Source organism: Lynx canadensis, chromosome C1 (genome assembly GCF_007474595.2).
Source record: "Lynx canadensis isolate LIC74 chromosome C1, mLynCan4.pri.v2, whole genome shotgun sequence".
NCBI lineage: Eukaryota > Metazoa > Chordata > Mammalia > Carnivora > Felidae > Lynx > Lynx canadensis.
Window position 1 is genome coordinate 134,848,791 of NC_044310.1, and position 72,089 is coordinate 134,920,879.

A 72,089-nucleotide genomic window follows, 5' to 3' on the forward strand; every position below is an offset into this window, starting at 1 on the left:
CTCGGTAAATTTAAAAGGACTGAAATCATACAAAGCATGTTCTCCAACTGCAATAAAATTAAATGAGAAATCAACAATGGAAGGAAATTTGGGAATTTAAACAACACACTTCTAAATAACCAGTAGGTCAAAAAAGAAATCAAAAGAGAAGTTAGAAAATACTATGAGTTGAATAAAAATGAAAACACAACATACCAAAACTTATGGGATACAGCTAGAGAAATGCTCATAAGAAAACTTATGGCTATCAATGCCTAAAATTTAAAAAATCTTAATAAACATCCTTAATAAACTAGAGAAAGAAAAGCACACTAATCCAAGCAGAAGAAGTAGAATAATAAGATGAGAGCAGAAACTAATAAAATAGAGTATGGAAAAACAATAGAGAAAATTAACAAAACTTCAAAAGTTGGTTCTTTGAAAAGATCAACAAAATTATCAAACCTTTAGCTAGACTGATCAAGAAAAAAAAGAGATAAGAGGGGAAACCATTACTGATCTTACAGAACTACAAAGGATATAAGGAAATACTGTTAACAAATATATGCCTACAAATTAGATAATCTTATAAAATGAACAGGCCCAAAAGAGCCTCAATTACTGAAATTCAAGAAGAAATAAAACATCTGAATGGACCTATAAAAGTAAATTCATTGAATTTTTAATAAATAAATTGATTTTTCCCATCAATAAAAGCCCAGGATTTACATTCACTGGTGAATTTTACCATTTAAAAGAATTAACACTAAATTTTCACAAACCTTTCTCAAAACAGAATAGGACAAAACACTCCCCAACTCATTTCTCTGAGGGTAGGTAGTACTATCTTGACACTAAAGCCAGACAAAAGATATCTCAAGAAATCTATAGCCCAGGGGCCCCTGGCTGACTCAGTAGGAAGAGCATGCAACTCTCCATCTAGGGGTAGTGAGTTCAATGCCCCACGTTGGATGTAGAGAACTAAAATAAACAAACTTTAAAAATATATATATATATATATAGGCCAATATCCCTTATAAATATAAACATGCAAAAAACCTAAACAAAATACTAACAAACCAAATCCAAAATATGAAAAGAGACATGACTAAACAGGATTTATCTGAGGAATGCAAAGTGGGTCTAACAATGAAATCAATTATTGGTTCATTCAATAAAATAAAGGAGAAAAACAACATGATCATCTCAATAGATTAAAAAAAAGCACTTGACAAAAAAAAATTATATATATATAAATAGTTTTCATAAAGAAAGACCTCTAATGGGGTGAGTTCCCTTCACATCACTAAGCAGCCTCACGAGGTGGTCCTTGGACCCCTGTTGATGGAAAAGATCCTCCTTGCCAAACTCCACTCCCTCCTTTGCCCCCTCCTCCCAATTCTCCATCTTGGGCACCATTGAGGACTGCTTCACAGTTCTCATGGCCACTTCCTCCCAGCATTGACCAGGATGGTCCAGGAGCTCTCGTCTATGCTCCCTCCAGCTGTTCTGGCTCCTCCACATGAGGAGGAGAGGGAGGGAACGCAGGCCACTCCTGCACAGCAGGTACTTGGGCATAAACTTGTAGGCGATCTCCTCCCCCTCCACGACCTGCCTCTTGATCCTCCAGTTACCCAGAGACTGATAGTTCTCTGAGCTGTTCCTTAGCTGCACAAACCTGCCCTCCAGGTTTGATCAAAATGTAAAACATTCAAGAAACTAATAATAGAAGGGAATTTCCTCAACCTGAGAGAATCCAGGAAAAACCCAGCTAGCTAGCATCACACATAATGGTAAAAGACTAAAAGATTTTCCCCTAGAATCAGGAATAATAAAAGGATATTCATTCTCGACACTACTATTGAATATTGTATTGGAGATTCTAGTCAGAACGGTTGGCAAAAATAAATAAATAGCTAGATAGATAGATAGATAATAAACAAACAAACAAATAAAAGGTATCCAGAAGGGAAAGGAAAAAGTAAAACTATCCCTTTGCAAATAAAATCTTATATAAAGAAATTCACTAAGGAATCCACCAAAAATTATTACAACTAATCAGTGAATTCAGCAAGTTTGCAAGATACAATTTCAATATACAAAAGTCAATTGAATTTCTATATACTAGCAATGAACAATACAGAAATGAAAGTAAGAAAAAAAAACTCCATTTAAAATGCATCAAAAAGAATCAAATATTTAGGAGTAAATTTGACAAAAGAAGTAGAGAACTTGCCCTCTGTTAACTTCAAAATACTGTTGAAAGATACAAAGAAATAAATGGAAAGACAGCCCACGATCATAGATCAGAGGACCAATACTATTATCCCTGATAATGAGCATCTTTTCATGGTATTGACCATTCAATTATCTTCTTTATAGAAATATTTATTCAGCTATTTTGCCCATTTTTTTATGTGTTGTCATTTATTGTTGAGCTGTAGGAGTTTTTAATATATTATGGGTACAAGTCCCTTACCAGAAATATAATTTGCCAATATTTTCTCCCACTCAATGGATCATTTGCTCACTTTCTTGATACTGTCCTTTGAAGCACAAACATTTTACATTTTGATAAAGCTCAGTTTGGCTTTTCCTTCTGTCACTTGTGGTGTCATTCCTTCAAAATAGGTGTCTCCTAAATGAAGGACTGGCTCCACCACACCAAGATGCTTCCATATTTGAGTTCAACTGAAGCAGAAAGTAAAGGGGAAAGGAAAGATGGGAAGAATAAAGTTTTGAAGGTTAGATGTGGTAATACTGTTTTACCTATTCAATCACTATTAAGAATATACATTTGTATCAAATATCAAAGGCTTTCATACATCAGTCTATGAAATAAAGATTTAAAATGTCAATTATGCTCTAAGTGCCAACCTAGAAACCCTCACTCACTTTCCATTGCCCACCTGCCAATTCCTAACATTGAGCAAATTGATCACATAACATCTTCTTTAGGATCCCCAGACTATCGACACTAGTGGGGGATGGGGTGGGGGGCAGGGCGGGGTGGAAGGACAGATGAGAGTTGGTGCCAATAAAAATGTATGGTCTGATTCTTGGCTGGAAATTCTTGCTGTGGGGAAGACTCATTCTGTTTTATTCTTTGAGCATACCAGTTGCTCCAGATCTTCTCCTGTGTTTCAAAGTTCTCACCACCTAACTCTTAACAAATGACCCTGCTTTCCTTCAATAAACTTTCTATAGATCTTTTAACATGAGCCACGAAGCTCCTACTCTAAATTGTAAGTAGGTAACTCATTTATATGTAGAAAAATCATATTTTCTCTCCCTCCCAATTCACAAGAGCTCTTTTTTTCTCTCAAAGGTTAGCCCATACACCTGTGTCAAATCCTCCCCTGTCTTTTAAGACCATGAACCACCAACTATTCCCTCTCTAAAATCCTCAACCCCTTCTTTATGACCAATGCCTTGGTAGCTTTGACAAATTCATCCATTTCCCTCCACCATTCAAATTCTTTGCCTTATCTTGAGCTATCGTTTCCACTTTCTCCCCTATTTTCAAAAGAGTCTGTATCATGGACTTCTTCCTTGTCTTCACACTCACACCTCAATCCCTCATAATTTAGTTTCTAATCATACCAATCTGCTAAAGTCACCCTCAAAAGAGTCTCCAGTATCACCTAACACCAAATGACGTTTACTTGTTCTTCATATACCTTCAAATCTACATAGTATTTAATAATGTTTATTATCCCACCTTTAAAACTTTCTTGTTTTGACTTATATAATTATATACTCTTTGGCTCTGTCATTTTATTTTTCACCATTTCTCACAGGCAACTTATAGTACCTCCTAAATGCATGCATTCTTAATTATCCAGGCCACTAAATCTCATACAAAACTCTCCTTTTCACTCCTATTGTTACAAACCCAAATTCAAATTTCATATTACCACTTGTCTGAACCAGCCACTATGCCTATATTTACTCCTTAATCCAAGAAACCAACTGCTTTGATAATAGCATTTTTTTAAGATTTAGCCTGATTGTCTCATTCTTCCACTTAAAAGAGAGGAAGCATGCAGATTCAAAAGAACATTTGGTTTGAATCCTAGCTCTGACAATTACTCATCATGAGACCTTGGGTAAGTCACTTAACTCCTCTGGGCCTCATTACTTCTCTTACTTAAAATGAGGCTTGTAATATCTACTAAACAAGAGTTATAAATAAATCACAAGACATGTTCAGTTCTGATCCATAAGAGATGTCCTATAACCTTCAAGGGTTGTTTATTGCCTAACAAATAAGATCTACACATCCTTATAAGAGAGTCAAACGCAATTTTTCAGAGAGAGCAAGAGACAGCACATGAGTAGGGGAAAGAGGCAGAGGGAGGGAAAGAGGGAGAGGGAGTCAGAATCAGAGAGAGAGAGAGAGAGAGAATCCCAAGCAAGCTCCATACTCAGCGTGGAAGCCAACTCAAGGCTATCCCATGACCTAGGATAATGACCTGAGCAGAAATCAAGAATCGGGTACTCAACCGGCTGAGCCACCCAGGAGCCCCACCAATTTTCCTAGTCTAATAGCCATGTGCTCCCCAATTGTTCTTATGCAGGACCACTAGGGACTCTTCAATAATACACTTGGCTACTACTCTCCCTTTTTCATGTTATGTATTGAGTCTGAAATGGCCTTTTCCCAAATCTCCCCGTGCCAATTTTCTACCAGTTACTTAAGCCTAACTCAAGCATCACATCCTTTAAGAAATGCCTAATATGAGGGGCGCCTGGGTGGCTTGGTCGGTTAAGAGTCGGACTTCGGCTCAGGTCATGATCTCACGGTCCGTGAGTTCGAGCCTTGCGTTGGGCTCTGTGCTGACAGCTCAGAGCCTGGAGCCTGTTTCAGATTCTGTGTCTCCCTCCTCTCTGCCCCTCCCCTGTTCATACTCTGTCTCTGTCTCAAAAATAATAAACGTTAAAAAAAATTTAAAAAAAAAGAAATGCCTAATATGAAATAATCTTTTTTTTCAAGGTTTTATTTTTGCCTCTTTTACATCATGTATTCTAGTCAAGTTATTTATACATTAGTCTTTCTTCCTCATTAGAATGTAAACTCTTTGAGGGCTAAAACTGTGTATTTTACCTACTATACTGTCAGTATGCTATACTACAAACAGAGAATTAAAAATAATAACAGTGACACCAAATTCTGAGATTGATTTCCAAGACTATTCATAAAATCTATCCCAGATAATTTATGTAGCCCACCTATCTTATCCATATGCTCACTATGGAAATCACATAAAAATGTTCAATAAGCTGGGACATGTCTAAAGGGAGATATGACTTACTTAAATTATATAATTGAAACACAAATAACTGTAAGTTTGCTTTATGGAGAATAATACGATTTTAATAACAGTTAAATCCTATCAATTTGAAAGGATAAACCTTGTCATTTTATTTCATTTTTAAAGATAATTTACACAAATTTTCAAATAATTCCATTTCAGGAACACTCAAACATAACAAATGTTCATATGCATGAACAAAATGCACCACAAAGCTATGTATCAATGAAATCTCCAGCATATTTTATAAAACTTAATCAGAGTTAATCGTTTTTGCCAGACTTGACTATATATATAATTCTTGAATAGTAAATAGAAGAAATAAGCAAATCATACATAAAAGGGTGATCAAATAATCAACTACAGTCTTCAAGCAAATAACATTATGAATGAATTAAAAAAAGCTACAGTTTTTTGTCACACTTCTATCCCAGAACATAAGGAAAGAAAAAAGCCATAGAGACACATATAGCATAGATGCAAGCAAGTACAAAGTGAAAGAGTGACTGCAAAGATTAGAGAGTAGGAAGCATGTGCTTCCAGTTTGTCTAGTATATACTGTAAACAGTACCTGTTTCCTCAGTCAGAAAAGCTAGAACAGGAAACTGCACTTCTGCATTAGTTGTTTGTGCACACACATACTTATGCTCTGATGTGGTTGTACTGAAATGCATTATATAGGTCTAAAATTATAGGCAGGACATATCTAGATAAGTAGCAAGCAAGATCAACATTAATGATACATCTTTGGTAAGGCACAACAGGTAAGAATAGATTTGGACGTAACTTAACACTTAACTCTTTCCTGTGTTCCACACATCATGCAGCTCAAACTGGATTAAGCAAGGACCCTAAAGATGTCTAGAGAAAAAGGCAGCATTTTTACTTGGGGTATGATATCTATCTCTCCAGATACTGAATCCCTGACCTCTAGATATACTAATAAAACCAATTATTTCCTATTTTCAGAATATAATATATATATAAAATCTATATATATATAAAAACTATATATATATAATCTATATATATATATATATATATATATAATCTAGATTATATATGTAAGTACTAGATTTCTAAGCTATAAGAAGAGTGCAATATTTACTTTCCTATCTATGTGCAATAATAAAGATTACTTACAGTTGAGTTCAATGAACATCTGTCTCTGAGTCTCTTTTGGCTTTTTAACCCTCATGAGTGTTTGAGCTGACCATTAAGGAAATACTTAACTACTACAAAATCCAATTCCCTTATACAGAGTATACAATGGACCTATTTGGCATAGAACCCTATGAAGGTTTCATGCTAAGAATCCTCTCCCCAAAAATACCTACTTAAGTACATATAGACAAGATTTTACACACCAATGAGCGTTTGTATTTTAGTGACATTCCTAATGTTTGATGAACTTTGACTTCCCTGCTCCCTTTTTCCATGACTTTCTGAAAGTGTTTCCAGAGTCTTAAGTTTGTATACTAATTCTCCCTTGCTCTCCCAATTCTACCATTTATCAGCAGGGTAAAGTGCCTTTCTTTCACTTTTTCTTTATAATCACATAATTCTCTGGCCAATTAGATGACTTTATGCATCATGCTGTACTATTTTAATTGATTTTTTTACTTTCTTCTCCACTAAAAATGAACTCCTGAAGGCCTATGTCAGGTCTTTTTCTAGAGCTTGGGAAACTAGCACAGCACTTAGCACAAAGGAAGTATTCATTAAATATCTGTCATCAAACAGAGACATGGGTTGATAATTGTTGAAGATGAGCAATGGGTACATGCAGAGTAGGGGAGGAAGAGAGTTTCATTCTACTATACTGTCTTCTTTTGTATATATTTGAAATGTTTAAAATATTGGGGGGAAAAGTCTGGTAAAGAGATACTTATAGCCATACATCAGTAATTTTCACATACATGAAAGATTGTTTTTAATGTTTTATTTATTTTTGAGAGAGAGACAGAGTGCAAGCAGGGGAGGGGCACAGAGAGAGGAAGACACAGAATCCGAAGCAGGCTCCCAAGCTCTGAGCTGTCAGCACAGAGCCCAATGCAGGGCTCAAACCCACCAACAGTGAGATCATGACCTGAGCCAAAATCAGACGCTTAACCAACTGAGCCGTCCAGGAGCCCCTTCATATTCATGAAAGATTCTAAAAACAAAATGGACTTCTTCATTTTACCTTAGAGAACTGCAATCAATGAGTAGAAACCAAAACTTTGGCTCTGTACAAGAAAGAATCCTTTAATAACTAAAGGTATCTGAAAATGAAGCTGGTTCCACAGAAGAAAGAGAGGGGCCCTGCTACTGGGCTAATTATATTCAAGCAGGAGTTGGCCAATCAGAATGGAATACTATTTAGGGCATTAAAACACCATATGGGAAAAATGAATTCTAAAGGATCTTCAGATTCGTGAGTATCTGAAAAACGTTTATTACCTTAAAACAGATACACAGAATATAAAGATGGCTGTTGATTTCATATTCCTTATAAAGCATCTACAAAGAATGAGGTTCTTTCTCAAAACCAATTTCCTCGCAAGCCTTATCTTGCAGGTGTTCACTCTTGGAATTTCAGCTTCCCTCGCCTTTTTGTAGGTCTTCAGTGTGCCCTGTGGCCTCTACTGCACAAGCTCTATTAGAATGCTCTTCGGATAGCAGCTAAGGCACACTGCCTAGGAAAAGGCTTTTCCTTACATGACCAGATCAGGCTCTTCCATTACATGCTCTCAGACAACCACAATCCTTTTCTAGAGGGCAGAGACCCCATGTTTTTGTTCATCACTGTATCCCCAGGGCCTATCACTGAGCCCGGCATGTTGTAAGTGCTCAACAAATATTTGTTGAATGGATGAAGGACGAAGGAATACAACATTCCCTATGAACCTAGTGTTTTCATAAATTATGATTTAAACTGAATACAAGTAACTTGTCAAAATATATCCAAGCTATTTCTTTATCACAAGTGATTAAACTACTTCCCTAGAAACCAAGGACAATAAGAAAATAGCTAGCTAGCTCCCAAGGCAATATTTTTATACTTGTTTTATTATGAAAACACATTTTCAATAACTTTTAACTTCACCATACACAAAAGAAATTTATTTCCCAGAACTCTTAGGATTCTGACAAGCCAAATGATTCTCAAGTCAAACTGTGGGCTATTAAGCTGAAAGAATATATTATATGAAGTTTAATAAGGACATTAGGTAATGAAGAAGCAGTGAGAGATTCAGGACAGATGGACAACCATCAGGTCATATAAAATATTTCCAAATGTGTGTTTGAAGAAGGATATGAAAATGCTCAGGGTAGGAGTACTTTGTGTAGCTAAGAAACACTGAAGATTGATGAGTAAATTGTCTCACAAAGGTCAGCTACAATCATCTCATTTATCAGTGCAGTTCCTTTTAATGATTATTCATTTTTAAATCTTTATAAAATATACCAAACTAAACAAAAAGGAAGACATACATTATGTTTAACACTCAGAATTCACTAATGTAACTAATGCACACAGAGGCATTTAGAGTGGTATTTGAGTGGCTTCCATCAGAAGTGGATTTTTTAGGACAAAGTTACAAAATCCTTTTAGGAGTAAGATTGCAAGTAAAAATTCTATTAAAGTTCTGAAAGTACAAAAAAAATTCTACCCATACCAAAACTATCACTGTACCTAATACACAAAATATTTGAAATTCCAAATAAGTAAATTCTAACAAAGTTAAACACTAGGTTTTAGGACTATTTTATTTCTATTTTTATTTGGGGGAAATTACCCACTTTCCCAATATTTCAGATAATAAAGAGTTCTGAATAAGAATTGTAAGGGATCTTCAAATTCTTGCATGTCTGAATACCTTAAAACAGATACACAGACGTCAATATAAAGATGGTTGTCGATTTCATATTAGAGCCAGCATTGCATCATGTTGAAATCACTTAGACTGAACCTTGTTTCTCATAACCTTTAATTTTGGACCCAACATAAACTTTCACCCAGACCTACACTTTCACCCAGGTCATCTATTCCATCATTAGCACCAGTCGCGGGCTCAGGCCCTCCTCCACTTCAGAGACAAATGACAAACTAAGGAAAAGATGAAGCGGAAGCCTTTGGACTAAGTAATGAACTCCAAAAGCATGGTTGTTTTTTGATGAAATGAATAAAATTTACTTTGGAAAGGTATGAGTGTGGAAAAGACTTAGCCCAATGCCTGAAATATGAATACTAAAATATTGGAACTATTATTATTACTGTGCTTTAATTTTATAAATTGATTTCTTCTGATATTAATGGAAAAGAAAATGTATTTAGTGATGTACCAACACTCCAAATCTACAAATTAGAAAACACAAAATTCCAAAAATCCCTCAACTTTTTATTATAAAAATTTTCAAATTTACATAACAGTAAAGGATAAGATTAATGAACCATATCACAGAGCTTCAATAATTATCATAACTATCAATTTTGTGTTTCTATACATGAAATTAAATGTTTCCATACATGAAAAACACATACAACAGGGCCTCTGTACACAATAAAGCTCTTACTTATTGTTAGCTATTACAACTATTAAAATACAGAGTTCTCTTTTTAAAAATTTGTAAACAAATATTGGCAACAATATAGAGAAATTGGAACCCTAGTGTACTGCTGATGGGAATGTAAAATGATGCAGACACTATGGAATACAGTATGGTAGCTCCTCAAAATATAAAAATAAAATTACCAGAATTCCACTTCTGAATAAATACCCAAAAGAATTGAAAGCAGAGACTTGAATAGGTATGTGTATACCCATATTCATAGCAGCACTATTCACAGTAGCTAAAAGGGGGAAGTAACTCAAGTGTCCATTGATGGATGAATGAATTTTTAAAAATATAGTGTGTGTACACACACACACACACAGACACACACCACACACACACACACACACACACACACACCACTCAGTTTTAAAAAAGAAGCAAATTCCGACACATTACAACATAGATGAAACTTAAAGACATACTAAGTAAAACAAAGTCACAAAAAAAACACTGCATGATTTCATTTATATGAGGTACCTAGAATAGTTAAATTCATAGAGAAGAAAGTAGAATGGTGGCTGCCAGGGGCTGGGGAGAGGGAGGAATGGCAAGTTATTGTTTAATGGGGTATAGAGGTTTAGTTTGAGAAATGAAAAAAAAAGTTCTGGAGATGGATGGTGATGATGGTTGCACAACAGTGTGAATGTACTTAATGTCACTGAAAAATGGTTAAAAATGTAAATTTTGTTATGTATATTTTACCACAATAAACATTTTTTTAAAAACTGCCTATAATTAGGGGTGCCTGGGTGGCTCAATCGGTTAAGCCTCCAACTTCATTTCAGTTCAGGTCATGATCTCACAGTTCAGTTCATGAGATGAAGCCCTGTGTCAGGTTCTGCCTGGACAGCACAGAGCCTGCTTGGGATTCATATTCTCTCTCTCTCTCTCTCTCTCTCTCTCTCTATCTCTCAAAATAAAAAAAAATAAAATAAACTTTTTAAAAAATGCCTAAAATGGTCAAATGATACAAAAAGCTCAAATGATACAAAGTTTTATCTAAAGAGATAAATGAATGAGTGACTGGGGAAAATGCTGAGGTAAGCCCCAGTACTCTAACCCTACAATCCCACTCCTAGATATATACCCCAAAAACATATACATAAGATCATAATGAACCTGTATGAGGATGTTTATCATAGCACTGTTTGAGTGATACTGGAGGCAACCCAGGTGTCCATTACCTGGATAGGTAACTTAGATGTGAATAAGCTACATTTAGATGTAATTAACTAGAAATATACCATAGCATGTCTAATCTAAAAACAACAAATGAGGGGCGCCTGGGTGGCTCAGTCAGTTAAGTGTCCAACTTTGGTTCAGGTCATGATCTCGCAGTTCCTAGGTTCAAGCCCTGTGTTGGGTTCAGTGCTGACAGCTCAGAGCCTAAAGCCTGCCTCAGATTCTGTGTCTCCCTCTCTCTTGGCCCCTCCCCTTCTCATGCTCTGTCTCTGTCTCCGTCTCTCTTTCTCAAAACTAAATACACATTAAAATACATACATATACACATACATACATGCATACATACATACATACATACATACAACAAATGATAAAAGAAAACTCAAGGTTGGAACATGAGATACGTACAAAGTAAAAACCATTCCATATTTGGTTGAAGACAAGTACCAATCCAAGGGCTTATACCAAACATATGTGAGTGGGGATCTACTAGGGGAGGTTTAGGTGGGGTAAGAAAACCACAGTGGGGATTAGGATTAAAGTAAAAGAATAATACCATAAAACAAGAAAAGCATCTTGTCCTGACCACTTATAATAGGGTGTGTCATCAGCAAAGGAGGATAATTAATGAAACTCTCTGAATAAGAACCCTGAAGAATTTTTTATGCACTAACTCTATTTTCTTTTCCAAATATCTACAAATTTTTGCTCCGAGGTACTTTGATTTAGATAGCTTTTAATCTGACCATCTGTTTACAAAAGGCAAATACACTGGAAAAAAGAAAGAAGGAAACTGGGTTTTTAGCCAATTGTGATGCCAGTTTTAATCTTTATCAAAAATAACTCAGACAATAAAAGTCTTCCAATAAACCATTTTTTAAATTTCAGTTACCATTATGCAACATACAATTGTGCAACATAACAAAAACTATGTATCTTTTCAGAAAATTAACAAACTATGGATTTCTTTGCTGGTGATTATCTCCTAAACAGGAATACCAAAGACGCAAATATCACTGCCTGAAATTGTAGAAGCAATTAAGCTATCTCTCTTATCAAACACAGTATCAGGCACAAAACATAATCCTGGAAGGCTGTTTTTAAAACTACATCCACTGCCAATGCCCATGTGCTTTATGACAAATAAGGGCATTAAATGTCAGGGTCTTTAAACTGTGGCCTCAAATCACTAACCAAGACTTCTTAAGATCATTACCACTCCCCCAGGAGGCATGTCTTTCTCACCTGTTCAGTGCCAAGACAACCCCCCAGCACATCATGGGTCCTCAAGAAAATGGCTTTCGAAGGGATGACCTCAGCAAATTGACAATAGGTATAAATAAATGAGAGTGTACAAAAGTAACCAATGACAATGGACTTTCACATATCTGAAGGAATGTCTGAAAATAGACTGCTCAGTCAGCACAAGTGGGACATTTGGTGCTCCCTAATCTAGACCTATATACATGTCTCTGAGAACCTAAAAAGGCCACCAAACACCTAAGTGTTCCTTCTCTGTTCCTCCATGGCATCCATATCCACAGTCATAGAATGCAGAAAATAGCTGTCTCTCTACCATTGGTATACAAGTCATTGACTTGTGTCCATTATTTGTCTTACTTGTGTTCCATTACATGGCTTACTTGTGTTCACCCATCCCACAATAAGTAGTTCCTGCTCCTCACTAAAAGATATGTTGACCAAAACAGGCTAAAAGTTAAACAAAAACAGAAAGATAGGGATTATGTCACAGAATGAGTAGTACAACACCCCAGATCACCCCATATAGCCATCTCGTCTTTACTGGGTAAACACTGCTGGGATTATATATGGATCCTTTATGTCTATCTATTCCCTACTCTAGAACTGCAGCCATGCAAAACAATATATCTTTAAAGAAACAGGAACCTGTAATAGTGAGCACATTCTTACACATGAGTTATTCACTCAACAGGCCACATTGGAAATCTACTTCAAGATATCCTAAAAGCTTCCAACTTTAAAAAACTGTTTACATAAATATTCAATAAACATTTACAGAACATCAACTGAGTGCCAAGTTCTAGGCTACTAAGGCACTATGGGATAATCAAAGACGAGTAAAGCACTCAAAAAGCTCACAATTGTAAGTACTATGTGACAAATATTCAAAGGACTTTTACCTTCAAGTAAGAAAGGCACCACCATAAAAAAATGAGAGACTTTGAAGAATGTTTAGGATTTTGACAGGGAGAGGTGAAAAGGGGCTTTCAACAAAGGAAACAATATTATCAAAGAAAAAGAGTAGTACATGAGGAGAGGAATGCTGACCAAAATATTGGAGCATATGTTAGGTATAAAAAGGTAGAAAATAAGGGTAGACAAAGCAGACTAAAAGCCTAGTTCGAGAGCCCTTAACTGCTAGGATTAAACATTAAAACTTCCTTTTGTGAGTAACAAGGACAATCCAAAACATAATAATGATCATAGTTTCAAAAAAAGGTCACTGAAAATTGAAGTTGGTCTCAATATGAACAAAATACTAGAGGAGGAAAAACAGACCAGGAAAACTAGAAAAAGAGAATCTTCAATAGGTCAAAACTGTAGAAGTTTGAGTGGCACAATTTAAAAAAGACATCAAGAAAGAGGTAGAAAAGAAGGAAGAAAGGAAAGGAGGGAGGGAGGAAGGGAGGAAGGAAGGAAGGAAGGAAGGGAGGAAGGGAGGGACGGAGACAGGCTGAACAATGTTCAACTATTGTTCATAGCAGGATATGCACAAATAAAAATCTTTAAGTTTATTTATTTATTTTGAGTAAGAGAGAGAAAGCACGCATGAGTAGGGAAGGGGCAGAGAGAGAGAGGGAGAGAGAATTCTCTATGCTGTCAGCACAGAGCCCAACTGAGGGCTCCATCTCAGGACCATGAGATCATGATCTGAGCCAAAATTAAGAGTCGGATGCGTAACCAACTGAGACACGCTTATACCCCAAAATGTTATTTTTTTTCTGAAAATTTCAGTGCTAAAAAAGGGAGTAACAGGATATTTCTAATGCTGGTTATGATGAATAACTGGCACCAGAAATGCTCCATTCCCACTGTGATCAACCTGAAAACTGTACAAAATACATAAAACTGTTTTCAGACATTGGACAATATGGCAGTACATAAAAGTGATCCCTGAAGAAGGGAAACCACATAAGGAAGCCCTATGATTAACCATAGGGCTTCAATCTAGAAGTACTCTATGGACCACAGTGTAAGGAGATAAAAAGTGCATGGTGGTCCATGTGAGCTGAGGAAACAGATTTCAGAGTTTCTGGGAGGCTGAGATAACTGGAATTTGTAAGGATACGGTGCATAAGAGACAGGAGCAATGCAGAGGAAAAGGTCCACATATCTAAATAGGGATCCCAAATGCACATTTCCAATGAATATTATAAGACTCCATTAGGCTAGTTTAAGAACAAAGATGAGAAAGTAATAACGTGAAGACTACCCAAAGGTCATGCAGGCCTAGAAGATGTTCAAGATTACAACAGAAGAGCAGAGAAACTTCACTGAATGTACATGGTATTCAGCAGTGCACAAAAAAGAATCACATCTTAGTAACAGGATTAAACTAGCTCTAGAATACAGGCTACTCAAGAACAATCCTACAAAGTTTAAAAACTAGCCTCAAAAAAATCAAGCTGATCCACAAAGAATTTAAAACTGCCTGCCAAAACTAGTATTTTTTTTTAAAGGGCAACAAAATCAGGACACTCACAATGCAAGGTTCACAATGCCTATCAACCAACAAAAAATTACTACACATGTGAAGAAAAAAATGTGACTCAACCAGGACAGAACAATAGAAAACGATACAGAAATGGCAGATACAATGGAACTAGCATTGTAGCTAGTTCATAAGCACACTACTTATGAATATATTTAAAAACGTATGTTTAAATGTAAAATGATGATGAAAGAAATGAAAACTATTTTAAAAAGTAAAACTTCCAAGGGTGCCTGGGTGGCTCAGTCACTTAAGCATCTGACTCTTGGTTTCGGCTGAGGTCACGATCTCATGGTTTTGTGGGTTCGAGCCCTGAATCAGGCTCTGCGCTGGCAGCACAGAGCCTGCTTGGGATTCTCTCTCTTTCCTCTTTCTCAAAATAAATAAATAAACTTTAAAAAGAAAAAAGAATACATACCTATTTAAAAAAAGTAAAAAGTAAAACTTCCAGAAATTAAATCAAAAAGTCTTTTTAAAAAATTCACTAGGGGGGCCTGGGTGGCTCAGTCGGTTAAGCGTCCGACTTCAGCTCAGGTCATGATCTCACGGTCCGTGAGTTTGAGCCCCACATCGGGCTCTGTGATGACAGCTCAGAGCCTGGAGCCTGCTTCTGATTCTGTGTCTCCCACTCTCTCTGCCCCTCCCTCACTCATACTCTGTCTCTCTCACTCTCAAAAAAGAATAGATGTTAAAAAAAACAAATTCACTAGATGGTCTTGTGACAAAGTATAAGAGAAGATCCTTTAACTTGAAGGCATAAGAATAAAAACTGTCCAAAAAGAAGCAGATAAGAGGAAAGACAGAAAAAGTGAGTTGAGTCCCAGTGGGCTGTGGAATAATAGCTAGTCATCAATCATATATAACTAAAATCTCCAAAAGAGAGAAGCAGAAAAATTTTTTTTAAAAAATAACAGCCTACAAGTTTACAAATTTGAGGAAAACCATAAACCTACAGATCCAAGAAACTCAATAAACCTTAAAGGGATGCATATTTTAAAAACTATATCGAGACATATCATACTTAAAAAAAAACAGTTGGTAAATATACTGTCTTAAAAACACAAAAGTTTAAACATTTTTTTTTTTACAATACTAGAGTCACTGGAAAAAATGATAAGGAACCCCATTGACTTCTCATCCAAAGAAAAGGAGGGTAAAAAAAAAAAAAATGTAAGCCAGAAGACAATGGGAAAATATTTTAAAAGAGCTTAAAGATATAAAAGGGAAAAGAAACTGTCAGGGTACAAGTGAAAAATAAATGCTAAGAAAGATTTTCAAATGAAAGGTGAGAATTTATTTACAGCAGGCCTGTGCTATAAAAATGTTAAAGTTCATCAAAATGAAAAAAATTATACTATATGAAAACAAAGATCTACATGAAGGAATGAAAAACCATGAAAAAAGGTAATTATACAGGTAAATGTAATAGACTGTTTTCTCATTTTTTTTTTAATTTCTCTGAAAGAAAACTGATAGTTTAAAGAAAAAAAATTTTTAGGGTGGGTAGTACCAGGGTGGAGCAGTTGGTTAAGCATCTGACTCTTGATCTCAGCTCATGATCTCTGTTTCATGAGTTCAAGCCACACATTGGGCTTTGTGCTAGCAGCATGGAGCCTGCTTGGGATGCTCTCTCTCTCTCCTCTCTCTTTCTCTGCCCCTCCCCAACTTGTGCTCTCTCTCTTTCTCTCAAAATAAATAAACATTTAAACATTTTTAATAAAAAAGAAAAAGAAAAAATATAGAAAAAAATGTTAATAGTGATGTTTTACATAATACACAGAGGTAAAATATACAACAATACCACAAAGAACAGTGGAAATTGACAGATTGTTGTAAAGTTCTTAAATTATATGTAAAGTGATATAATATGAATTGAATATAGACTGTGATGACATGTATATTATAAATCCTATAGGAATCACTAGGTGAAAAAATTAAAATGTACAATGATGTTCAGCTTATAACCCAAAAGGTAATGTAAAAATAAACAGTAAAATACTCAACTAATCCTAAGGAAAGTAGGAAAAGAAAAAGAAATAACAGATGGGACAAATAGATGTATTTCATATTTCTCCCAAAGGGTGTCTATTCAGATACTTTGCAAATTTTTAAGTCGTGTTCTTTTGACAAATGTCTTTTTGAATTCTAAGAATCCTTGATATAACGCGGATACAAGTCCCTTACCAAGGATATGCTTTGCAAATATTTTCTCCCAGTTGGTGGGTTGGCTTTTCCCTTTATTGACGGTGTCTTTTGAAGTATAAGTTTTTAATTTTGATCAAGTCCAATTTGTCGATTTTTCGTCACTTATGCTTTTGATGTCTTCTAAGAAGGTTCTACTTAACCTAAAGTCATGAAGATTTACTCTTAAATTTTCTTCTAAGTTTCATAGCATTAGTTCTTACACTTAGGTCTATAATCCATTTGGCACCAATTTTAATGAATAGTCAAGGAAAGGATCCAACTTTATTCTTTTGCTAATGGATACGCAGTTGTCCCAGCACCATTTGTTGAAAAGACCAGTCTTTCCCTATTAAATTATCTTGGCACCTTTGTCAAAGACCAATTAATCATAAGCATTAGAGTTTATTTCTGGACCCTCAATTCTATTTCACTGATCTTTATGTCTCTCATTATAACAGGATCACACTGCCTTGATTACTGTAGCTCTGTAGTAAGCTTTAAAATTAGGAGGGGTCCTTCATATTTGTTCTTTTTTCAAGATTATTTTTACTATGTTAGCTGCCTTGAATTTCTGTAAGAATTTTAGCATCAGTTTTTTTTTGAAAAAAAAAAAGGCAGCTAGGATTTTGATAGAGATTGCCTTGAATCTGAAGAACATTTGGTAGACTATTGCCAACCTCACAACATCCTTCCATTTATTTAATGTCTTCCAACAATTTTTGTAGATTTTGGACAATTTTCCTACTGTTTCTGTTAACTTGTTCCTATTTGACTCTTTGTTGCTATTTTAAATGGAATTGTTTTTCTTAATTTCACTTTTATATTATGTTCATTGCTAGTGTATAGAAATACAATTAATTTCTGTATACTGCTCTGTACCTTGCAATTTGCTGATCATTCATTAGTTGTAATAGATTTTAATGGATTTTTTAGGACTTTCTATAAAGATCCTGTCACTCCATGAATATTCTCACCTGTCTTGCCTAGAACTTCTTGTACAGTATGGAACAGAATTGGTGACAGCAACATTGTTGCCTTGTTCCTGATCTTGGAGAAAAGGATTCACTCTCACCATTACATAGCTCTGTCTTTACACAGATGTCTTTTATACTGAAGTAATTTCCTTTTATTCCTAGTTTAATAAAAGGGTGCTGGATTTTTCAAATAATTTTTTTCTAATGAGATGATCATTACCTTGATACCAAAATCTGACAAAGACATTACATTGTCCCATCAGCTCGAGATGCCATAATACAATACCACAGAATGAATGGCTCAACAACAGTAGTTATTTCTCATAGTTCTGCAGACTGGGAATTCTAAGATCAAGGTGCTGGCCAATTTGGTAACCCAGTGAGGAATCTCTTCCTGGCTTATGGAGAGATGCCTTCCCACTATGTCTTCACATGTCCTCACATAGTAGGGAGACTGAGCAAGCAAGCTCAGGTCTCTTCCTCTTCTTATAAGGACACTAATCCCATTACGGGGGCTTCAATCACATCACCTCATCCTAATCTGTCTTCCAAAGGTCCCACCTCCAAATACCATCACGTTGGGAGTTAGGGCTTCAACATATAAGTTTTGAGGAGACACAAATATTGACTCCATAACACTCCCTCAAAGAAATGATATCGGGGCGCCTGGCTGGCTCAGTCAGTTAAGCGTCTGACTCTTGATTTTGGGTCAGGTGATGATCTCACAGTTCATGAGTTCAAGCCCCGAACTGGGCTTTATGCTGACAGCATAAAGCCTGCTCGGGATTCTGTCACTTTCTCTCCTCTCTGCCCCTCGTGTGTTTTCTCTCTCTCTCTCTCTCTCAAAATAAACTTTTTTTAAAAAAATGATATCCATCATGAACAAAAATTTCCAAATCATTAAAAAATATCACAAATCAAGTTCTCAAATTCAGAATGATAATAAAAGGATAACGCATCATGAACAAATGGGACTTTGAAATGCAAAGGCTGATTTAGGATCTAAAATCCAATCAACGTAATTCATCAAATTAATAAATTTAAAAAGAAAAACCAAACAATTCTGTAGATACAAAAAAATCTTATGACAAAATTTGGGGCGCCTGGGTGGCTCAGTTGGTTAAGCGTCCGAACTCGGCTCAGGTCCTGATCTCACGGTTTATGAGTTCCAGCCCCGCATCAGGCTCTGTGCTGACAGCTCAGAGCCTGGAGCCTGCTTTGGATTCTGTCTCCTTCTCTCTCTGCCCCTCCCCATGTGTGCTCTGTTTCTCTGTCTCTCAAAAATAAATAAATGTAAAAAAATTTTTCTAAAAATCACTATGACAAAATTTAACATTCGTTTACAATAAAGCTCAGCATACTAAAAAGGGAATGTGCTCTACCTAATATATGGTATCTATAAAGAAATTTGAAGTTAACACCATACACAGTGGTTAAAGTCTGAATAGCCTTCTATATCCAGGAATAAGGAAAGAATGCTTACTCTCACCACTTACATTTAACACTTCTCTGTAAGTCCTATCCAGTGCATTAAAAACGAAATAAAAGAGGGTGCCTGGGTGGCTCAGTCAGTTAAGGGTCCGACTTCAGCCCAGGTCATGATCTCACAGTTTATGGGTTCGAGCCCCATGTCTGGCTCTGTGCCAACAGCTCAGAGCCTGGAGCCTGCTTCGGATTCTGTGTCTCCCTCTCTCTTTGCCCCTCCCCAACTCACACTCTCTTTGTCTCAAAAATGAATGAACGTCAAAAAAAAAAAAAAAAAAAAAAAAAAAGGAGTAAAAGACATAAAGATTGGAAAGAAAGATGTAAAACTCTCTTTATTTGTAATTAACAGTCATCTACAAAGAGTACCTTGAGGAAGTCACACAAAAATTCACAAAAATTTATGAATAATAAGGTAGCAGGATACACATTTGACATATAAAATCAATTGTATTTCTGCATACTAACAATGACCAACTGTAAGATATATTTTAACTGCATTTTCAATAACATCCAAAAATATAATTCATATTCTATTCACTTAGGATAAACCTAACAAAAGATAAAACACTACTGAGAGAAATTAAAAAATAAGTAAATAAGTGAAAATACCTCAGGTCTTTGAGTTTAAATAACCCAATACTGTCTAAAAATTCATCCTCCCCAAATTATTCTATACAATGTAATGCCAATCAAAATTCCTAGAGGTGTTTTGTATAAATGTACAAACGAATTCTATAATCAATATGGAAATGGAAAGAATTTAGAGGACCCAAACAATTTCAAAAAGGAACAAAGTTAGAGAATTTATACCACTGATTTCAAGACAGTATAAAAAGTGTTGTGTTGGCATAATAGACATATAGGTTACCATAAGTGTCTTGGAAAAGATCCATATTTTATATGATTAGCTCATTTTTAACAAAAGTTTTCAAGGTAACTCAAAGGAGAAAAGACAGTTTTTTCAAGAAATGGTCCTTGAACAACTAGACATGGAAAAGAATTAACCTTGATCCTCACCTCACACACTACACAAAAATTACCTCAAAATGGACCAGAGACCTAGTGTACACCTTTCAGAAGAAAACACGGGAGAAAATCTTCACAAGCTGGAGTTAACTAAAGATTTTTAGGCAGAAACAAAAAAAGAAGAAGAAGGAGAAGGAGGGGGAAGAGGGGAGGAGGATGGGGAGAACGAGGAAGAAAGGGAAAAAAGCACAGACCGAAAAAAAATGGATAAACTAGATTTATTAAAAATTTAATTTACTTCTGCTCTTCAAAAGAAATTATCAATGAAAGGAAAGAGCAGTTTACAAGCAAGAGAAAATGTACCTGACAAAGGACCTGTATCCAGATAGATTAAAAGTTATACATAAGTGACAAGAAAACAAACAAATCCAATTTTTTAAATGGGCAAAAGATCTGAACAGATACTTCACAAAAGATGAACAAATGGCCAATAAGTAAATAAAAAAATCAACATCACTAGTAATCAGGGAAAATGAAATTAAAACCACAATGAGATAAAACTACATACTCATGAGAATGTCTGAACTCAAAAGAATAATACCAAGTGTTGGCCAGAATGTGGGGCAACTAGAACCTTCCTATTATTGCAGGAATATGGCACAACCACTTAGAAAACAGTTTGGCAGTTTCTTACAAAGTTAAACATACACTTGACCACATGACACTAGAATTCTACTCCTGGATTACTTAACCCAGAAGAATCAAAGCATACGTACACAAATACTTGTACATGAACATTCATGGTAGCATCACTCTTTATAGGCAAAAACTAGGAACACCCCAAATGTGCACAAACAAGTAATTGTGGCACAATGACACAATGCACCCTGTGAAAAGGAACTACACTAAGATATACAATAACACAGTAAGCTTCGAAAGTCTCATGCTAAAAAGAATGCATAATGTGTGCTTCTATTTGTGTAAAACCCAAGAACAGGCAAAACTAATTCAGTGACAAAAATCAAACCAATAGTTGCCTAGAAATGGCAATGAAGGAGGAAGAAGTGCCTGCAAAGGAACACATGGGAACGTTTTGAGGGGACAGAAGTGTTCTACACCTTGATCGTAGTAGTTACAAGAAGCTTATCTGTCAAATAAGTGTTTGACAAACAAGTGTTTATTTGTCAAAACTCACTGACCTATACATTTAAAATAACTGCCTTTTATTATATGTAAATTATACCCCAAATATATTTGATTTAAAATTTTAAAAGAAGTAGCATTCAGACATTAAGAGTATCATCAACCAAAGATGCCAATAAAGGGCACATCTAGTTTTACTCAGGTTTAACCCCTATAAATGTCTTACTGTCTTTTATTTGTTCAATCAATTGTGTGTTAAATACCAACTATGTACCAGGAATGATTCTGAGTGTGGTACAGCAGTAAAACAAAACTAAATCCCCGCCTCATCAAGCTTTCATTCTAACAGCAAATACCATAAAAAAGTAAAAGTAAAAGACAACAAGACTGGGAAAGTGCTAACCAGAAAAATAAAGCAGCTAGGCAATGGGAGACACTTTAAATAAGGTAGTCAAAGAAGGTCTCACTAGGAATGTAACATTTCAATAAAGATCCAAGAAACATTAGGGGGAAAGCTAAGAAGTTATCTGGGGGGAAAAGCATTCCAGAAAGAAGAAAGAGCAAGAGCAAACAAAGGCTCTGAGGCTGGCTATTCAAGGAACAAAAAGGTGTCATATGTAAACAGAAGGTACTAAGTAAAAGATGAGGTTGCAGATGGGGCAATATCATGTAGCATCTCATAAGCTACTACAAAGACTTTAGCTTTTACACAGTGTAAGAAAGGAAACTACTGAAGTTTTTAATTGAAGAATGACAGGACTGACTTATGTTTTAACCATGATTATTTTGGTTACTGCACACAGACTAGACTGAAGTGCTAGGTTATGAGTTGAAGATTTTAAGAGGAAGCTAAGAGAACAGTCAGGAGGCTATTAACATAATCCAAGTAAGAGATAATAATGACTTGAGCCAGGTGATAGTGGAGGTGCTGAGAGGTGGTAAGATTCAGATTCTAAATGTATTTTGATGGTAAAGCCAATATGAACTACTGACAAATAACATACCGACACAAAGAGAGATGAGACAGGGAGGACTCCAAGGTTTTTTGGTCTAAGTAACGTGGATGAAGGGGATGAACATGTCATTAAGATGGGGAAGACTAAAAATGAAAGAAGTTTGAGTAAAAAGATCAGCTGAGTTCTGAGCATTTTCAATTTAAATACCCTTAAATACCCATATGGAGGTAACACAATTAGACATGTGTCAGGGGTTCAGAGGAAAAAATCTATTATAAATTAAAGATTTTCATTATGATTATTATTATTTTTTTTTTTTACAAAGTAAATCACTGGGTATGAGGAGTGAGTGAGTGAGTGAGTGTGTGTGTGTAAAACTTTCAGGAAACAGTCCATACTAGAATTTAATATAATAAGGCCTCAGCACTAATGGACTACTTGTATATTTTCTGATTTACATAAATCCATACAAGTCTGCTAGGCACTTCACACCTTTATTTTTACTTTCACATCTGAAGTACAGCAATATGGATAGATAAGGTGTGTATTTAAGATAACAACGTGAACAGACACATTCCTGGAACTATAGCTATTTAAAAGTGACACTAGCATCAAGATACTCATTCTTATTCTGGGAAGGCTTTAAAAAACAATCACTTGTTATGAAACTAATTGCACTGCCAAATGCTTCTCAAAATCATATGTAAAAAAATCATCTTCTCTACATTTTACTGTTTTAAATCAAGGAGAGTAATCGACTTTGTGATTAGATCTAGATGTTTGGTTTTGATGCTTATAACCATCTAGGTTCTAAAGTGAATAACATTTTCACACTGTATCTCAAAAAGACAGACACCATTTTGTGCATTACTAAAGAAATACAAAAATGACAGGTAAGAATACCAAACTTCAACCAGAATTGTAACACAGGTAACCATGCTTACCTAGTGCTTAAAACCATTTTTTAAAAAGTAAAATTTTCAGTGTGGAATGAGCATTATTTCTTTCTAAGTATCTATTCATTTCCAATTCCACATCTTGATTATTACCTCATGCTAGAATGCCTTTCTTCCCAGCAATACCCTTCTCCTCCTTCAAGACCCAGATCAAACTCAGCCTCCACCACAAAGCCTGCCCCCGAACCCCAGCAGTATTTAGTTCTTTCCACATTCCCACAGCATTGCCACTGACATGTCTAGAGCACCTATGTCATTCCACCATGGATTATTTAGCTATATGACACTAAAACAGAGGCTCCTTGAGGGCAGAACACCTTAGCCATCTTTTCCCTCCCTAAAATACTCAACATGATACCTTAACATACCATGTTTTATGTACTCACTAAAGGCTTAACTTAAAACCCTATTAAACTAAGAAAATGATCAAATAGAACTTAATGGGATATATGCTTTAACTTCCTTTCATCACTTTAAACATACTCTTCCAATAAATAAACATACTCTTCTAGATCTCACTTCCCCATCTCTCCATACTGTCCCAGATAAATCCTAGTGTTTCTCATCCACTTTCTAATACTGCAAAATACAGTCTAATCCAATTTAAATCTTCAACTTTGTATCTTATCCACACAACCCCACCTCAACCTCAGGCCAGCGAAGAGAAAGAGCATAGCTATCTGTCTTTTTCAATATTCTTTCTAGCTCTTTCCATTTTCTCCACTTCCTCCCTCAACTTTCTAGTTCCCACAAATCAGGATAGGCAGAGGAAGAAGGACAAATGCCCTGGGTGCCTACCTCCCTGGGGATTTACTGGATGGCCATGAAGCAGGATGATCTGTTACCCTTATGGAATCATTGATAGAACCTTCTCTCATTCTCAAAGGCACCCGCTTTAGACAGTACACTTCAGGTCTGCACAGCAGAGTGGCTGTAAGTTACAGCAAACATAAAAGGCTGTCTCCTCCACCCTGCATGGCGCCTTGACTGAGGGATGGATTCTCAGGCTGACCTTTTAACCATCCTATGCACTGTCCCATCGTATGGCAAGCTCTCCCTGACAGCAACCACCAAGACAACTCTAGCCTGGTTACTTCCATGGTGTCCACTTGGTGTACACACACCACACACACACACACCACACACACACACCACACACACAACACTCCTCATGGTTTCTTTCCACCAGATGGACAAAGATCACCTCTTTCCATTACTGCCCTCTCACTCAAAAGGTCACCTCACTGGCTCCGGTTACCCTCCTCCACTCTAGAAAGAAGTCTATGTTCAGGAATGCTCCAAACTCTGGAAAACATATTATCGTTCTCCTTCAAGAACTCTCTGGAAGGTGCCAATGCAGTAAAAGACACAAGATTCTGTAGGTCATTAAATATCCAGACAAGATGTTAAATACCAATCTACACTTCTGGCAGACATACCCAAATTCTGGGCTGGAAACAGAAGGTCCTTTTGGGGAAAAACGGAAATGTCACAAACTAACTCCAACAAACAATTCCTCATCTGAATGACACTTGTAATATTCCCCTCTTTTCTAATTTGTTATATATGGGAAGTGGGTGCTGCAGTTCTATTCTCCTTTACTAAGTCCCATATCCGTCCTTAGAATGCAAGGATACTTATTAACTTTTATTTTCAGCTTTGGAGCTTTAGCTAAAATCCTGAAACAAATCCTGATCATCATCCTGTTTTTGGAGGTGCAATTCCCCTACAATGCAACTACTGCTTACCTAATATAAGGGACCCTTCATTTTAAGCAACTCCATGTGAAATACAGATTTACCAAAAAAGGAGGGGGACGCTATTGACTAAAAGCATCAAGAAAAAAGAAAAAGATTCCTCATTGGGTCATACAAATGTTACCTTAGTAGATTAGTATAGTATTCCTATGTCAAACATCTCATTTAAATATATTTACATTCAATGAAGAGCCACTGCATAAAATGGAGAATGCTCACTTTCAAATCCAAACATCTGCTGCCTACAAAATTTAAAATTCTATACAACAAACCAAGTTGACAATTACACATCTATTTAAGTTAATGTTAGATATACTGTAACTTATGATTTTTAAAAAAATAGATACATCATAAGACTATTTACTAAATTTCAATTATTACATGAAGAATAATTCTGAAACCTCTCTGGTTAGAGAAATCATTTAGTACAAACCAGTATCCATAAGTAGTACAAAGCACAGAGATTTACAGATTTGAACTAAAAATGCATGCTGAGACTGGTGTGACGTTGTAAAAGTTATACATATAAGATTATATATACACTTCTGAAATTAAAACATACACCAGTCCTATAACAGAACAATTCCACTCTGAGGTATTTAATCCAAAGAAATTAAAACATATTGTCCACAAAAAGAATTATACAAGAATCCTGTTTATAGCAGCTTTCCTCACAATAGCCAAAAACCAGAGGGGGAAAAAGAAAATCAAATGTCTATTAACAGAATAGATAAACGAATTGTGGCAAAACAGAGTATTACTCAGCAGTAAAACAAAATGAACCACTAATACATACAATAGTAAGGATAAATCTCAAAACCACTATATTGAGGAAAAGAAGCCAGATACAAAACAGTACATGCTCTATGTCTCCATGTAAACTTCAAGAACAAACTTCCTAATCTAAGGAAAATAGAAATCGGAACAGAAGTTGTCTTCAAGGAGAGGGAAGAACTGACTGAAAAAGGCATAAGGGAAGTTTTGGAGGATGTTAAAATGTTCTGTGTCTTGAATGGGGGGAAGGGAGTAGTTACATGGGTAGATACACTGTCAAAGTTCATTAATTATACATTTTAAAATGACTGTATTTTTGTATACAAATTACATTCAATAAAGTTGATTTAAATCACATCTGGTATCTTACTTCTGAACAATGTCAAGGATAGCCAGCTAATGTAAAATATAATCTCTTAGTAAAAGCTGAAAATATATTGGTAATAATCTTAACAAACTTACAGCCTAAATCAGACTCTAAAACCCAAATCCAAATCCATGTTTACCCACTGTCACAAGGCTACATGGATAATTTTAGCCCACAGAAACATCCATAAGCATTCACAGAATGAATGAGACCAATCAGCAGGTCTTTTATTGGGAGATCATGACCTAAAACAGGTGGTCACTTTTGACTACTATAAAGTATGAATTCAACGTCGTGTTTACGATCACTCTTCTCCTACTTATCCAATGTTTTCTCTGCCTCCTAGCAATCTTGGAGGAGCGTACTTCCCTATTTCTGTAACACCTATTTTGAAATCCCTTTTCCTGATTTCTCTCATCAATTTTTCTCCTTTTTTGAGTAAAAACTCTGTCTAGGAATATCATACAACCACTTCACTCTTGACTGTCTCTCCTTAAATCTTATCCTTTGTGGGATTTGTTTGCTTTTTTCCCCTGTATTTTCAATTAAAATAATTATTTTGCATTCTAGCATCTTGAGTTCAATAATTTCAACATTTTTTTCCTGTCTTCAATACCACATCCTTCACCAAGGTGCCAAAGTACTCATATTTAAGCCACTTGACCATGCTGCCACCTTGGCTGTGTTTTTTGTTTTTTGTTGTTTGCTCACTTCACTCCTCCTAAAGGACCAATGAATGACAAAGTCAAAGATTCCTTATCATTTACTCTATACCTGAAAAAACATAGTTGGATATTTTGACTTGAAAGCCCTTTCACACAGTTGTCTTTTACACTTAAAAACAGTGCTGCTAAGGGGCACCTGGGTGGCTCAGCTGTTAAGCATCTCACTTTGGCTCAGGTCATGATCTTGCCATTTCAAGTTCGAGCCCCACATAGGGCTCTGTGCTGACAGCTCAGAGCCTCGAGCCTGCTTCAGATTCTCTATCTCCCTTTCTCTCTGCCTCTCTCTCAAAATTAAACATTCAATGGGGCGCCTGGGTGGCGCAGTCGGTTAAGCGTCCGACTTCAGCCAGGTCACGATCTCGCGGTCCGGGAGTTCGAGCCCCGCGTCAGGCTCTGGGCTGATGGCTCAGAGCCTGGAGCCTGTTTCCGATTCTGTGTCTCCCTCTCTCTCTGCCCCTCCCCCGTTCATGCTCTGTCTCTCTCTGTCCCAAAAATAAATAAACGTTGGAAAAAAAAAAAAAAATTAAACATTCAAAAAAAAAAAAAAAAATACTGCTAAGGCACTGTTCCTAACCAAGTGACTGAATGTGTCCTTCCAAGGAGATGATGTTTTGTTATAGGCAGTATAGGTCTACTTGTAAAGGCTGTAGACATCTATAGTTCTCATTTTAATGGGCTTTGTGACACTGTTTTTCCACAGTTATTCCCACACCCCAAACTGGTAGTCACCCTAGACTGTATCAGACTTTTTAAACCAACCCTCTTTCAAGCATTTTTGTATACATTCTATTCGAAGTTGATCTAATCTAGCTTATGACATGTTACTGTGGCAGCTCATTATCACCGACCTTTCATTTATAGATTTTGTATCATGGCATCACTTACATCTGAAAACACAGCTATACAGTACTATATTAACTGGTAACCCATTAGTTGGAGAAGTTCTAGAGTCCAGATACAGTATTTGCAAATGTACTATCTCCCTACTTTCCAAGGAGGCTCCAACATCCTTCTGCAACACCAACATGAAGGTATTTATGTTAAAAGACACTAATCCTAAAATCTTCCCATACTGTATGCTGGCCTTTCAGATTACTTTATTTCTTCATTTATCAGACAACGACTGGAGAGAAAAGGCCTCTATAAAATGAGACGCAATGTGGGACTCTGGATCTTTACTTCTAAGACCTTGTGTATACCCCTTAGGTTTTTCATCAGGAAATTAGGATAATTGCACTTGCTTTCAAGGTTGCAGAACGAATTAAAACTTTTGCAAAGTATCTTAGGCGATACCTACTAAACAGGAAGCTTTAAATAAATAGTACATAATAAACCACTCTATTGCATGGATACCACCTGTCAATCCAAAAATAGAGTGCTAGTCTATGATCTTGTTACGTATCACATTTACAATCTCTTTCTCCCTTTACATTCCACTAATTTCCCAATGTCTAGAATAGCCTCATTTTCTCCATTCATAAAATTATGTCACTTGCCTTAACAAAAAGCAGCTTTAGCCAGGCGATTATGAAGTTAGGGGGCAAGGCAGTGGGGGAAGGATGCACCTAAACAGTCACTGCTTTACTAAAATTAAGACAGTAATTAACACAATAATGTATGCCTATTACATCCTAACTTTGCATTAATCTTTTTCTTCAAAGTCTTTTTTGAAATCCACAAAAGCCAGAATCATTGCCTTCCTCATACCCTATAAATATCATAAACAAACAGGTCCTACATAAAACAGTGGACAAAAAAGATGTAATTGATGAATTCTCAAAACCCTGCAACTTCTAATGTTTTGTCATCTCAGAAATCAATTCATAAGAACTTATCACATGAGTATGGGATGTGGGGGAGGATAAACTAAATATCCTTCTGACCACTGATGCGAAACTAGTTTTAAACACCTGGATTTTCTTCTTCTCCTGATTATATTCAAATGAATTATCTCAAAAACCATATAAAAGATTAACACAGATGTTTTCTTGCCACTACATTCTCAAATTCCAAGCAATACCACTATCCTTTTTGCAATGAACCACTTTTTTATACTTTTATGAGAGGCCTTCTCAATTTCAATAAGAACAGGTGAATTAAGAGTAACTGAAACCTATCAAGCTACATGTATCCACTCTTCTGTATATTTTGATAAAAGTTTGCTTTAGAAAAAAAAAATTGCAATATACAAAATGCTCTGGTTATTGTCCCCTCCCTCTCATAGGTTTTCAGAGGACCACAATGAATTCCTGATTCAAATGTGTTATCAATGTTAAACCCACATAATTTTTATTACATGTATCTTATTTATAAGGTAAAAGTAGTTTGCTGCTTTAAACACAAACACACACATACAACAGTCTTTCCTAAAGTGCCTCATATTTGAAAATGGCCAAGTTTTCCAAATATTAATGACAATAACACAGGGCAGTTTAATTATGGCACAATAAATGAATGATAAGAGCATTTTACTTCAAAATCCCTGAGTTCCAGGATCTGAACATCTATAAGAATATCCTTTTCATTCCAGATTCAAAAGTTTAAAGCATTCAAATGCTACAACACACCTTTCAGTTATAGGCATTGCTTCGATGAAAAAACACCTTTAAAAACCATGAAATGAAATCAATTCCACATAAAGCTATCATAGGATTCTGATCTCTAATCTGACTTGTAAATTAGATGTGTGTAACTTCGACTATTCAGCAACCACAGATCTTCTTCCTAGCAGGACGGCTGTTGGTTGCACTGCACTCTGACCAAAAACATGCAGTAGTAGCCGTGGCACACTGACAAATTCAAGAGTATATGCCTTGAATAAAACAGTATATGCCCTGAATAGTATATGCCCTGAACAGCTTTCAAGGTAAGTCATGAGGGAATCTTTTTCTGTTTGTAGATGAGCTGCATGAATCTATGTTTTATATTCTGGGATGCCAGAGTTTTTGTTGCATGCTAAAATGAAAAAAATGTTGAAGATTCACTGAAAAAAAAAATGGGATTCAACATTAAGAATCCACCCACTTCATTTGGTAGCACTGCTTTCAAATCCTCTACTACTGGAATAAACAGATACATGCCAAAAGCAGGGTCTCTAACAAAATAAAATACTGATTTGTTTCAGAGAATACTTTGATGTTCCAGTTTTCTTGTGATTTAATGGTTCTAGAAAATACAGGGTTATTTCCAATCCACATCTGTTCACTAATCATTTTAAATGAATTTAGTTAATAGGTCTAAAGATATTAATTTTTTAATTCAACTGTTCTATGCCCCTAATATTATAGACTGTGATTTTCTACCCCTAAGGAGTTCAAAAGCCTATGCAAAAGGATGTTTTCTTAGAAAGTTCTGGGTACAATAGCTTTTTGCAAACAGAAACATATTTTATGCATGCTGGGGGAGAGCAAAATTTCAAGAATGCCCCAAAGCAAAAACTTCCTTATAATAATGACAGTCTTTAAATTAACCTTCTTAGGTTAATTTTTTTAGCTTAAGTAGATGTTTTTCTTTACTCTATTTCCCTTGAAGTAAAAGAACCCAATACTAAAAGGTGATAACTACGTAAGTTCCGTAAATGGACAGAATCTTCATAGTTTACCAAAGCAATTACCATGTATCATTATGAAATGATAATACATTACACACTCCCCAAGTAAGAATTAAATTTACTCCGACTACCTCCACCAAAAAAAAAAAAAAAAAAAAAGGGGCGCCTGGGTGGCGCAGTCGGTTAAGCGTCCGACTTCAGCCAGGTCACGATCTCGCGGTCCGTGAGTTCGAGCCCCGCGTCGGGCTCTGGGCTGATGGCTCGGAGCCTGGAGCCTGTTTCCGATTCTGTGTCTCCCTCTCTTTCTGCCCCTCCCCCGTTCATGCTCTGTCTGTCTCTGTCCCAAAAATAAATAAACGTTGAAAAAAAAAAATTTAAAAAAAAAAAAAAAAAAAACTTTTATTTAGTCATGAAGTCCTTGGAATCATAGTAGGGCTTGATGCCATACTGGCGTCACACTCTGCCAGTCATCCAAAGAATATGCCATCCTTCTTTTTCAACTTCTTTGTCTACTAGTGCGTCATCACTGGACCCAGCAGGCTGCTCACCCAGACAATTTCAGTAACGGATTTTGGCTCTGTGCATAACAGATGAAAATCTTTACGAAGTATCCAGTTTGTCTTAGAGCTGAGAGATCTGAACCTGCTGCAGATGTCACATCTAAATTCTTGAACGGATTTTTATCATCAGTGTCACCTATAAAACAAGACAGTGTCACCAACAGCATTGTCCTAGAGAATATCTACTTCAGTAACGCTAAGCTTTCAGCATCAGAACTGATAGTGATTTCTTTGACTACAACCAGGGTCGGCAAACTTGAGCCCATGGGCCAAAATTTAGCCCACTGCCTATGCTCATACAGCCATGACCTGAGAACAGATTTTATATTTTTAAATGGTTGAAAAAAGTTTTTTAAAAAAGATTAGTGTTTTGTGACATGTGAAATTATATGAAATACAAACTTCAGTCTCCTTCCATTTTAGTGGAAGCATAGCTACTCATTCACTTATGTACTTCTCTATGGCTGCTTCCATGCTACAATGGCAAACTTAAGTAGGCGCAACACAGACCACATGACCCATAAAGATGAATACATCTACTCTCTGGTGCTTTAAAGAAAAAGTCTGCCAACCCCTGACCTGAGGATATCGAGTAGGTAGGAAATAGGGACACCTGGTATCTGTTGCATGAAGAACCTGTGTTCAATGACCCAGCTGTTCCCTTGCCATACCTTCATCAATTTGTTTAACAAATATTTCTGGGCAAGCCTGTCACTCCTGTGCAGACAGCTATAGTTACTTTGCTTTCCACTTTGGCTCAGCCTAGACTCAATCCAAGGGGTCAACATTGCCCTTGGACAAGAAGAAGACAAGGAGCTCAGCTTCAAATGAAATTCCTCTCCAATCTCTAAGTTCTCCTAGTTCTGGATTTCTGCATTATGTCAACCATTCTCCATAACAGGCTTCCTGCACTGCATACCAGTCTTAAAATTCTCTATTTCCTGCCAGAGATCCTAGGACAGTAGGCTGTGAGTCACAGCAGTCAATCACAGATTTCTGCTGGCTGATAGCCAGTTTTACCCCTGCTCTAACAACCACTCTGTAACATGAATTTATTCAGGGCCCCTGTGGACAATCTGCATACTGCAACATTTTCCTGGTTTCCACTACTCCTCCTGTTCATAAATGCCCCTGGACTTCATTTCCTTTTACATTCACACCTCTGGCCTATAAATCCATGAGTTCAACCTTCCCAACCGGCTTGTCATTGTTTCTTGAGCTCAGTTCATACAATAACCAAATATAAGAGCACAACAACAAAAAAAAATTCTATATAAATGGATTTCCCAACCTAGAACTACCCATGTTAAGGCATCTCTTATTTTTTAGCAACTGCCCTAAAAAGGGAATATCTCATTCCCAAGCAGCATTCAGAACATCCCTTCTTCTTCCTTTCATCATTGCCAATTAGCCCAAAGTTTCTACACCTGCTTCACCTGAGGTGTTAACAATTACCCTTTACTCACTTGGGGAGCTCAAAGTATCTGTGTTTCTTTTTTTTTTTTTTTTTTTTCAACGTTTATTTTATTTTTGGGACAGAGAGAGACAGAGCATGAACGGGGGAGGGGCAGAGAGAGAGGGAGACACAGAATCGGAAACAGGCTCCAGGCTCTGAGCCATCAGCCCAGAGCCTGACGCGGGGCTCGAACTCACGGACCGCGAGATCGTGACCTGGCTGAAGTCGGACGTTTAACCGACTGCGCCACCCAGGCGCCCCAGTATCTGTGTTTCTTGAGCACTGCCTCAGAATGTCTCTCTTCCTTCTACCAAAGCTTTAACAATCCCATTTCTACCGTAAGGGAAAAGTGGGCGGGGGGTTCCTGCCACTGACCGACTAAAATGGAGAAATGTATTTGGCTAGACTTCTACCAGTGAGAATATAATTCCCCAAAGAAACATGCCAATAGTCCACAATGAAGCTATGCCCATACTATTAATGGCATAGAACCCATCTGTAATTTATATTATATTGCTGCAAATAATCACAAGTAAGTTGTAGACTGACTATACTAGAAAACAGCTATGAAATGTCAGGAAGACTTTATAACAGAACAGATTAGCCTCATGTAAAGACTTCAGAGAAAATGGCAGTTTATTTTTAGCAGTGAATTTCACTACAACTTTGAAATAGACTGCCATGCTGAACAATTCTGAAACCTGCATGAATAGCTCTAACACAAACAAAACAGTTTATATCAAAAATGAATAGGCTGACTGAAATGACCATTAACCTTATCTCAATTCTGAATAGCATATAGGTAGCACCAACCTTAAATAAAAGGAAAATCTTCTTCAATAACACATACAGGAACCCTCTGCCCACTTGGGGAATGACCCAGAAGTCCAGCAACATACCCTCAAATCCAGAAAAATAAAGTAGAGGCATATAGTCCATATTCCAAAGGAACACTCAAAAGAGTAAAACTTCAGAACTTTAATCTTTTGATGAATCTAGTCTCCTTCCCTTTAGGGAACAGTTCAAACTTTTTAGTATCAGAACTCCTCTGTGTTCTCAAAAATTGAGAATTCTCGACTTTTTGTTAATGTGAGTTAGAATTGTCAATATTTACTATATTAGAAATTAAATGAGAAAAGTTTAAGTATTAATTCATTTTAAAATTTCAATGGCATATGTAATATGACAGCATACTTTATGAAAAATTACTTTCCTTTAAAAAAAAAATAGGAAATTTCTTTCTAATTTAATAGAAGATGAATTCTCCTATCTTCTTCTATGTTCAATCTGTTGTGATATGTTGTTTTGATTTCAATAAAAAAGGAATTAACGTTAATATGAATTGCCTTTTCAAATAATTATGAATGTTGTTCTTTGATACTACACCAAAACTTGACAAGCTGGAGTTTGAAGGTTATCTATAACATGGATCCTATTATCACATAAACTCTTTGTATTCTGTCACTTGCTTTTATTTTTTAATGTTTTATTTATTTTTGAGAGAGAGAGAGAGAGAGAGAGAGAGGCAGAGAGAAACGGAGACAGACAATCCCAAGCAGACTACACCTGTCAACAGAGCCCGATGCAGGGATGAAACTCACCAATAGTAACATCATGACCTGAGTAGAGATCAAGAGTCTGACACTTAACTGAGCCACCCAGACATCCCTGTTACTTGCTTTTTATAAGGGTTTTTTACCAATAATTTTGTAACGCTGATCACTTTGAAAATATCAGCTCCTTGCATTTGTTTATATTCCAAATCTTGACATAATTAACTAATTAATACCACAGCAAAAACGCAGATTCATTAATATCATTACCCATCTCATCAGAAAAGTCTTTAAGTACTGGGAAGCTGACAAGGGCACAGCAGGTGATACAAGTTCTCCAAAATTTTAATTTTCACTTGAAAGCTCAAATTTTATCATTGGCAACAAGTATTACCAGTTGTTTTCCCCCAAGTGACAGGCTTACTTTGTTCATTTTCAAGAAAATGATTGCCAAATATCTAAATCTAAATAATCATAGTTTGGTAGTCATTATTACAAGTAAAAGTGATGTTTCATGAAAAATACGACTAATTCAGCTTGAAACTCAAAAAAATCATAGAAGGGTTTTTCCTTGAGCCAACCAATGTACTCTGCATACGCAGCAGCAATGTTTTTTGCGTATTTCCTATCTCATCACAAAAAGAGTATTAAAACAAAGTGTACTCAGGGATGAAGATTTAATAAAAAAATTTTTTTTGCTGCTTCATCAAGGACATTATTCAGTGAAACTGGCTTTTCTGTTTTGTTTTTTTACTGGGAAAGCATGGTAATAAAGAATACAATGATTACTAGTACAGTTTGATGCCACTGCCATTTAATATCTACTAAGATGCCCACAGTTTTACCCACCATTGTTTTAGTATCAGTGAGGCAAATGTCAAAGCAATGGGAACAGCAAGAAGTCAGTATTACTATGAAAAAAGTTTTAACCTCACAGACCCCCTAAAAGGCTCTCGGCAACCCCCATGGGTCTACATATCACAGTGTGAGAACTGTTGTCTTAAGGAAACAATGAAAGCTATAAATGATAAGTTGCCATCCCCAAATTGATAATAAATGTCCCGCAACATAAGAATTATATTAAATATCTGTACAAATTCTTTCATTTTAATTCAAAATTGGTCCTACTCATTTGGAAACCAAACAATGTAACACCAATTAACATGAAATGAGCGCTTACATGTATTATCTCATTAAATCCTCATAATAATTCTACTAGTTCTCTGATATACTCATGCTACAGATGAGGAAACCTGAAGTAGAGAGAGGGGAAGTCATTTGAGGTCACAATAACAACTATCAGTATTTATGGATTCAGGCATTACTAAGTATTTTGCATACTTCCTCTCTGAAGTCTTTACAACAACATATTATCCTTTTTCACCCTTTATTATTCTTTACACTTTTATTACCCATTTTACAGATGAAAACTGAGTCAAGAAAGTAAAGTTCCCTTCCCAAAGGTTACCCAAGTGCTAGATCACCTATAGACAAATCTAAGTCTGTCTTAATTCAAAAGTATGCTACATATTCTACCTCTCTATGTCACATATCAGTGTACCCTGAGTATATAAATAGATCGACTGTTGCAAGAATCTTACATAGTTTTAAATTCAAATGAGCAAGACCTCTATTTGAAAAGATTTTTACTAATTTGATTATCTCTGTCTTCAAATAGAACAAAACCTACTTCCTTTTAAAATGATCTAGGTAGATGATGAACTAACTCATACCATTAAACACTTATCTGTATATGACAATAAATCAATACAGGTAAGATTATTCTGAGGAAACTGAAACCCAGAAAAGTAGCTAACTTTCCCCAAAGATATGCTGTTCATAAATGGTACAGGGTCAAAATCAGTTTCGACTGACCCTGAAGCCTAAGCTCTTCAATCACACTGCCTGCATATGTTTAAGAAGGTCTCAGGCAATGACCTAGGAATTGTTCACAAGGTCTGGATACAGAACCTGCTGATATCATATCCACTTTACCCAAGGTAATCAAGATATGAATCATCTTGTATCTCAAAGACCTAGAGGCAAAAAGGAAGCAGCTACATGCTGAAAATAAAGAATGAAAATAAAAAATGTCCACAGGTGCTTTAGGTAAAATGTCAACAGGTAATGCTGAAAAGAGAAGTAAAATTTCTACACACATCTCCATAGCTGAGATAACCCTATCTCTGTTCAAAACCAAAACAAAAGAATGCCTAGAGAAAAATGTCATCACAGCTACAGAGGCTGTCCACTCTTTACACAATAGCTTTCAGATGCCAGGAGCCCAAGAGTGCTGCACACTTAATAAACAGCAGAAATCAGTTTCCTAAAGCATTCCTAAACTCTAATCAATCAGCAAAATTTTCATTTCAAATAAGGATCCATAAAAGCCAGGGGTTATGCCCCAGTGTTTGTTTCTATTTTAAGGTCCTACATCATAAGATACTGCTTCATATTAAACCTTACGGGGGACAGGGAAGGAATTAAGGTTTACCCAGCTCAATTCATCTTAACTTCTTGTAACTCAGCTTTTGGGAAGGATAAACATCTTGTGATTGGATAGAGGGGTGTGGCTTTAATTTCAAACAAACTGTATTCTCAAACAAACTGTATGTGTATTCCACAAACACATTTGACATTTGACAGGAAGGTGACAAAATGGAAGGCTATGGTATACCACCTAAAAGGGCAGGGCAGCACAGGCGAGAGATGAGCAATTACACTTCTCATAGAATACCACATTCTGGATTCCCTTTGTGGCAAAGGAAAAAAACAAAAAACTACACAGCAAACTTTACCTCCTCCCATCACCAAAAAAAATCACAATCTAGTAATGTAAAAGCAGCTGACATATATAGAAAAAAAAAACAAAAAACAAAAAAACAAGATTGAGGTCATGTCTCTTGACATGCATCATTTACACTAAGGATTCCCCCATTTATCTGAATTAATTTCATGTACCTAATTTCATTCAGATAATTGAAGTTTTCCTTTTAGAGTTGTAAAATGTTACCTCACCATAATTAGTAAACTGTCCACTTAAAAATACCACTACCAAAAATACCATCTCCCCCCCCCGCCTCTCTACACATACACATATACTCCACTATCATTGAAAGTATAAGATGTTTGCCTTCACAGGAAATTTAGTTCAAAAGTCCTCTTTAAAAAATTAGCACGAGAAATTCTACAAAAAAAGTTATGGTCATTACCTTTTTAATAGAGAGTGTTTGCATTACTGTCTGAAGACATGGTAATTTGGGTATTCAATACATGACTGACTACTGTTCTGAAACCAACTTAAAGGTTTACACTACTAAAGAGTTTGGTGACCTGCCTCAAAACAATAACCACGACTGTACGGAGAACAAAATCAAAGAGGTCTCTCTTTTTATGAGCAGGCATTTAAGGGCCTTTTAATGAGAATTTACTCTTTAGTATACAATTACTAATGAACAAAAAGAGGACCATTAAACTCACTTCTTTATAGTGCCATAAAACTTCAATGTGTAAAAAATATTACATATATATTAATCAAACTCAAGAAAAACTGAAACATGCAATACCTTAAAATGCATAGCAAAAATTATACACCTTTTCTTCTTAAATAAATGCCCTGGCAAGCTATTTTTTATATGGATATGCTTATAATTTAAAATACAGACTCTGTAGTACTAATGATGGTAATGAAATGTCTAAACTTCTTGTATGAATTCTAAATTTCTATACGGACACTGATTTCCCATACTGACAACAAACTTACTGCTAGGATGAATTTTATATTAATCAATATTTATTTATCACCTGCTATTTGCCAGGCACTGTACTGAGTGCTGAGAACACCACCAGGAAGAACACAGATTCAGTTTCAACACTCGGGGTACACATAATCTAGAAGGAAAGACAGATCATAAACAAATGTGCCATGGGAAAATACAACAGCTACTTGGTCAAATGAAAAGTTCAAAACTGAGAGAAGACATGGGTAGACTATCAAATACTTAAAAATAGCTACCACTGAAAATGGGGGATATAAATCACCCATTACATGAGTCAACTAAGAAGGCAAAGAATCCAACAGGTATAGTCAGGAAAGGGATCTAAGTAATGACTGGATGAAGTCTAGGGTGTTCTAGAGCCTGATGCAAATGAAAAGCTGACCCTCAAAATGGGCCCAAATAGTAATAGCCAAAGAGCCCAGCTCTCAGCTAGCCTGTCCTCAGTATCCAAGGCGTCAATCCAGTAAGTTCAAATCCCAGAGGCAGTATCACAGTATCTTGGCTCTGCAAGTTCTGCCTCGGTTGAAATAGAGCCCCAACCATCTGCCTATGGACAAGAACAGGTCCCAAGTCCAGGAGAGGAATAGGGGATATAGCAAGGAGAGGCAGATGACCAAGAGGTTAGAGTTCTTAAGCAGGCTTAAGGCAAGGTTTCAGGTCCACAAGGGATCTGGTGTACAAAAAGAAACAACACCAGAAAACATATCAACTCTATGGACAATTTAACACTTACTAAAGAAAGGCTGTGGAATTGCTTCTCTGGTTACTTTTAAAAATAAATACTCAAAAACAAAACACTCATCTATTTCAATGACTTAAGTATGAACTTAAAGTGTAGCAGGAAAGGATTAGTCTTCCTAATTCTTAATGATTAATGAATCCATACCCTAATTCCACCTAAACCTACATTGAAATATTCTAGATGCCTCACACACACCTCATTAAATGTTTATGCTATGTCTTTCAAAACTCTTGATGAGTAATGTGTTTTTTAAAATGAGAATTTCATGGTCAAACTGCACATATGCCAACGGTACAGTGAGATACCATACTTCTGTGAACAATGAACGCTCAGGGCACCGGAGTAAGTCCAGATCACACATCTGGAAGTGGATGGAGGTCTTAATGTATTTTAAGTCTTTTTTTTTTTTAACGTTTATTTATTATTTTGAGAGCAAGTGAGAGAGAACGAGTGGAGAATGCACAGAGAGAGGGAGACACAGAATCCGAAGTAGGCTCCAGAATCTGAACTGTCAGCACAGAGCCTGATGTGGGGCTTGAACCCATGAACCATGAGATCATGACCCGAGTGGAAATCAGACACTTAACTGACTGAGCCACTCAGGCACTCCTGTATTTTCAGTCTTAAAAACCAATGTAAAAACTGGGTCGAAGGGATAGAACTTGCAGTGGATAGAACACACGGACTGGGACTAGCAAAAGAACCAGCAATGATACATGTGAAAGATTTGCTTCCTATACATTAAATACTGCCCTACTGTACTATACAAATGTTTTCAGTAATAGAGTCATAGAAAACAATACACGTAGTACAAAAATGTTATCCCTGTGAAGGCTATTATTTATATGGCTCTACATATTCAAATAGGACTCACTGGAAGGAACTGACCTTGCATTTGCTCAAACATTATTTTCCAAAGCTATTCAAAGGGTGGAGTGGTGGTACTTCCCAAAAGAAATGCTTGAAACTTTTCCTCAATTTTTATTTTAAATAAACAAAACACACTATTCTGATCTATTAAAGAAAGAAGAGATAAGCCTAAGAAAAAAAGAAAATACAGTGAGTTTTTCGGGTTTTTTGTTCTTTTGTTTTTACTGTATCACCAGAATGCCGTATCGAATACAGCCTGAAACCGTTTAATACATCATTTCAGGACAGCCTGCCAAGGTAGTCTTGACTCCAAAAGTCATGCTCCTTAAAAAGGTCTATATGCTGAAAAATGTTTATCCTTATAAAGTGAAACCAAAACTTTAAAATGTGGCCTACGGTAACAATTAGAGGGTCACTCAATAGATGGCTGTCAGACTTTGCTCCAGTGGAAAATTTCACTAGAAAATTCACATTACTTCAGCTCTACTGAGGTGACCTATCAAAAAATTTAAATAATGCTCCTTTTTCCCAACTTCACAGTAACATATGTTAAAAGAATAAAATTCTCAATGTTAAGTTTGTCGCCCCAATTTTTCTAAAATATTTGATACCTGCTACCTCTTCCAATACTGGAATTTAACTTAATAGAATATTTGATTCAGCACGTATATGGAAATGGAATGATTTCAAGTTTACAATATCATGATTCATGACTTCCAGGCACTTGGCTCCCTTAAGTTTGAGCCCAAAATGACCACAAGCACTAGACACGAGGCTTACACAGAAAGAATAAGACCTGGTCACCAGGTAAAGTGTACACAAGTATTTACCAAAAAGTATTTGCTAAATGCCTAAACACTGTGGTGCATATGCAAAGAATTCACCCTGCCTTAGCCAGGACTTCAGGACCTCTGCATCTGAGGCCCACCAAGAAAAGTGATGTTGGCTCGGGAACTGGAATTCAATTACTACATGCGTATAGCACCTTTCTTCCTCATCAATATCAAGATTACATACACCAGAGTCTTATATATGAGGATCTTGAACTGCCACTCTCCTAGAATTGAAACAGACTATCTGAAACAAGAATATGAACAAACGTTCTTAGAGTGAAAATAATTAATTTCAATCAAACTGGAAAGTACTATTTCAACTGATGGAATGTAACATTTCCCAACTATACATAATTTGTCATTTGTATCTAATGGGTCCAAATCATAAACTAAGGCATATACTCAAAACAGGAAAAAAGAAAAAAGAAAATTTAGTAATTACTAGGCTTTTCTTAAGATAACATAATCAAAACAAATTTTGGCACAAGAGTATTCATCGGAGAGGTCTAAACTGTATACTTAAGTGTTCATTTCAGTTCATTAAGCCAACCAGTTCTATTTAACTGTTGTTAAATATCTTCAAGAAACTTTAATTTCTCCCTGTGAAATAATGGGTTTGGATTAAACTGCGAAAGTCCCTTACAAACAGAAAATTCTGTACTTCTGTAGTACATAAGATTAAAATGTCAACAGGGTTTCAAAACAGGAGTAAAGAAGTCAACTTCTCAAACTGATAATGCCAAAAATTCAGTTTCTTATTTTTATCTCAGTATCATGGATCATATTTTAGCCATTTAGTTTACAAGTTTGTCAAAGAAAGTCTCATGATTCAAAACGTACTCCTCCAACCCTCCATACTCAAACTGTTTCATTAAATACAAGATCCTAAGGAAAATATACAATAAAAGAGCTAAGGAGAATCTATTCCACATCAGACCTGGAATGCATTAAAATTCACCATAGCACTTGGTACGTTCCTAGGTGAAACTCCTGCCACGCTTTAGCTTACTTAAACAGGTTAACAGAATGCAATAAAATGGCTCTACTGAATTTTTCTGACCTTCTTTTCAGCAGCTCCTTTATCTGACCACTACATTGGGCTTTAAAATCAACTTCAGAGGTAGCACCAAACAACCAAGGTGAGCCACAGCACTCGGGGGCTGCATTGTGAAACCCACCTCTTGGTGGAAAATCACCGTCAAGTCAACGTTTTCCATTTCAAACGGTGATACAGGTGGAGGAAAAAGTGTAAAGCCTTCTCTTTGAACCTCCCATCGAGCTGCCCGAAGGCGCTAACTTAAGAATTATCTCAAAGATAATCTAATGCTTACAGTTCTCAGAAGACTCTAAAAGTTGTATTTGAGAGAGAGACAGAGAGAGAGCGAGAGAGAGGGAGAAAGCGCGCGCACTCCCTGGAGCCTAAAGGTTAAATTGTGGAGCACTGCAACTTCGCTGTAGAGTACATGGCTGGATTTACAAGACTTAGATTAAGAGAACCTTTCCACCAGAACACTTAGCCCGGCTCCCGATCAAAATAAGTACACGCCGGATCCTCACTGGAGGGAAGGGGTAACGGGCGAATGAGGTCTTTCGTTTCAACTGGCCGAGAGGGAGAGGGGCTGACGAAAGCAAGAAAGTGAGGGCGATAGAGGGGCCAGGCGCAAAGGTTCCCTTCAGGAAGGCCTGGGGCCGGGCGTCGCAAGGGACCCGGCCCGGCAGCCTCTGGATCTGCCAGGAGGCCCCTCCGCCTACTCAGGCCAACCCCGGGAACCCGGCCTCCCTTCTCCCCTCGGGGATGTAACGCGCCCCCACCCGCCCCTCGCCTGCCGTTCGAGAAGGTGGCGGCGGCGCGCCGGGCCGCGGGAACCTGGCACGCACGAAGCGCAGAACTCAAAAAAATTAAATCACAAAATGGCCAGCGTGCAGGATTGCAACGCAACAGCCCGTGTGCCCCGCTCCGGGCGCGACGCGGATCACGGCACCAGGAGCGCAGCGCGTGCGCTCGGGAAGCGCACCACCCGCGCGGCCCTCAGCTCCGCCCCCCCCCACCCCCAACTCCTCGCGCCGCCGCCGCCGCCGCCGCCGCCGCCGCTGCCGCCGCCGCTGCCCCTCTGGGAACTCCGCGCCGCGCGGCCCCGCGAGGCGGGCGTCGGGGAGGGAAGGGGAGGGGCCGCGCTCCCCGCCTCCCCGCCGGGCCGCGCGGCTCCCCAGCCCGGAGCCTACTCACCTCCTCCTCCTCCTCCTCCTCCTCCTTGTCTCTCCCTCCTGGCCACCGGCGCGGCCCAGCCGGCGACGCGCTGACGCCGTGCCCCTCCCCCGCGGCCGCCGCCGCTGCCGCCGCCCCTCCCGGCCTGCGGCCGCTGCGGCCTCGAGGCGCGTCAGGCGCAGGCCCCGCCCTTTGGCCCGCCCACGCTCTCAAGGCTCCGCCCCCCCCCCCCCCCCCCCCCCCCCCCCGCGCGGTTTGGACGCCAAGGGCTCGGGGTCCCTGAGTCAGCGGCGGGTCCCGCCTGCGCGCACCGGCCCACCTCAGCTCACAGCCCCCGCTCTTCTTCTCACCTGCCCACTGCCCGAAGGCTTCGCTTCACTTCCCACCTCCCTGCGCGCCCTTTCCATCTCTCATCAGCACCCCTCTCTGCCTCTTGAGCTTTTTCGTACTCTTTCCCTAACCCCCTAGTATCGTTCTAAGCTCGCATTGGCGCCTTCTCTTTTCTTCTGGAAGGTTTTCGCTGCTCACTAGGTCGGCCTCGGCTTCCTCCTGCAGTTTTTGTGCCGGTTCCTCTTCCCCGTCTCCGTCCCTCTTCCTGGCTTGCTGGAGCCTCAGGACCCCAGCAGGTACCCGGCCCCTTCCCTGCCACCTGTACCTGCTCCGCAGTTTGCACCCCTTTGGCTGCATCTGCTTCGCCTACGCGTCCTCATTTCCCTCCCTGTGGTCCGCTCTCGGAACCTCTTGGCAGGCTCACACTTTCCTTTGCTTACATTTTGTCCATCTTTTCTGTTCTGACTCCTCCACACACTTAGGATGCATTTTGGGTATTCAACCATTGCTTGTCCACACTTACACGAAGAGAGTCACTGACGAATTAAAAGCACAAAGCAAGGAGATAGCAGTGGTGACCTTTGAGTTGCTTAGTTGTCTCTACTTTCTCTTTGGGGTAATGTATTGGCACTTAAATTTAAAAGAATGAAATTTTCTATTGGAGCTTGGAATTCACAAATTTTAGATGTTTTTCCCTCCAACCTAACCTCACTTTTTGATAAAATACATACTAGAAAGAGCACCAGAACCTTTTGTTTTCTTACCTATAAAATGAGGAATTTGTCCCTTCCACATTTAAATTTCTGTGTTTCTGAATTAAAGGGTTTTGTGTTTGGAAGGAGCTTGTGGGTTAAGTGAGTCAGGAGAAGGCAAAACATGCACATGTAACTGGAAGTCTGGTAACTTCATTTTCAAAACTGCAACTTGGAAGAGTTAGGGTGTGATGTGGAAATGAGTTAAGAAATGAAGGAAACTGATTAGGCCTTTGGAGTTACATCCACATGTTGTTTTAAAATATGGGAGTAAACGTTATTATCCTTAAATTGAAGAGTTAAAACTATCTTCCCTTCTAAACAAAATCCAGGCTCTATGTGGACCTTCAAAGTTTAAAACCATTGTTGAATTGAACAACAGCATTGCAAGCATTTGAAAGCCTAATAAACCATCTGTCCCTCTACTTTATCACAAATTGGGAAAAGGAAAAGTGTAAATGCCAAAAGCTGAAAGCTGGGTTGCTAAGTACACACAAAACTAATAAATCCTATCACAGAGAACGACTATATGAAGAACTCTAAAGGCTGTGGTCTCCATTCCATTGCTTTGGAAATAGAATCATGTAATTTTATAATTGAATTATCTAGTCCTTAATATCACCTGGAGTCTAATCCTTTCGTTTTACAGATGAAGAACTGAAGCCCCAAGAGGGTAAATTACTTGCTCAATATTACCCAGATTCATTGGAAACAAAGCCAGTCAGTATTCAGGTTTGGATCTCTTGTCTCACATACCTGCCAGCATCTGGCTAATACTTACCAATTACATAAAGCTATTCAACATCAGAAGTCTTTGCCTTTGCAGTTTTGCCTACATGGTCTGAGTGATGTATGAAATTGAAATTGGACTTGACATTAACTAGGAAGGTATTGCTCTTAGAGGCCATCTTTGTACCACTGGCTTCAAGGATTCCTATTTCACAAACTCTATCTCACCTGCTCAGGGTTCATCTTTGTAAACCAGGCAATTCTGGACAGGCCTGTGGAGCCACGTCCCAGCCAAACACATTCATCCGAGGAGGTGCCAAGAGCTGTGAGTGATTGTAGATATTATGAAGTCCCTATTGTCAGGAAAACTACAGGGGCGCCTGGATGGCTCAGTTGGTTAAGTGTCTGACTATTGATTTCGGCTCAGGCCACCATCTCACAGTCTTGAGAGCAAGCCCCGTGTTGGGCTCTGTGCCGAGTATGAAGTCTGCTTAAGATTCTCTCTGTCCCTCTCCCTCTGCCCCTCCCCTACTCTCACTCACACATGCTCACTCTCTCTCAAAAAGAAAAAGAAAAAAAAAAAAAAACCTTATTTAAAAAGAAAATTATGGTATTACTGGGGAGGTGAAATATGAAACAATAAACAATTCACCATTACTAACCATGGATCCAATCATAAAGTCCAAATCTTAAATTGAAAATTATCCATGTAAATCAAGGGAAGATCTCTTAAAAGGACCAAAACAAAAAACAAACAAACAAAAAAAGGAGGGGCGCCTGGGTGGCTCAGTCGGTTAAGTGTCCGACTTCGGCTCAGGTCATGATCTCATGGTCCGTGAGTTCGAGCCCCATGTCGGGCTCTGTGCTGACAGTGCAGAGCCTGGAGCCTGTTTCAGATTCTGTGTCTCCCTCTCTCTCTCTCTGACCCTCCCCCACTCATGCTCTGTCTCTCTCTGTCTCAAAAATAAATAAACGTTAAAAAAAATTTTTTTTAAATAAAAAAAGGAAATGTAGAATTTGGATTGGCATAAAGAAAATTGTTTGAACAAAGGTACAGGGAAGAAAACAAGCAAACTAAGAATGGGGAAAAGTTAGGAGATCAGATGAATTAGAACAGGAGGCTCCTTTTAGAAACAATAGAAAACCAAGCTGAAATGACAAGGTAGAATCATTCAGAGAAGGCCTGAATTTGAGCCTGAGAAATTTAGACTTGATCCAATAGGAGATCATTCTGGGTGGCTTTGACAGGAGAGAAGGTTGAAGACAAGACATGAGACCATAACTTTTGAAGTAGCAGGTGGGGTTTTAAAAGAAATGTTAGTCACAAAGACAACTAAGGAAAAGACGTGAGTTCAGTGAGTATGTATACAGGGATCAAAGAACAGTAAAAAGTCCAAGGTGACTTTAGGATTATGGCAAGAGTCAGTAACGGTATACATTGACCTGAGCACATTGGAGTTGGAAGGTGATCAGCACTCAGAGGGTGCTCAGAGGGTGATCAGCCTCCAATTGCTAGAGAAGGAAGAAATTTTCCCAAGGTAAGCTTTCCTATTCATCACATCCTCATTCCAGAAAACTTTAGTTTGCTACTCAATTGAATTAGAAAGTAAGAAAGAAAGCTCTCACCCTGTCATAGGCCTTATGCTGGTGTTTTATGGTCGACCTATTTTTATTTCCGTTTCAGACTTACTGATGTAAAAGTGCTCAGTGGTGCAGTATATAATGTTACAGTCAGAAATAAATCAATAAGTGTTTGCTAAATACATACCAAATGCTGCTCAGCACTCTGCTAGGCCTGGAGGGCTGGAAAAGTATAAAAAGGCCTCTCCCTTTCAGAAGCTTATCATCTGGTTGGAGAAAAAAGGTGGACACATGTGACACAATAGAAAGTAAATTCTGTGGAGAGTGACAACAACCTGTGGGGACTGGTCAGTGTGCTTATATAGAAATAGGAGGGTATAGTGTTGAATGGATTAGGAATGATACAACGTCTAGTGTTCTTCATTCAACAGATTTTCATGACTCTTTAAGTTCTAGTTTCTGGAGGGAAAGCAATAAAATAAAAATCTCCCGATCTCAGGGAGTATACACTCTATTTGGGAGAGACAGAGAGGAGCAAATGAATACGCAGCTACCAAACTGTAATAATTGTTCTGAATGAAATTAAACGTAAGGGCATCGAACTGAGTAGAGAGATCAGTTTGGTTAGAGAGATCAAACTGGTTAGATCTTTCTGAGGAAAATTTAAACAAGGACTTGAATGAAAGGAATAACCAGTTGTCGAATGATCTGGAGAAGAGAAGTTCAGGCAGAGTAAACTAGCGCAGAGCCCTAAGGAGGGGTCAAGCATAGTGTCTTTGAGACTAGAAAAGGCAAGTGTTTCTGGAATGTAAAGAGCCAAGAGGAAAGCAAAGGAGATGAAACAGGAGAGAAAAGTAGGGCCCTGTAGGGAAGAAGGAATTTTAAGTTCAGATTAAACTGTAGATATTTGGAAGATTAGTCACTCTGAAATTATGGATTAGAGAAGAGAGAGATAACAACCTGGAAGACCAGACAGAAGCCTGCGTGATAATCCAAGCAGGAGATGATGTAAGGAGGACATGTTTGATGGCACGGTTAGCAAAGAAGACAAAAATGTCAATGAAATCAACTATTGGGTATTTATATAGGGTGGTAAATGGTGTTGGTTGGGGAGAGTCTACTGTGTCAAATACAGCAAAAAGGTCAAGGAAAATAAACACTAAGTAAAAGCTAGTACCATTAACAAGAAAGATGTCATATGTAACCTCCAAGAGAAGAGTTTTCACAGGGTGGGGTGTTAAGAAGTGATGAAATGAAGGCAGTGAACTCTGACTGTAAAAATCAATACAAATCAGGGGTGCCTGGGTGGCTCAGTCGGTTGAGCATCCAACTCTTGATTTTTGCTCAGGTCACGATCCCAGGGTTATGGAAGCAAGCCCTGCATTGGGCTCCACACTGAGTGTGGAGCCTGCTTGGGATTCTCTCTTTCTCTCTCTCCCTCTCTCCCTCTACACTTCCCCTTCCATAAATAAATAAATAAATAAATAAATACATACATAGAAGGAGTACAACTCAAAATATACACATTTTATCTTATTTGCCTTTTAAGGCCTTTTACATTTGGAATACTATTAAACTTTTAAAGCCATTTAAACATCCCCAGCCAGGTCCAATATTTTGTCTCAATACTAAAGGAAGAAGAAATTTATACCATAGGGATATATCTAAAAAGTTTTTCTGGGCCGAAAGTCAGTTCCCATCGATGACTGTCTACTCTAAATATCAGAAAAAGCTCACTCTTACTCCTGGGATATGGCAAGAGTCTAATAGTAGGGACAAGGAACACTAAAGCAGATGCAGAACCGTATCAGTTATGGTTCCCTGTTGCCATCTGTCATGTTTAGACCATGTGGGCTGTGAGTGTTACCTTGAGCATATCACGTAACCCCACTGAACTCCAGGTTTCCCTCAGTAACGAAGAAGAGTCTCAGATTTTAAGCTTATAGGCATATATGTTGGCACTTCTATAAAAGAGAAACAAATACCATTCTGTGAGACCCACATGAACAGCTATTCCGACTCCAAGTAATACTTTCATAGTCTGTCCAAAAAGACAACTTGGTTGAACTAAATGTTCTTTTGTTCAGCAAATTGCAAGCAAGTTTCAGCAAATTTCAAGACAATTAACAAGTAGTTTCTTCCCCCTGGAAACAAACTAGACTAGTTTGATAGAATGGAAGGAGAAATTGAAGTCCTCTCCATTCATAGTTATGCAGTTTAAGCATCTCAAGGAAACCTAGCCTGATTCTGGCTAAGATGTTTCTACACATGCACATGCATGCCTTTTCTCAATTGTCTGTGCAGGTGAGTAGAGTGTGTTAATTCATTAGGTGTTATTCAAAGATGGAATGTTATTAGCACTCTTTTTTATTTGGCATATACTTTGTTTGAGGGTCCATTGGGAGCAGTTAATCTCTTGGGATGGTTTGGAAAGCTTCATTAAATTCAATGAAGGAAAAAAAAAGTGCAAGTTATTCTAAAAATAATCATGAAATTTACTATGTTTAATTTGCTGGCCCAAATGCCAGCAAATTCTCAAGTCAGTAGTGACCAAGGATTCCTAGCATTAATGAACAATTACCATATTGCTGAAATCAACACCATGCTTAGCCTGAAAAGCCTTCTTGTTTTTGGTGCTAAAGAGGCCAAAAACATTAGTAGCCCAGGAAATATGAAATGTACTCTCTGTTGATGAAATGATCTCTTTAAATTACAGTTTAGCTATTCCAACAATATAATGCAAGGAATTTGCTTTGTCATTGTTACTTTCTGGCCCAGAAACAGAAGAATTTTACACTGCAGTTCACCCTGTACCTTTTATCAAGGATAAATTCATGTTTTTATTTAAAAGCAAAGAAAGCTTACATAATCTCTCTTCATGATTAGCCCTTCTAGCAATTATCTGTTGCTTGGAATCAGTGTCAGCCAACCAAGTTCAGATGGCAAAAAAGTGTTTGATCTGCAGTGATGTGATTTAGAATACTGTGTGCATGGAAGGTACAGCTATGCACATACAGAGAACATATTTATCTAATTTGACTGCCAGTGATTTAATTAATGTTTGTCAAGCACTTTGAACATGAAAAGAACTATCTGAAAGCTGAGAGCTATTACTCATAACCATTTTTCCTATTTGTTGAACTAAAATTAACATACAAAAGTGATACTCTTATAGTTTCTTCAAGAGATACGCTCCTATTATAACAAACCCGTTGGACTATACTTTAAGAAAGTCTCATTAAAACTTTAAGGCTCTAGTTTCCAAAAGTCAAGCTTCAAGCTGGTTGGGTATCATCCATCAGTAGATTTTGAAGCATACAGGCTAAATAAACAACAGCGACAGCTTGGGGAAGTGTATGCACCTGTTTATTGAGGAGATGTTAACAAGGGCAAATCTAAAATAAGAATGCATACCACAACCTGATTTTTAAGAAGTTTTTGTGCATGCCTACACTTAAAATCACCCATATTATCATTTAATTTTTTCCTTCCAAATTTCTCTCCAAAGAGTACCTACTAATGAGCACGAAGCCTCAGTAACAATCTGAGAGGAAAAGGAAGAATGGAAAGGTCCTATTTAGGGCTTGGAGGAGAAACAAACATGATGTTTTCCTCTATTGTGTTCTCTCCAAGTTAAGTATAATTGACAAAAGAGGAAGAAAACGGAAGGAGAAAAGTAAGAGCCTGGACAAAGGCCCTGATCTAACATGATTTTCCACAGAGAGTTTTTGGCAGTGTTGCATTCGTACCTACAAGGGGTTGGGGGGGCATCCAACTTCCCTTGACTATAAAGGCATAATGAACCCCTTTGGAGAATGGAAGGGGTAACTTGAAAAGATGTTGACTTTCCCACATGACTTGTCTTTGATTTTTAGTTTCATTTCATCCAGTACCCTAAAGAGAATTTTTACATTCACCGCAGAATCTGTCTTCCATGTTCATCATGCTACACACAGCCCTTGGTAGAATAAGCCTGATGAAGGCATTAGTTCTACTTCAACTCTACAAAACTGAATTTGACACATGGGCCTGGCAATGTGCCCTTTCAAAAAGCTCCTCGCCCCCAATTTTTATATTTACGAATGTTTCAGCAAGATTTCCAGAAGAGGTATTACTTCCATTCTCTAGTCAGTCTTAGCATAGATCTTACTTTTAGTAATCAGATGTGGCAGGGACAGGGGTATTTACAAAATATTATACAGCTCTCCCACATTTTCTACCCCCTCATTAGTTTGGTTGGGGGCTCGAGGAGAATAAAGTTTGTTGCTTCTGGTCAAGAGTTTAGGAGCACTTATCCCCCCTGTGCCTGTGACCCTGGAAACCCCATTTTCCAGGTGGTATAGCTATGACTATAGCTCTGTGAAGAAAACAACGCTGGATCCTTGGGAACTGGTCTGGAGAGCAACAAGATCCTCAAGAGATTTCTTATGAGCGGGGAACCTGGGTGGCTCAGTTGGTTGGGCATCTGACTTCAGCTCGGGTCATGATCTCACAGCCCATGTGTTCGAGCCCCACGTCAGGCTCTATGCTGTCAGTTCGGAGCCTGGATCCTGCTTTGGATTCTGTGTCTCCCTCTCTCTATGCCCCTCCGCCCCTCACGCTCTGTCTCTATCAAAAAATGAATAAACGTTAAAAAAAATTTTAAAGAGATTTTTTATGAGCTTCAATGAAACGTTTAACAGTTAAACAGATGAGTGGTCCAGTGTTGTTCACTGCACCAGCACGGTGAGCCTATCCTGAAGCACACAACTCAACTAAGGTATCTTCTACAACGCAGAAATCGTTTTTAACTTTGGACCTTAGAACAACAGTGAAGGAATAATGGAATGAACAATGCACAATTTACTAAATAGATCAATGAAGCACAAATGGATATACAAAAATCACAAATACCATGTCGTATGGTAGAAAAAAACGTTTTTTATGTAGTTTAGTTCTGGTTTTATTTTTCAATCCTCCCTTAAAAATTAAAGAATTCATGAAACCTTCAGCCTACCATGCCTAGGAAAAATATCTTTGTCCTTGCCATGCCTAGATCCTCTTCTTTTCTCCATCCTTTTCTCCATCTTGTAGGTCATTAAGAGCCTATTTTTGAGGCTCTCGGATGGATGAGGTTATCCATATCCGAGGCCTGTCGGAAGTGGATTGGTCACTTGTTTGTATTTGCTGTTTAAAGTTCACTCCTTAAGGGCACCTTTTGGGATGAGCACTGGGTGTTGTATGGAAACCAATTTGACAATAAACTTCATATATTGAAAAAAAAACAAAGTAAATAAATAAATAAATAAATAAATAAAGTTCACTCCTTAAGTGCATCAACTAAATTTCTATAACATTAGCCACTGTAGTCCTAATTTGTCACGGCACAGATGTGTGCGATGTGGAAATAGACTCACTCCCCTGTGTGCTTTCGGTTCTGCCCTTACATGTCTGGGTCTGACACCTATGGAAAGGATGAACCAGACAGCTTTGGTGGAGGGAATGAATGATGGAAGAACAACTTCCATGGAGACAGAGTACTTTGCAGAAGTCACTGATCTATACTATTTGCTGATCTACCCCTGAAGCATTCTGTCTGACAGCAGAAGGCCAGTTTTTGCTATTGAACCATTTCAAAATCACTGTTTGAGAGCTACAGACACACATAAAGAAGGGGCAGGGAAAATCCTTTCATGGGTTCTCAAGCACTGCAGAGAGTCTCTTGTCAGTAACTATGCCCTTGCTTACCAATCTTATAGCTGCCTCAAATCTTTTTTTGAAACAAGGGGGAAATAAACAAAACACAAGCTAGCTACAGTTTGCTTCTCCCATGAGTAGAGTATGGTTAACAACATTTCTTATATTTCAACACATCACCTTTCCCTTAATTCACAGACCAAATAGGGAAGAAAAAAAAAAGAGTACTGTATTCCCTTTCCTGTTGCTTTTTCAATAATTCCTGAGCAAATCCACGTAACATTCCTGCAGTTGAGTAGAAGAACCATATGAAATGGACTCATTGAAATCTTTTTCAGTTCTGGTTAGTATTTATTTGTCCCCATTTTGAAATAGGACCATGCTGCTTTTGTTCCTATAGAAAAGAAGTTATGATTTAAGAAAACTTTACAAAAGGGAAGCCGATCTTGATGTTATCAAACTTCCCTCTTTTCTTTTAACAGAATGTTTGAGAAAATGCCAATTGGTGTCGCCTATCATCAGAACTTTTCAAGATCTGATTGCTTTTGAAAATTAACTTGCAGAAAACGATCTGACCTTCTTTAATAGATGATATTGTATTCCTCTCTGAATAGTTAGCCCCGAATTTTGTCTCTGCAAACTGAAATAGTAAGACTGTGTGAAATGTTTTAGATGAAATGATGCCATTACTAATTTATACATGTTGCCCTATTTTTAGGAGGAGGTGTGCATTGGTTTAAACTCAGGCATCCGTATTCTTTTGTGGTGAGTGTTAACCAGAATGCCATCTTTGTCCAGACTGTCACCGGATGGCTTTATAATTAGAAGATTCACTCTAAAATGAAAGTCTGAGGTTGATGAGGCAGAACTAGCTGTTTTAAAGGGAAATTCTTATTAGTACAAAATATCGGAGGACAAACAAAATCAATTTTTACAGGCAAATTAGCCAAATTGTTCCTTGCTGTGGTAAACATTGCAAAAATCAAGAGGATGGACTGTATTAGCCACACTCAAGCAAAAGCATGAAGCACGGTGGTCTAGCTGATGTGCCATAATTGTTCTTGCTGGCTTTCTCATAGTTTGGGTAGTGACTCACTTTGTTCTATGTGACCTTTGTTCTCCAGGATTGGCTGCTATTACAAAGTAGAAGCAATAAAAATAAAATAAGAGTTTACCAGGCTACCTGGGTTTTTAAAAACACCTGAACATCAAGGGTGGAGCAAAGATTACTAGTGTTAGGTAATCTGGCACCTTTGCATCTTTACAGTGGGTTTGAATATTTGAAAAGCAATTTTTTTTTCTAAAGGACATTTAGTTAGATATCTTTTGGCGGCACATTGTTTTAGCATTTAAAAAAGTTGAGCACAAAAATTAAGTTAGTTAAGCATAGGCTTTTCCTTCTTCATTTTGCATTCCTACCATTTGGTTTTCCTTTGAATGTGGGTGAATATGTTAGAAGAGGGAGTATATTTCAAAGAAAGAGCTTAATAAAGTAATTTACTGTCAGCAGGTCACTGCTAATAAGCAAATCTTTTATAAATCATGAGACTGAGTAGATTACAAAAGATGGGGTGAAAACCACTGCCAAAAGACACAATTTCCAAGGGGTTTTCAAAAATGATGAAAGGATCTAAATGTCAGTGCAAGAATACACATACACAAAAGAATTAACTTTTTAGAGGTGTTTCACTCGATATTTTTAAACTTTTGATCTTGGAATTTCCCAAGTATACACAAAAATAGAGAGAATGTTACTACTACAAGGGAACCCATGAAGTCATGAACATGTTTACTGTACTGGTTTCAGATTTCTTGATTTCTCTGATGTTGGTTTTATTGTTGGAATATTTTTAAAGAAAATCCTTATATCATGTCATTTCACCTATAAGTACTACAATAGTATACATTAAAAACCAAAAAGAATATTTTCTTATGTAATCATAATGCAAGTATCACATCTCAGTATGTGTAAAAGGTCTTTTCTCACATCTCTTAAAGCATCATAGGTTAGCAATTAGCATTTTCTTGTTTGATTTTTATCTTTACCCCTTTCTCCTTTATAGGCATCCCCTCAATTAGCAAAAGAAATCCTACACTTGGATTAGGTTATTTTTAACACATCCCTGGGACCCTGCCTATGCCTTTCTTTGGCTGAGTGTGTTATTCAGAATCTTACACATTTCCAAATTCTGCATTGCAATTGGCATGATGCAAGAAAATTAAATTTAAATTCTGCTCAAATCCCAAAGTTTTGTTGAGTGTAAAAATATTGTAATTTATAAAAACTGAAAGGAATCTATAATCTAGCTATGACTGTGTTGAGTAATCCACTAGGTAAGGTCTAGGATGTTTTCCTGGCATCCTTTGTTTGCAAATGTAGAAAACCAACTTTGGCCAAATAAAACCCAATAAATGCATAAACACTTAAAAGTAAATGACTGTAAGGAAAGGTTTAAAAAGGACAGGAATCAGACTCTCTTGGGGAAGAGAGCACTATAGAGCAGAATCTTGTGGGCAGTCACTTCAGAGCACTGACATTGAGACAAATCAGTTCCATGTTTTCCAACTTTGTATCACTCCACTGGGCTCAGAGTCTCAGTCTATGCATGTGTTTACTCCTTGGCTAGGGCATAGAAGGATCCCTTAAAGCAGGCAGTCCGACCAAGACCACACAGGATAAGATGGAAGTGGTTTCCCAAAGAAAAGTCAGGTGTTAACTACCCAAACAAGAGAGAATGGATGCCTGGTAGGCAAATTCAAATGAGGCAAGATGTGAATATAGAAGCTCTTCAATGATCATCAATGAGGATCTGATCTGTCCTTCAGATCTTATTGATGAGTCACCAAAAACCAGGCTCTTTTGCCCACCAACTCTGACTCCTCTCTTTTCTACCTATGCACTGCTATTAGGAACTATTCCTTTTACTGGATCCCCTTTCTCAGAAATCATGTCCCCTTCATCAGACAGAAGTCACTGTGTTCCAAATACGTATAACGTCCAACCTACTGGAACTGATGAGTTGTGGGTACCTGATACCATCCCACTCTTCTTTTGGGTGGGTAAGGATGGATGAAAAGATTCCAGTCTAATTTGAAACTCTTCATTTCCTTTTTGGCTCACAGTGTTACTCATTTATTACCTTTCCTTCCAGTTCCTTATTAGAATAAATAATAGTAATTTAAAAATATGAATCATTCCCTCTGCTCTTTCTGCCAGAACTATACCCTTCCATACACATGCACCACATTTACACACTGCACTCACACACCAGCTTTGCCACTGCCTAGTGTGGCACAAAAGAGGCACAAAATGAATACTGAAATTTAATCGGGCTGTAGAAAATTTAGCACTGTTCAAGTTTGCTCTGTAAAGAAAAGTTCAGAGACTACTGGGCCAGGGGATATGGCATTTTACCTTTAGGGCCAAATGTTATAATCAGTGCTAAGAGGATAAAAGGAAAGAAAGTTGTTTATGCAATATTTCGATTTTCCAGTGAGCTAGTTTCCCCTATCTGATTAGCCTACTAAAAGATGGTTTCAGGCCCTCTATAAATAGATATTTGACAGTGCATGAGGGAGTGGTTCATTCAAGAACTACTTTCATTCAGTTTCTTCTTTCAAATGTGCTCAGCTCTTCTCTCTGCCTTCATAGTTCCCATCCCAGGGAGGCAGATCCTGACCGCCCATTGGATGCTGGAGGCACATTCTGAGAAATTGCTGGGACAGAGAAGGTCATCTAGCAACAGCTGCTCCTTCCAGCCTCCACTCTGGGCCCCTGAAACTTCCTGCTTCCTCCCCCACAATTTCTCTCTCCCCGTCCGTCATTTCTAAGAAATGACTTCTCATCTTCTCCCAGATTTCAAGCCCTGCTTAAATCCAGTTAGCCATTAGTTTTAACAAATATATTCTTTTAACTTTTGATACGGGACACCATGACTTTGTTTGCTTGAGGAGGGGGATGGGGGGGGGGGAGAAGGAACACAGTCAAGGAGGGGAAAGGACCATAAGATGAAGTGTGGTCCAGGCACGCAGGCCTTGTGGTCTGGGTAAAATGTTCTTGAATTTTATGCTAAAATTCTCACCCCATCTCCCCCCCCCACACACACCTGTGCCACTATATAGTATCCCCATTTCCCATGGCCTTTAAGAGCCATGGTCATATTTTATTCAAATACGGGATATTATGTGCGTGCAGACTATATAGTAGGAGGGTATTTTATTAGTCAACTATACCTACTCCGGAGTTATAATCGAATTAAGAACTATTTGCCAAGGTAAAGGGCCTCCAGAGGACAGAGCGATGGTAAAGATAGAAATGTCACATTAGATCTGAGAGCTCGGAGCCAGAGTTTCACCTTCTGAATATCGTTGTCCCACGTGGTAAGCACACACAAGCACGGCAAGCGAGCTCATTTCCACCTACTCCAGTTGTTCCCTGTTGGAGTTCCCCAGACCTCCTTTTGGAGGCCTTTCCTGCCAACAAGCCCAGCGCTGGTCTGGATTTCATCCCACTGTCATCAGAGCTAAGTGAGTCAACACCAAGCGGCTAGTTGTGTACTTTGCGCCCTCTCCCTCTCCATGTCTGCAGGTTTCTGGCCTGCCAGACTACCAGAGCGGGGGCGGATAAAGTCAGGCTTGGCAGGGGGCATGGGAGGAGGCTCAGAGAACAGTGGCAGCCAGGGGGTGTGTAACCAGTTCCACCCCCCGACTAGTCTCAAAATCTACAGAAAACAAAAATGAACCTTAGATGATGGATAAGTGCATTCTACTTAAACCCGGTGTAGATATTGAAGATATGATTAATTTCCACAGTACCATGCTCTCCTTGTTCCCTAGCTTCTTCTTTCCCTTTGGAAACAATTTTTCTTCTCCCCGTATACCCCCGTGTTCCTTATAGCTAGGGCTGCTCCAGAGTTTCCCACTATTCCCCACACAGACGCACTGCACTCTTTTTTAATTGATGTCACTTGGTTATCACATGTAGGGGAATCTACCTTACAAATTTTTAGAAATATGTTCTCATTATTAGAGTTAGTTCAGGATCCCTCCATTTCTCTCCTGGATGGTTGCAGGGGCCTCCTGACTCGATTCCTTCCTGGCAACCTAGTCTCTGACCAATCACTTCTCCAGAGAAATTTTTCCAACGTGCAAATTTGTTCATAGCACTGCTCTACCTAAGCCATTCCCTTAAAGTCTCTGCAGTAGCCACAGGACAAAGATCTTACATATTTAGCACGGTAAATACAATTTGTCCACAACCTATCCTCTCTGTCCCCCTGCCTCCCAATCTCTAGCGTGAATTTTCAGCCCCAGCCATGACAGAAGTACTGTAATTCCCCTAAAATGCCTTACTCTCTTATAACTCTGGGTCATTGGTTATGTAATTCTTCATGGGGACCCTCTATTGTCTACCACACGACTCTAAGTCACTCCCCAGAGACAACACCGAGGCCACCTCTTCTTTGAAGGCTTCCATGATTCCACCAGACCACCCATTTCCTCAGTGCTGTCAAAGTAACCTTCTGTTATAATACTTCTTTTTCTTCAAATTTTTTTCTTAATGTTTTTATCTATTTTTGAGACAGAGAGAGACAGAGCATGAGCAGGGGAGGGGCAGAGAGAGAGGGAGACACAGAATCTGAGCAGGCTCCAGGCTCTGAGTTGTCAGCACAGAGTCCAATGTGGGGCTCGAACTCACGAACTGCAAGATCATGACCTGAGCTGAAGTCAGATGCTAAACCGACTGATCCACCCAGGCACCCCTATAACACTTCTTGTGTTGCTATTTCTCTCTGCTGATATGCCCATTCCTTGCTGGAGTGAAGGCTGCCCAAATAGATGGTGTATATAGTCTCTTCATTTAATATTCCCAGTAACACAGAACCTGGAATACCGCACGCATTATTGCTTAAAACATTAGTGAATGAGGCCATGAATGGAGAGAAACTGCGCTACAAGTATGAAAATCTATTAAGCCTGAGCACACAAAAACAGAGATCTAGTATGGACTTCTTTGTTTGCAAATCACACAGATGGAACTTAAATTAGCTTAGGATAAAAGGAGGATTTACTGGAAAGACACTGGAATATCTCAGGTAATTGAAAAAAGAATTAGTCAACAGAATAGTGAGAAAAAAGGCCCAGGAAGCAATTCGGCCTGCGAGGTACCTGAAACAGAGGGTTGTCGGACGCGAGCGTGTGTGTCTATGTGTCCCTTCTGGCCAGCCGCTGCTCATCACGACTATTCTTGTCCCATTGTAAGCCTTTTTTGCCAGGTCAGTGGTCCTCATTGTTGGAATCACCTGAAGAGTTTTAAAGAAATACTGACCCCTGGGGCTCATCTCATCCCAGACCATGTCCATTAGGACTTCTGGTTGTTGATGTCAGGGCATTTTGAAAAAGTTTCAGGAGCTGATCCTCACGTGCAGCTAGGGCTGAGAATTAGTGTTCCACATGTGGGAAACAATGTAGCCAGTAGACCCTGGGTTTCAGATCAGCAGCTTCCACTCAGGGCAAAAACTAACTGGCTGTCAGCTCTCCTTCAACAGCATCCCAGAAGAAAGATCTCTTTGGCTTAAGTTGGATCCAGTGCTTATTACTGGATCCATCCATAATGGCCAAATATATGGGTCACATTAAATATGGCAGCTCGTGCTGACCATTATGTTGGCGAGTATGTTTGAGGCAGTAACCATTCCAAAGAATGGAGATGCTGTTTGCAGAAGGAGGGTGTAAACCGACAAAACAGTATCTAATACATGTGTAACAAAATCATATTCACAACAAAATTAAAGCTCATGAGGCAATAAATGTTTGCTCGTTAGATGAAGGCAGGAATGATAATACACACAGTGATACAGTTAATCAGTATGGTGTATCTTAGGATTTAGATATAAATAAGTAACCCTTTCACATAAATGATGTTTATGTCACTGTTACATAATCTTACCAAAGTGGCGTCTTGTTTTATTTTTTCCTTAGTTCTCTATTAGCAATGCTTATCTATAAGCAATGCCAATGTTATGAAGTTTGGTTTGTCTGTTTGTTTAATATTGGCTCAGTTTAATCCTCTTTGTGCGCAGAAACAAACATAGGCTAATTTTGCCATAGGAGCCAATGTGTCAAGTTTCACGCCAAAGGCAAAAACAAAGGGTAGAGAGTGGGCGCAGTGACAATGAACTCTGACTCCTGGCACTTGGGCATCGTGGGAGTTCTTGTAAGTAAGTATAGGAAGACATTTCCACTGGGTTCAGGCAGTCAAATGAAGGACAAAGACAAGCTACAGTGAAGGAATTTGCCAGCAGGTAGATCTGTCCTTGGGCGGAAAAGGTGTTACATTCCAGGGCTAATGTTAGAAGAAGCCTGAGGTGTCTCCTGTCTGCCCCTAGAAACCTCGCTGGGTAGTCGGGAACTGAGAAATGTCTGGAAGAGAAAAAACAGGACATACTATCCGGCCAAACTCTTCAATATTTTATTTTATGTTTAAAAATATAAATATGAATACTATGAGAACTATTAAAAGTGGTTGCTTCTGGGAAGTAGAATTGGTGGGATCATTCACTTTTTGCATGGTCTCTTTATGTTTACTATTTTATCATGGTTGGCATATAATGTCTTTTAAACCATTAAGAACGTAAATGAAAGCTTTTTAAAATATATAGTATAACAGGGCGCCTGGGTGGCTCAGTCGGTTAGGGGTCTGACTTCAGCTCAGGTCATGATCTTATAGTTTGTGAGTTCGAGCCCTGTGTGGGGCTCTGTGCTGACCTCTCAGAGCCTGGTGCCAGGTTTGGATTCTGTCTCTTTCTCTGTCTCTCTCCCTCTCTGCCCCTCCCCTGCTCAAGCTCGCGTGCTCTCTCTCTCTCTCTCTCAAAAATAAATAAAACATTAAAAAAATAGTATAACAGGAATGGCAGAGTATAAAGTTTTTACATATTTCAGACATTAGAGAAATAATCCTGTTTTTTAAAAAGACATCTGATACAGTTGTTATCTTAAGTACATTGATTCCTCACTAGTAGGAAGAAAAAATTTCCTCTGGGAGAGAGATAGCAAGGAGAACTGGTACTGGATACAATTTTTATTTACACACAAGAGAAAAGAGTATGTGAAGAGTACACAAGAGAAAAGAGTATGTGAAGAGTATGTGCTTGTTGCTGGATCCATCCATATTGACCAAATGTATGGGTCACATTAAATATGGCAGCTGGCGCTTCAGTGTGAAGTTGGAGGGGAGGGTGTGAGAGAGAAGTCCAGGGCCAGAAGTCTAGCTTGTACATCTTCTTTTTTCCTGAAGCCAGTGGAGTGGCCCTTGTTACCTTCAGCTGTCTAGCTCCGAAAAATAAAAGCTGTTTAGGTATTTCATGCTTTTTACAGGGAACACTGAATCTCAGTCCCTGGTGCTGAATTCCCTGGGGATACAAACAGACCTTTCTCAGTGAAAGGCTGGCACGTTAGAAATTCATTCCTGCCTCTTTCCCTATGACTCTCTCCTGGACCCAGGGCACAGGCTAAGATAGACTGTTATTATTTGTACTATAATGCAGGAGATCTACTGTGGGAATTTAAATTCTACTGTGTATTTTTAAAATGATTATAAAAAGGCATTCAGGTACAGCAGGCCTCGTGCTTCTTTTATAAAGGTTTAAGCAAATAAGCAAACAAACGACTGGGCTGTTGTTATTTAATCCGAGTCCCTAAGGCCCAATACTTCCTCCGAATACATACATATGAGCTCCTGGCTTCAGTGGGAGTCATGACTCACAGCTGAGGGCAGAACTCAGCCCTTTGAATTCCTGCAGCAAGGCTTTCAGAAAGAAAGAAAGAACATGAATAAAGGGGTGGGGGGGGGGGAATCTCGGATGGTATTCAAGGCTAAGTTACTGGGGTCTATAATTCCTTGCATCTGCTCAGTCCTCTAAGCCCAAGGAGGTGCTTCCTGCACACATCCACCGTAGTGGAGCCATATTGTTGAAATTTCCACATCTGAAGAAGCAGATGATTTAGCAAACACCTTCCCACAGATATTTTGAAGATATTTGCCTCTTTCCTGATGAGTAAAGTTTTCTTTCCAACTGCTCTCCTTTTTGTCAGCTTGCCAGTTCCATTTCCAGTATTGTTCTGCTTAGATTGCTAGGAGGCAAATGAGAGGCAAGGGAAATACAGTCCTGGGAGAGGAAGACAAGGTCAGGGGGCCACATAAAGCCTGGGGAACCAGTCTGTGGAGGAGATAGACTTAGCAAACCTGGAGGAAAGCAGTGGAGTGACAGAGAAAAAGAGCGTTCAGGACAAGGGATTAGAGAGATGAGGAGTTCAAGGGAGAAATACAAAAACAGAAAAACAAGTGTGAAAGGATATATAGATGACCAAAGTCAATACTAAAAAAGAAAATATCCTCATTTTATTTTAGAAAAAGGTGTTATTGATGTCTGTTTCCCTCCCCCGCCCCAGCTTTCTCTTGAGCACTTTTCATCGACTCTTCTTTGGCAATGTTACGAAACACCAACAGTATAGATATCAGCTTTCTTTGTTTTCTCCAGACGGAAATAGTTTATTGACCTCGTTTGTTTCTTAATAACATAACGGAGAAGGGTTAAGTAGAAGGAGAGATGTGTTAAGAATTAATTTTCATTTGCATTAAAGTGCTTTACACCAATTGTAACTAAATCCACAGTTTCATAATCAGGAAAAAAATATTAAAGTCCATTTATTAAATTTTTAACATTTGGTTATTCAGATTTTAAAAATAGGCACTCTTCCTCAAAATAAACCCATCAAAATACAGTCTATACATTCATTCATCCAAAAAGTATTTATTCTTTATTCTAAGTATTAGAAGCACCAAAACATACAAGGTAGTGGGAGGAGAAAGATCAACCAACAATTATACCACACATTGGCAAATACTAAACCAAAGTTATACTCGGGGCACCATGACTGGCTCAGTCGGTAGAGCATGTGACTCTTGATCTCAGGGTCACTAGTTAAACCCCATGTTGGGCATAGAACTTACTTGAAAAAGAGAGAGAGAGAGTGAGAGAGAGAGAGAGAAAGTTATATTAAAGACCTGGTGAGCACAGCTTGAGGGAGAACATTGAGTGAGAATCTGGGTTTGAGATGGCTTCTTGGAGGACATGACGCTTGAGATAGATGTGTGAGAACGATGAAAATTGGTGTTACAAAGAAGGAAGTAAAGAAAACCATGGAGGATGATGAGAAATGATATTCCAGGAAGAAGAAACTGAGTATGTAAAACACAGCAAGGATGAAATGGGAGAGGTGGTAGGAGGTAAAAATGAGAGATAAACAGGACATTTGTACGAAGCAAAGGTGTTTGGACTTTATCCTGAATGGTATAGGAACCTATTGAACATGTTAGCCATTTAGTTTAGTGGAGCAGTGTATATTTTAGGAAGTTCACTTGATGCACAATGGATGGGCAAGGACTAGAACAGAGGCAAGGAGTCTAGCTAGGAGGCTGTTGGCAGTAATCTGGGAAGCTGGGGGTATGCCTAGAGAGTAACTGTGGGGCTAGGAAGACGTGAACAGATTTGACTACGTGAAACTTAGTGACTGACTGAATGTTAGGGATGAGAAAGAATGGAGAGTCCAGGGTGACTTGACTTTATAATGTATGTAAGCTTGTATACACATTAAATATTATTTCTGGAAAGATACAATATGTTCAGAGTTTCATCTCTTGGTAGTGGGACTGGGAATCATGTAGGGGTCCAAGTTCTCAGAGCTGGACATCAGGGTAGATGGTAGTAGGTTCAGCAAATTAAAATGGAATTTTAAAATTGGAATGAAAAAACTATGGAACCAGGGGAGGGAGCAAGTTTTAAAGGAAGCCTTTTGCCCTGAAACCAATGAATCAGAAAGAGACTGGACTAAGGGTCACAGAGCCAGGGGATGGAGCTCAAGATGAGATGCAAGGACTTGGTTGAGAGAGAAGAGCTCCTGAAGAAGCCTGAGAGGCGAACAGAGAATTGGGAGGAAAACCAGGGAAATGTGCCATCACAAAAGGAGAGAAGAAGAGAGTTTCCAGAAGGACGAGGGGATGAATAATGCCACAGAGACTTCAAGCAAGCCAATGCCTGAAAATCATCCAGCAGGGTGGTTGTAAAGTTGAAGGCAGGGGCATAGACTATTCCTTCAAAAAGCTTCATCTGTGAAAGATAGGTGTGATGTAGGCAAGGGATTTATTATCATCATCATTGTCATTATTAGGACCACTACCATGATGATGGAAGAGAAAAATATGTTTACATGGGAAGAGTACATAGAATAAGAGGGGTCAGAGATTCAAGTAACTGGGACAATAATGGATGGAATGAATTTCCTGAGAACAGAGGAGAGGGCAATATATATGTGTTTTGCTAATGCCACGTACAATTCTAAGGGTCACAATTCATGTCATATTCTATGTGAATTTGGCCAACTGGAGCACAACTCTAGGGAGGCAACATTTACACAGAATCCAACCTGCATGCTGCCACCAGAGTCGTACATGGCTGACCGCCCTGGCAATGCAAAGATGTATGTTCCCTTTACATCCCCGTCTGAGTGACAGTGGAACTGCATCTAACACACTGAAGCTCTCTACACTGAAATCAAGGTTAACTGCTAGGTACTCACACCCTGTCTGACAGCTAAAATCAACAGAAAAGTACGGCTAAGTATTCTGTGTTACCAACCCAATTCTTTTCTAATACCATTCAGTATATGTTTGTTGAGCACTTCTTATGCCTCACTCATTGCTAGTGTAGGCTTTGAGGAATGCAAAAAATGCTCAACCATCAATAGCCTGAAGCTGATTAGAATCTGGTCCGAAAGACCAAACCTGTCTATTCACTCAAAACTGTTAGGAGATACTGCAAAATAATGTGTGAGTGAAACAAACACTAAAGGTTAAAAAGAGTTTCATTTAATTGAGAGAAAAGGAAATTTAAGATCATCTTGTTTAGTGGTTTTCAAACTGTGTTTCCTGGAACCCTGGGGCTTCGTGGCGAGTTCCACAAAGAGAGATGTATTCTCTGACAAACACTGAAGATTTAAATTTCTCCAGGAGGTTCTCAACGGCAATAACTGTAATAACAAAAAAATTAGAAACAACCTCAATGTCTTTCTATGGGGATCTGTGTAAACAAATTATGGGGTCTTCATACAATGGAATACTAAATAGCTATTGTTAAAGGAAAAATAAACCTGTATGTATTGTTAGAGAAAGATCGTCAAGGTCTATAAGCAAGTTGAAAAGGCAAGTTGCAGAAAAATATGATTAATGTAATGCTATTTGTGTAAAAAAAATATACATGCATATATGTTTGTGTGTATCTTGTATACACATTAAATATTATTCCTGGAAAGACACAATGTATTGAGAGTTTCATCTCTTGGCAGTGAGGCTGGGAGTGGTATAGGGAAGAAATGTAAAATTATTAATCTAGTTCAACCTCTTCATTTTATTGATAGAAAACTGAGATTCAGGTATATTGTGACTTACCCAAGGTCATATAGTTAGTCTTAGTAAAAAACCCAAAACACAGACCTAAACTCTTGATTTCTTGTTTGCTTCTCTTTATACCTCTGGAAAAGATCAGCATGGGTAGGAAATATTTACCCATCAGTCTTTCTCACCTCTATTTCCTACATTTCCCTGATTTCTCTACCATAAGGATCTCTCATTCAAGTCCTGTCCTTTACATAACTAGCTTTTCTCTTTGCCTAATACATACAGTTTCACTCACCAAGCAATGGTACTCAAGGTATCTATGAATTGTTGTATTGAATAGGATTTTAGTCCTTGAAAAACAGAGTCTGTCTTCACCTTGAGCAGTGGGGGAACCACTATAACACACACTTAATGAATATTGGTTGGGTTGAAATGCCTGTTGACCTCGTAGCTTCCCTTGGGTACAGTGACTCCATGCCCAAGCAGGAGATGCCTCTGGGTAGGACTTTGTTCTGTCCCCCACTGAATGTGGAACCTTAGGCAACATACAGGGCTCCTTCTATCCCTCAGTTCCCACATTTGTAACTAAGGATATGACCTGAGCCTCTCACCTTACTGAGGGTTGCTGCAAGAAAAGAATGACATAATGGACATAAAATCAGAATCCAAGCCCTGTCCCTCACAGAGTGTGACCTTAGTCAAGCCACGTGCTGTTGTCTCTGCAACTGCAGTATCATTGTCTGTTAATTGAGCATAGTTAACATCTAACTCCTGGAGACATTTTTCAGGAATAAATGAGTTGATGAATTAAAGTGCTTAGCTTAGTGTTTGACACCTGAAGCACTTGAATAAGGTTAGCTGTTACTGTTTTATTGCTATACTTTTAAATAGAATATTATTCGTTGTCTGTTCAGGTCTGTTGTTAGTAGGTCACTTCAGCACTTTCTCATTTTAGTATCATTAATGTCATTTCAAATTCACCTTTGAACATCAAGAAAACCCCAAAATACTTTTTTGTCAAGAAATTAAGGGGTGCTTGGGTGGCTCAGTCGGTTAAGCATCCAACTTGAGATTTTGGCTCAGGTCACGATCTCATGGTTCATGGGATCTAACGCCAAGTTGGGCTCCGTGCTGACAGTGTGGACCCTGCTTGGGATTCTCTCTCTCCCTCTCTGTCTCTACCTCCCCTGCTCGCTCTCTCTCTCTCTCTCTCAAAATAAAATTAAAAAAAAAAAGAAATTAAGTTATCACTTCTGTACATTTGTTTACAATGTTTTATTAAGCAACTACCGCTTGTAAGGCCCTAGGCTAGGTATTGGAGATACAGAGATGGAAATGTCACAGTCCCTGTACAAGGGTGCTTTGATTCCAGTGGGCTCTCCTTCATTCTCAAACACAAGTGATAGTCCCTTGCTCAAGCAAAACTAATGACATCCATTGTAGATGTGGAACAAAGCATAGGCAGTGACAACAATAACTGACTTGCAGATTATAGAGGTAGAATGAACTACATAGCTCAAATGTTCTCAAATTTTTGGTCTCAGGATCCTTTTACATTCTTAAAAATTATTTAGGATCCTACCAAGCTTTTCAAAACATAAGTCATAATTGGCAAAACTGGACAGCCACATGCAAAAGAATGAAACTGTACTCCTATCTTATATTATCCACAAAACTCAACTTAAAATGGACTAGAGGCTTGACTTTAGGATCTGGAAAGATGCTCAAAATCACTAATCATCAAGGAAATGCAAATCAAAACTGCAATAAGATAATCACCTCACATCTGTTAAAATGACTGTCAACAAAAAAACAAGTAAGAGGTAAGTGTTGGTGAGGATGTAGAGAAATGGGAACCCTTGTGCACCGTGGGAATGTAAATTGGCACAACCACTATGGAAAACAAATGTGGAGGTCCTCAAAAGATCAAAAATAGAATTACTGTCTGATCTAGCAATCCTACATCTGGGTATATATCCAAAGGAAATGAAAATAATACCAAAGAGATATCTGCACTCCCATGATCATTGCAGTGCTATTGACAATAGTCAAAATATGGAAACAACCAAAGTACCCATCAATGGATGAATTGGACAAAGAAGATGTGCTATATGCATATGATGGAGGATTAGTCAGCCAGGAGAAAGAAGGAAATCTTGCTCTTTGAGACAACTTGGATGAAGCCTGAGGGCATTATGCTAAGTTAAATAAGCCAGACAGAGAAAGACAATTACTGCATGGAATTACCTAAATACAAAGTTAAACTCATAGAAACAGAATAGACAAGTGATTGCCGGGGCCAGGGATTGGGGGAAATAGGGAGAACTTGATAAAAAGGTACAAACTTCCAGCTATAAGATGAATAATGTCAGAGGATCTAATGTATAACATAGTGGATATACTAGGCGCGACTGGGTGGCTCAGTCGGTTGGGCGGCCGACTTCGGCTCGGGTCATGATCTCGCGGTCCGTGAGTTCGAGCCCCGCGTCGGGCTCTGTGCTGACAGCTCGGAGCCTGGAGCCTGTTTCAGATTCTGTGTCTCCCTCTCTCTGACCCTCCCCTATTCATGCTCTGTCTCTCCCTGTCTCAAAAAAAAAAAAAAAAAGTTAAAAAAAAATTTAAAGAGACTGTCTGTTAAAAAAAAAATAACATAGTGGATATACTTGATAACACTGTATTGTATAATGGAAATATGGTAAGAAAGTAGAAGTTAAATGTTCTCACCAAAAAAAAAAAAAAAAAAAAAGATGGATGTGTCAATTAACTAGATGGAAGGAATCCTTTTACCGTGTATATATGTATGAAATCATTATGATGCGTATTTTAAATATCCTGCAATTTTGTTTGCCAATTATACCTCAATAAAACTGAATAAAAGTACACAAAATAAAATATGAGTTATAAGTATTGTTAACTATTTTAAAAATTCAAGCAGAGGCATTTAAAAATATTTATTTTATTTATTATTAATTTTGTTATTTATTTATTATTTAAAATGGTATACTAAATGAATATTATTAATATCAACATTACACAATATGTTAATTAATATTTAAATCTTTTATTTTATTAAAATGAGAATAAACTGGGGCGCCTGGGTGGCTCAGTCGGTTAAGCGGCTGACTTCGGCTCAGGTCATGATCTCACGGTCCGTGAGTTCGAGCCCCGCGTCAGGCTCTGTGCTGACAGCTCAGAGCCTGAAGCCTATTTCAGATTCTGTGTCTCCCTCTCTCTGACCCTCCCCTGTTCATGCTCTCTGTCTCAAAAATAAATAAACGTTAAAAAAAAAAATGAGAATAAACCAATTACATAGTAAGATAAGTAACATGTTTTTGAAAGATAATTATATAGTTGTGGTATAGATGAGATGATCATTTCTTGAGTTTTAACTAACTTGGAGAAAGGAGAAAGTGAAAAAATGAGCTATTCCATGGTGGTGAAGAGACTCTTATAAGAGTGGTCCAAGGCTGTCTATCTATGACATGTGATTCAGTCAGGCCTATACCCGTCCAGACTTCTTTGTGCCTGAGGTTTTGACTCCATCAATGTTATTCCGATTTTGCTTTTATTCTCTGTCCTTGAGAACTGCCTGTCCAAGGATTTTGCTCAGCAATGAAGGTTGTACATTGTGCAATGGGGAGAGAACTACTTGGATACTCTGACGTTTGGGTTTTCCAGCCAAAGACATTGGACAGACATCATTAGGAGCAAATCAATGCAGCATTGAGACAGACATAGTCTCAGCACCATGCAGGAAGATGAAGAGAATGAATTTCCCAAACCTCCACTTTCATTAAAAGTAGATCAGCAATTGAATCTAAACATTGCATTGCCACCTTTGCCTCTTGTAGATTAGTCTTAGCCCAATATACTGTGAGCTTCCAGAATCTGAAAATGCTTCTCATAATTCTGCTCTTTCACTTTTTCTTGATTATAATACTTAGCTCAATGTTGAGCACGTAGCAAATCGAAAATATTCAAAGTTACAGCCATTGCCTCCTTTCTGAAATGTTTTCTTCTCTATTTCCCAATGTCTATGTATATATAGTATCAGCATTTTCCCAGCCATCAAGGATAGAAAATATAGTCATCTTCGATACCCAGCCCCCATCTGCCAATTCTGATTTTACAAGAAGTCTGGACTCAGTGAGGTAGAAACACGCAATGATTTTGTAGTTCCTCTAGTCACTTTTCACCAGTGTTCTGTTGAATTTCCCTTCTCTGTCCCTTAAAACATCTCTAGCTGATCACAGAGCTCTTGGTTACTTCCTGCAGCCCAGACTAAGATTCATTTTCAATTATTTAAAGTCCAGTCCAAGTAAAATCAAACCTTTGCTTTTGTTTCTGCTTCAAAGTGTGGCCCCCCTCCCCCCATCTCACAGATTAAGCTTGACCCAGCTCTGTAGTGACCCAAAGTGGGAGGCCCATCCCCAGGCCAGTGGCCCCTCATTGTGGCTGCCCAGTGGGATCTTAGGATTTTGGTGACCCAGAGATTCTTGTGTGTCTCCTCTTTTTCTCTTTACTTGTGGAAACATTTACTGAGATTACCCTGCTTTTTTTTCATCATTGTATGTTGAGTTTGTAGGGGACAAATAACTTGTTATTTAATTTATAGCTCTCTAGATCAAAATGAATAACATCTAGACCTGATATAGAGAATATCACAAAATCCTGAACTTTGGGCCTAATCCCATGAATAAGTAAGAATTTTGGATTGTCTCTTTTGGAGACAGGGTAAGTACAAGGTACAGAAAGGAGGGAATGGTATTGCATGACCAAGAGGGCAGGTGGTGATAGACTGTAATCTTTTTTTTTTTTTTTTTTTAATTTTTTGGGAGAGCCCAAGCAGGGTTGGGGCAGATAGAGGGGAACAGAGGATCTGAAACTAGCTTTGCACTGACAGGCTGACAGCAGTGAGCCTGATGTGGGGCTCGAACTCAAGAACTGTGAGATCTTGACCTGAGCTGAAGTCAACTGACTCAACTGACTGAGCCACCGAAGTGCCCCAATAGATTGTCTTCTTATTTAGGTATTTGTGGCTCCTCCTAAGAACTACTATCCCTGCCCCATTGACCTCAGGCTTGCCCATGTCACTTACTTTGCTCAACAAAATGAGGGCAAAGTGGTATGTGCCCCATCCAAGTAGAAACTTTAGGAGACTTTCTCTCCTCCTACAAGATCTATGATACCCAAAGTAGGGGTAGTTCCTTCAAACTGGACCCTAGAGCAAAGAGAACTCACTGCAGAACCCCAGCAGACCTGCAGCTGACATGTAATGGGAGCCAGGAACAGGCTTTTTTGCCAAAAGCCACCAACACGTGGAAGCTGTTTGTTACCACAGCACAAACTGGCCTAGACTTGCTAGGCTTAAACTGTCTATTAAGTCCTTAAAGTGCTTCACATGTCCTGTGTTTCCTCTCCTCATCAGCCTTTGTTTTTTCAAGGCCAACTAGTTGAAGCTAGCTGGACTTTGCTTTTAATCCCGACTCTACCATTTTTTATCTGTGTTACCTTGGGCAAGTTACTTGACCTCTCCACTCATCAGTTCATCTTAAAAATAAAGCAAATGATACCAGAATATTATTATTTGAGAATTTAATATCTCAACCATGCCCGGTATAATGTAAATACTTGACAACACTTTTCTATCCAACTGTATTCCTCACTTGAGAAGAAAGTAGGATTCACCATTTATTATTATTTTTTGTTTGTTTTGGTTGTTGTTCTAGGAATTTCCTAGTAACGTTGCTAGCCTCTATTCCCTGTATCAAAGATTTAAGAAATCTGAATACTACCCCTAGATATATCCTGTTCTAACTAGCAGGAGACTTATGTTATTTCCTTCTCACCTCTGAAGTCACTATATGCTTTATTTGTAATTTGATGATATACTAAAATTAGGGGGCTTTTGTATTCATGCTTTGCCCTCATCCCCACGTACTATACCCTAAGTTCTGAGCAGGAAATATATTTCACTCTTTAATTTTTTGTTTTTTTTTCCCAACGTTTATTTATTTTTGGGACAGAGAGAGACAGAGCATGAACGGGGGAGGGGCAGAGAGAGAAGGAGACACAGAATCGGAAACAGGCTCCAGGCTCTGAGCCATCAGCCCAGAGCCCAACGCGGGGCTCGAACTCACAGACCGCGAGATCGTGACCTGGCTGAAGTCGGACGCTTAACCGACTGCGCCACCCAGGCGCCCCTATTTCACTCTTTATAGCTGTCCAAAACCTAGGACCCTGTCATGTATGACAGTTAATAGTATCAGTAAATATTTATTCTTCAGGAGTACCTGGGTGGCTTAGTTGGTTAAGCATCTGACTCTTGATCTCAGCTCAGGTCTTGATCTCAGGGTTATGAGTTCAAGCTCTGCATCAGGCTCCATGCTGGGCATGAAGCCTAACTTAAAAAAAATTTTTTTTTTACCTTCTATATAGATAAAAAATGATGGAATTATTATTTTTTAAATGTTTCTTTATGAGAGAGAAAGAGAGAGAGAGGGTACATGCATGTGGGCAGGGGAGGGGCAGAAAAAGAGAGGAAGAGAGAGAATCTCAAGCAGGTTCTATGCTGTCAGGGCAGAGGTCTACACAGGACTTGATCCTAGGAACCATGAGATCATGGCCTGAGCCGAAATCAAGAGTCGGATGTTTAACCGACTCAGCCATCCAGGTGCCCCTGGAATTAATTTTAAGTCTACTAGAACACAGGTTTTTCTTTTCTTTTCTTTTCTTTTCTTTTCTTTTCTTTTCTTTTCTTTTCTTTTCTTTTCCTTTCTTTTCTTTTCTTTTTTCTTTTTTTTAATGAATATGTGCCCTTCTCTATCAAAATAGGAGCTTTATGTCTCAATCTGCCAGAGATAGACCTTCTGGGAAGAGACCTGACCAGTTGCCCTCACACACTATGCCATGTGCCTGTAGGAGGCATACAGAGCAAAAGCTCTCATATAAAATATTTTCTCAGGGTTAGAAAATATCATTTGGAAACTTAAAAGCTGGAGGCCTTGTTTTTAAAAAATAAATAAAAATTTTGAATTGTACATTGTCTTTGTTTTTAGCAAAACTCAAGTTCCTAGCTGACTCGTGTTTGTTTGTTTTCTCTGGGAACCAAGTAGCTGTACTACACCCAAGTATGTATCATTTCGCGACAATGACTCAGAAAGCAGTGCAGATGTCATGGCTTACCTAGTCCCTAAAAAATGCCTACCATGCAGGAAATGAAATAAGGTTCCTGGACTCAGCAGAAATGGGGTGAGGATAAAGAGGCTGCTTTGAATTTGTGGGCTTTCCCGGACTGCTTTGGAAACATCTCATGCAAATCCAAACAGTATCTGGGTCACAGATAGTTTTTGACCAGTAATTTCTGAATATACTTTCAGTCTCCTAGTACATGTGGAGGTCGTGGGCCTATTTGGATAATAATTTGAATAATGTAGATAGTTTGTACCTTTCTACTGATGAGGATCTTTTTCATAACCGTCCGCTATTCTAGGAATGATTTCCAAGGTTAAAACTTTTATTATGCTGAATAGCAAATGAAATGCAGTCATCTAGTGCTTTTACCAACAACTTAAATGGGCATGATCTATTGTTTCTGAATATATCTCTTTTTTTGTGCCTATATATATATATATATAAAACCAGCTTTTTAACCAAGAAACAGCTTGCTAGAAACCTGAATTGTATCATTGTGTTTGACAAAGTATTTAGTCTGCAACTCTTACTACTTTAGAAGCCTGTCAGATGCTATTTAGAAACTTTCTCTTTCGTCTTGGTGATAATAAACCAAAAGTACCTAGAATTCTATGGGACATAGACTGTCAGGAAATGTTGAGTGCACCATTTTGGAGGGGAAGCGGAGACTTTTACAAGAAGACTTCAATATGCAAATGGAGAAAG

At 38.3% G+C, this 72,089-nt stretch overlaps 1 long non-coding RNA gene across 1 annotated transcript; it reads right to left on the reverse strand.

The window, feature by feature from the left end:
* Positions 1-31,079: 31,079 nt before the first annotated feature.
* Positions 31,080-39,188, reverse strand: LOC116738275. Its single transcript, XR_004344014.1, has 2 exons — positions 38,043-39,188; positions 31,080-31,365 (listed from the first exon to the last, which is right to left on the reverse strand). It is a non-coding gene; the product is annotated as an uncharacterized LOC116738275 (long non-coding RNA).
* Positions 39,189-72,089: the final 32,901 nt, after the last annotated feature.